The sequence below is a fragment of the Barbus barbus genome (assembly GCF_936440315.1).
Source record: "Barbus barbus genome assembly, chromosome: 19".
Lineage (NCBI taxonomy): Eukaryota > Metazoa > Chordata > Actinopteri > Cypriniformes > Cyprinidae > Barbus > Barbus barbus.
In genome coordinates this window covers 3,760,367-3,832,455 of record NC_136747.1, presented here as the reverse complement: position 1 = coordinate 3,832,455, position 72,089 = coordinate 3,760,367, and the positions used below count along the sequence as shown (strand labels likewise).

At 40.7% G+C, this 72,089-nt stretch overlaps 2 protein-coding genes across 2 annotated transcripts in view; both read right to left on the bottom strand.

Annotated features, from left to right (window-relative positions):
• Positions 1-14,481: 14,481 nt before the first annotated feature.
• Positions 14,482-44,608, bottom strand: LOC306885142 (forkhead box protein O6-like; the record flags this gene model as incomplete). The annotated part of the gene is made up of 2 exons (XM_079441497.1): positions 14,482-16,161; positions 44,150-44,608. 2 exons carry the CDS (start codon positions 44,606-44,608, stop codon positions 14,482-14,484), a joined length of 2,139 nt encoding a protein of 712 aa, XP_079297623.1.
• Positions 44,609-70,082: 25,474 nt separating this feature from the next.
• LOC306884896 (nuclear inhibitor of protein phosphatase 1-like) overlaps positions 70,083-72,089 on the bottom strand; it is a gene marked incomplete at its 5' end in the record, with an annotated part of 8,686 nt that continues 6,679 nt past the window's right edge. Inside the window, 2 exons of the mRNA XM_079441135.1 lie at positions 70,083-70,859; positions 71,982-72,046. Coding sequence (XP_079297261.1) covers positions 70,518-70,859; positions 71,982-72,046 — 407 coding nt within the window. The 3' untranslated portion in view covers positions 70,083-70,517. The remainder of the gene's footprint in view (positions 70,860-71,981; positions 72,047-72,089) is intronic.

Sequence of the window (72,089 nt, the reverse complement as noted above, 5' to 3'; positions counted from 1 at the left end):
TTATTTATTTATTTATTTTTGTCAGCCAAACCACTTTGACCTAAAATATTTATTTGAAGACCCCTGTGATTTTAAGTTAATATTAAAATAATTTAACAACACATTTGCATGTCGGTTAATGATCACATTGACATGCAGGTAAACAAATAAAATGTTTCTACTCTATGTTCAGTTGTTTTTACTTTCAAATGATTTATGCATTTTAATTTTACAATTTTATGATTTGACAAACCCCCTGCAGGTCTTTCATTAATGCAACTTTGGGAAAACTTGGCACAATGTAATATTTCATGCATTCCATGTTGTTGATAACAAAGACTGGAAAATATTTTCTTTTCTTTTTTCATAGCAATATGCTACAAACAAACAAACAAACAAAAAATCTTTGTAATCAATAATGGACTACAAATAATCTACCCAGCACTGAATGTATGTATATTCAAATATTCTGCATGAAGATCAGATATGTGTCAGTGGAACAAAGAACACTGGTTCTCATTTATCATGTGACCAATCAGGACAGCATGTTTGGAGGAAGTGAAGTTTTATACTCAAGCCAGACTCATTGGAAAACCATGCCCATTGATTGGTGGACGTTTTGTGACACATTCAAAGTTAAATGTACAGTGAGTGAATTCAATTTGATCTGAAACAGATGAACATCCAGTAATGTTTTATTACACTGGCTGTTGTATGTACTGCAGCAGTTTGAATACACACTGAAAATACCATATTCCATTAGTTTGAAAATGATGTACCACCTACACTAAATCTGATAGTGTTGACAAAAGCAAACGAGAGTTAAAAAACAGATTTGCTGAAACAACCAAGCCATGTTAGTTTGCTATTACAAGTCTTCAAACTGTTTTATCATAATTTCTGGGACTCCTGTCTGAGCGCACCGCATCACATGTTGTATAACAGAATGCTACCGGGTGTGCTACCAAGCAAGTTTACTTCAGAAAAAGCCATACTTATAGAGCTGATTATGTGATGCAAATGTCAAAATGTATTAGTTTGCAAATCATATATATTGAGGTTACATAGTTTTGTGTAAGGAACCATGAGAAGTCTTTATTAATCGATAACCTGTCACTTTAGTGTATATTTCAGCTGGAAACTGTAGTGAATTGTATATAAGTACGTTTTTGGAGTTTTTGGGGGGGGGGGGGGGGGGGGGAAGTAGGAAAAGACACTTTTTTTTTTTTTTCATTGTTTATGCTGCAGTTATTAACCATAAATTTGGATCTGCTCTCTAGCTGTCATATGACTTATTGTTATTGGTTTATTTATTGTTGGTTTTTGCCTTTTTTGTAGCTTCACAGGATCGGTCTTCATATTATGAAAAAGAGCAGCTTTGGCATTCCTTTATGTTGTATGAAAGAAATAAAGTGAATAAGTTTTAATTTTGGCTCAACTATTGATTTAGAGGAAACATAGCTGAGTCACATTTTCGTCTGGATCATAACATGAATAACTCCACATGCAGTTTTTCGAGAAAGAAAAAATGAGTAGTCACTCTATATCTAAGTATGAGCCTGTGTCTTGTTGCTCCATCAAACATATGGACTGGCCAGGGATTACTTTCTCATCTTCAGACGAGCTTCCTGAAGCCCTAACAAGGCAATTAAGAGCCTCCAGACTTTTGTTGGATCTGACTTGTCAATATAAAAGCACCCTGAAATAATCCCAGCACACAAGATGCTACCTGGAACGGAGCAGAGGAAGATGGCTGCAGGGAGGGAAGTGTGAAGTGACGAGCGGGAAATTAATTAATGTTCAGGAGCGTGAGCACGGGCGTCTGCCTCTGGCAGAGCAGTTCCCTAAATCATGGATGATACTGCGCCTCTTGCCACGTGACCAGCCGCTGGATATGGGGCAGTTAGTGGCACATGAAAATGTAATGAGATGTCTATGACACCTTTTTAGACGTCTCTCTCTCTGTCTCTCTCTCTCTCAGTCTCTCAGTGAGTTGAACAATGAATGATTTTTGGCAGTGATATGATAAATACCTAAATATGCAAAATACCAATAAAAAAAGAAAAAAAAGAAAAAGTATTTGTGAACAGCTGATTATGACATCATTGATTCCCTTTTATGAAAATCTCTTTCCCTCCACCACAAAACCTGATAAAGCTGAAAATTTGACACGATAAAGACATGATGAAAGTCTCCTAAACTTTTAATTGTCCAAGTGAATTCAGCACATGAAAACCCCAGTTCTGTTTTATTAATTAATTAACACATTAGGTATGCGTTTGAATGAACAACTGTTTCTTTCAACATTTACACTGGTCAACAAAACCGCTGACAGCTGAAGTGAACAGCATTGATTATATTGTTAAACTGGCACCTGTTAAAGGATGTGATATATGGTATTAGGCAGCAAGTGACCAATCAGTTCTTGAATTAGGGGTGTTGGAATCAGGAAAAACGGGCAAACACAAAGATCTGAGTGACTTTGCCAAATAGCGATGGCTGGATGACTGAGTCAGAGAATCTCCAAAATGCCAAATCTTTTGGTCTTTTCCCGGTATGCAGTGGTTAGTACCGATCAAAAGTCCTACAAGGAAGGACAACCAGTGAACCGACATCAAGGTTGTGGGAGCCCAAGGCTTATTAATGTGTCAGACCACACAGTTCCTCATATTTTGTATTTTCTTGGCACACTTTGGGCCCCTTAGTACCAACTGAGCATCATATAAATGCCACAACCCACCTGAGTACTGTAGCTGACCATGTCCATCCCTTTATGACAGTGTACCCATCTAGCAATGGCTACTTCCAGCAGGATAATGTCACAAAATCAAATCATCTCAAACAGCTTTCTTGAACAAGACAATAAGCACACTATTCTCAAATGGCCTCCAGATCTCAATCTAATAGAGCACCTTCAGGATGTGGAGGAACGGGAGATTTACATCATGGATGTGCAGCTGACTAATCTGCATCACATTGTTCCACTATTAAATGGCGACAAGAGGCTGTTTTTATGAATGAGTGATTAGTAAAGACTTTTACATTGAAAGAGACTGAAACAGGGTTGAAAACAAGGAAGTAATTTTTATTTTCAAAGACACATTGTCAGATGCAGCATATAAATACACTGCAGGGCCGGTATCAGAAATCAGGATTTGTCAGATTTGTATGGCAGGAGGCAGGAGGAAGCAGTTGTGCACACAATACATATATATATTAACACTCTGTGGTTGTTTCTTATTTATTTACACATTTGTGCCATCAAACTGTTGTATAAATGTAATATCACACTCATAGTAATGCAGTATTGCGGTATATCAGCAAGAGCCATGTCGCATGTGGCTACAGGTGTGTTATTGCTCATATAAACATTATATGGCTTGGGAGTAATAATTTAAAAAGACATTGAAAAAAAAGTATTTTGACCATTAATCTTAATATTAGGGTGTACATCTTCTTATGGTGGTTACAGTGCTGATTTTAAAACTTAATAACAGTGTTATACTGTTTTATTAATCCTAAAATTGCCAGGCACAAATTTTTCCAAAGAATTACCTAAATGTAAATATTGGCAAGGTAATAAACAATGGCGAAGAAAAGAGGCCTGCATCTACAGGGAAATTCTCTCAAGTACACCGACAGACATGTATGAAAAAACAGAGGGTGTGACTTGCAGTTTCACACATGGCTTCACACGCTGTGATTGATGGGAGTGTTAAAATGTAAATCATTAATAACACTATCAAGTCAAGCAAGCTCTCACATTCACACATATAGTCAGTGTAAGACACACAATTACTGATGTGATGTGCACATGGAGACAGTGATGGACACTAATGGGCAGTCAGTCAGTAGTCACACGATCAGTGATCGACAGATCATCTTCCTGAGCTCGGCCTATGGCTGCTGTGTCATCTCAACGAGTCTTGAACGGCAAAAGTGATTCAGTGAGCTGCAGCTGTTCTAGCATCCATTACAGCTCATTATTAGCCGCTGAGAGTGGATGTGTGTCTTTTGGAGGCTGTGTTATATATCTGGAGGCACCGGTTATATATGAGAATCAGACGGTTTTTAAAGGAATACTCTGGGTTATTTTCCCCTTAATGTTTATAGGCTGAACTACTAGCATTCTGTCCATTACCACAGACAATAATTTTGACTTGTTGCTCAGTTTGTTAAAAAAAAAAAAAGAGAGGCATTTGTACCGCATTTTGTTGAAGCACTTGATAAATTATGAACTATTCAGTTGCACGTTTTGTTATTTAGGCTTTAAATCTTTTGAGGTGTACTTCTAGGGTGGATGAACTTCATATGTCTTCCTACCAGACAAAACGTTTTTTTAGATGTACAGAAAAAAAAATGAAGTGCAAAGTAAATACATTAGATGGCTAATTTATTTATGTATTCTCAGGCTGCTACAGCGAATGATGCGACATTTAGTTTTGTCTTGTAAACCAAAAAATAAGTTGTTAAATATTTTAAAATATTTATTTGTGATAAAATAATTACTGTATTATTACTGTACTAAAATAATATTTTTATGCCCCCAAAATTTGGTAAGTCAGACAATGCGGTGTTGTTTGCAGACATATAAATCACAAATACAAAGACTCTGATTAGATTTCAACCCTCTTCCTCACACTGAAAGCAGCCATGATTACTTTATGGGCTTGAGTTAATAGATGGATTTAATTTGGCACAGTCAGGGTTGGTTAGCGATTCTATGACAATTAGTTCAATACTATAAGTTGAGGCCGTAATGCTCTTTTAAAGTGAAATGTGGGCCAAAAATTTGCCCTTTGTGAGTGAGTGAGTGAGTGTGTGTTGGGAGGGGCAACGTTAAGCATTAGCATTTTAACAGACGTATAATTGCAGCGTGTTCTCTCCTCAGTAGGAGGCACGTGTAAATGACACTCCCCTGGGAGCTCCTGATCCACTTTCTGATCTCACAGATCCAGCGCTGATCAAAACCAGCACTGCGGCCAACGTGCTTCAAACAGCCGGGACCCCAGCCAGTGGGGGACCACACACCCCTCACACACAGCTATTCTGAATCGCCAAACTGATACAAAAATGCATTCATTATAGACTAGATAAGGCAAGCGCATGATTTTTTTGATCCTGCATAGCAATATCGGGGATAGGGATGACCTCCACCCACGTCCGGCATGTTACGAAACACCTCCGATGTTATCCATCATAGCACGACCCTGGAGAATTCACGCAGACAGCAGCTATTATCACCTTCAACCCATCATCATCATTATCATAGCAGACAGTCCAGCGGCCTACAGGAAGAGCAGGAGTTCAGCATTACTGTCCTCTGCAGGCCCGGGGATAGGAGTATTTGCTATGTCAGAGAATAGTTGAGCTTTCACTGCTCTCAACTACTCATGTGGTCTATTTTATTTAAACACTAATCGAGGCATTAGTCAGGACTTTGAAATGTTATGTTGTTTGTAGATCAGTGATCAAGCAAACCAAGTATTGCACAAATACGCTTGCGCTTCTGCAAAGAACTTTCTACAAAGTGTTTTGCAATACAATATAACCACAATAAGCACATTGTACTTATTTTTTGATGTAAGTACATAGTATTTAGGGCCACCTTATACAAAGTGGGACCCAATCCAAAAATGTAGTCTTGATCATATCCCTACACCTAAACCTAACCTTAACCATGAATATTAGATGAAATGATATATGAATGACACTCATGTACAAGCACCAAACACTGATTGTAAGCCTAAACTTCACAAAAACTATAAACTGGTTCTTCAGATCTGATTGGTTAATCACAATGTTAAGATGTTGATCCAGGAACATGTCACACTTGGTAATATCAGGTTCTGCGTTGTCACCTGACCAAACCAGAAACCATGTCTCATCGAATGGCTTGTTGGAGACAGCAGAGTGAACTGATGGCAACATCTATGGTCTTTTAAGGTAATTATAACCTAGCTCATTGTTTGTATTGTTGAAGTTTTATTCAATTTTAATATCCAAATGTTAGTGAAAAGAGATGAAATGGCTACAATTATTGTTGCTCGGAGGACGCACCGCAGAGATCCGAGAGCGCGTGATAGAAAGAAGAGGACTTTTCCACAAGTATTCATTTATTTTGAATGCCAAAAGAACACATTATCCGAATATATCATTTGCCAAGCTGTTATTTTTAAGTTGCTTGAGGAAATTGGAATACCAGCTCTATCAAAACATCTAGCAAAACTTTTTTTTTGGCCTCCAGTTCTTTTCAACTTATTGTGGCTTCCTTATTTCTTTATTTGCGACTACGCTAATTTGCGTTATGCTTGGTATATTGCGTTGGTCAATATGTAAATGAGATGTTGCATCTGTGCTCTTTCATTTGCGCTTTGTTAGTAAATGACCTGCAGAAATTTCCTTATCCATCAGCGCTGTTTTGGAATTGCGCCCTTTCGCTAATTTGTCGTGCTTAGTAAAACTGGTCCCTATAAACAACAACAACTTCAAAAACTAAATACATTTCGCTATGTTACAACAATTTCTATAGGTTGTTTTACCTTATTGCTTTGATCATGATAGGTTAATCTGGCTGTCATCCAGGAAACTGGCCAAGGTCTACTGTGTTTAGATCTTCTTCTGGTCATATGTCATACGAATTTGCAACTTTTGTAAGCAGGGGAATGCAAAATGTTTTGTATGCGATTGTGTTTCCAGTCTCCTCCATTCACATGCATATTTATGGGACACAAAGATGCGTCGCCAGTGATCTCTGTTGTTTGTAATGTCACATAACCAACTCCCTTTGGAAAAGAATGACTTCCAGTCTCTTGTTGCGGGTCTCTCAGCGTAAATAGATTGTTGTTCTTTATGCTTACCTACATTACTGCTCATTTACATAGAGTTTAACTGCTGGACTTCATCGGCGACGCCAGTCATCCCAAATCACCAATTCTCATTAAAAATGAATGACTTCTGGTTGCTTTGCCACTGCAAATCGCTGCCTGTGTGAATGAAGCTTCAGTATTAAAACAACCCTCCTCTCGGTCAAATGTAAATCAAGGCTTATGTGCCACGTCATATTAAACAATATTTCAAAAAGTCCATATAACTTCATGGTGTGTACATCATGAACCACAAATGAAGTCATTGAAAAGACATATCAGCCTATTCCTCGAAAAATTTACAAAGTCTCTGCAGTTATCAGAGAGTACGGGGATGGAGCTGAATGCAAATCAGAGGTGGTATATGAAATGACAATGAATATATGATCATGAATAATGCAGCCTTTTCTACACCACAATGCTGAGAAAAAGCCCTGAGAGCTGAGAAAGAATTTCAGAATAGAATGCATTATAGAATAAGAATTGAAATGGAAAAGGTTGGGGGGGGGGCCTTGGCTGTCACAGCGCTGTCACTTCCTCTGTCAGAATAAATCCATCAAACACTGGGAATAAATCAGGCTGCTCTCATTTGCATTGAGCACGGTGAGAAACCCGGGTTCAATAACACATGCTGTTTTGACAAATCCTGCTCTCAGGGATGAAAAGGGCCCGTGAATCCGGAAGCTTCTATTGTCTGACGTTAATGGCTGCGCTTGATACTTAGAGAGCACGTGGAGACAGAGGTCTGTAATAGCGGCTCACATGTGAGATTGAACACAATGCTGATTTTTTAGTTTCTTACTTAATATTCAGATGTTAAATTTACCTGATATTTGGAACGTTACAGATCATCCATCCATCCATTTTCCAGACAGCTTATCCTATAGGGATGCAAGTTTAAAGGATTAGTTTTTCTAAAATGACACATTCTGTCATTTTTACCCATATCTTTTTCCAAAACAATTTTCCCCCTTGAAACTCAAATAGAGAATTCTTGAACAGTCTTCACATTGTTCTTTATCATACTAATACTGGAACTTTGTAGGCCCTACTACAAAGATTGTTGGCTCTCTGATTAATTGCTTTATTCCTCTTTTGTAAGATGCTTTGGATAAAAGCGACTGCTAGATGCATAAAAGTAAATGTATACAAAAGTTAATATTGACCAGCATTGCCAAAAAAAAGCAATGTTTTTGTTGTTGTTGTTGTTTTAATCATGAAGCACTGTTAAAATAGTCTGTATCGATCTTATGTGTAATATAATATGTAATATAATATAATAATAATACAAATATAATAAACTAAAACTGAGATATTGAAAATAAAAGTATATAGACATATTAAAAAAAAAAACGAATAAACATAGCATGTTTTAAGAACACTTAGGATATAGTGCACAAGCCATCTAGACACCTTGTTTTGTTTTTAATGGTGGTTTTATATATTTGGAGCTTGTGTTTGGAGATTGATTTGGAGCTTTAGCGTGAAAAAAGTCAAACAGGTCCGGAACAAGAAGAGGTTAATGATGTAAGTAAATGATGACAGGATTTTCATTCTTGAATGAACTATTCCTTTAAAACTAAATTAAAATAATCTGTTTTTATGGTTATCGTTTTCCCAAGGGAAGAGGGGAGGAGTCATGTTCAGAGTGAGCATGTGTTTCCAGTACCGTTTCCCTCTCTTTTTCTCTCACGACTCAGTTGTCCGTTTCTCGCTCACGCACAGTCGCCTGTGGAGGCGAGGCAGAGTCAGAGATGAGCAGAGTCAATTAAGTGAGCAGCAGTGTGTGTGTGTGTGTGTGTGTGTGTGTGAGTGTGAACCTCAGAGAAAGATGTGGAACAGTATGGCGCTGCAGATGCCGGCATTCCCTCAGTGAGAATGCTTCCACAGGGACGAGGACAGCTGTGGAACAGCATCAGGGGTGTTAACGAGCCTTATCTCACACACACACATGCATAGTAAATTATGCACTTTTACATTAGCGCATACACATTATGTTCCAAAACCTAGTGAACTGCCTACATCATAAATGTGCTTCCAATATGATGGCTGTCCAAAAAGGTAGGCAGCATAATTATTTCACTTTAGCCAAATTCTAAGCCAGCATTGCATGTATCCTTTGTGAGGTTGTATTTATTTTTTAACAACAATTTCCAACTCAGTATGCAGTGACCTTTAATATGAACTGCCTTTCCTGTTGAAACCATATGAAATTCTCATGACACACATGGTTACACGCATAATGAGTATTATTATTGACCTCCGTGGCATCCCAAAGCAAATATTTATTGCTCAGGGGTCATGCTTTCATACAGTGGCGGAGCTAGACTTTTAAAACAGGGGTGGCAAAGGGGTGGCAAGGTATTATTTTGGGGGGTCAATATACAAAGTGTTCAATTACACTAAAAATAAATTATTTTCCACAGAATGTATACAGATTAATTAAAGTTGTTTATTTTCCAAAATTTCTTTCTTCTGCTGAACAGAAAGGAAGATATTTAGAAGAATGTCAGTAATCAGACAGTTTTAAAACTGTCTGATTACTGACATTCTTCTAAATATCTTCCTTTCTGTTCAGCAGAAGAAAGAAATTCATACAGGTTTGAAACAACATGAGGCTGAGTATATGATGACAGAATTTTCATTTTTTGGTAGAGTATCCCTTTAATGTTTTTTGTACATGGCTACTCTACCTACCACTTGGTCCTTTTGGTGCACATGTGATGCTTGAGCTGGGTATGGGGAGTTCAGTGCATTGTTCTTCTTTTTCTATTAGGACTGGCTCACTGTCTTCCTCATCACTGGTAGAAATAACCGTCTCACTCTGGTCTTCTTCTGAATTTGAATTCATTATAAAATTATCATTGGATATTATACCATAATACTTTGCACAAAAATCATCACACAATCTGAATTTAAGACACAATTTACTGCCTCTGCTCACTGCTCTGACCTGCTGGTGATACACTGGGTTCTTGTGTGTCATCATCTTTCTCTTCTTGACTTCCCTGTCCACCACCTACATATGGTTCACTACAACAGCTGACACTGGGATCTGTTTGGCCCTGATCTGCACCTGACTTTTGCTTCTTGGTGATATCGCTTTTTCTCTTCATTCTGCTGTCCCTATTCAAAGGAAAGCTTGGTTACACACCTCATGAAGAAACCAAAATTTGGAACAATTTGCTTGTTATTATTTACCATGAGTACACCATTACTACAAATACTAAAGTAATACATTACGACAAAATGTGAGTATATTGAGGTCTAGCCTATTTGACAACACAAGGAAAATTGCTTAAAGACGTCTAGACATGTTATGTTAAGTGCTAATAAATTGTATGTCTACACAAAGTTACTTCAGTACATCTCTACAGTCACATCTATTCAGGGATGCAAACACATGTATGGTCAAAAAAAGAGAGAGGTTATTGAAGCCCTCGCCCCGCGGCAAATATCCAGATACTTACATAATTGTGATGAATTTAATCCTTTGTAAATTATCATTTTGCATTGTAAGATTACAGTTAACACCTTTAAATATTACATAAATGTATTATGTATTTTTATTAAACTTAGTGAGTATATAAATGAGCAGCAAAAAGTAATTCGAAAAAGTAAGCGATTGAGTGAGTGAGGGAGGGAGTGAGTGAGAGTGCGTTCGCGAGCGAGTGTGTGTGACTGTGTGTGTGTGTGCGCGCGAGAGTGAGTGAGTGTGTGTGTGTGTCTGTGTGTGTGTGTGTGAGAGAGAGAGAGTGCGTGTATGTGAGAGAGTGTATGTGCGAGTGTGTGTGTGTAGGCTATATGAGTGAGCTTGTGTATGTGCGAGTGAATGAGTGTGTGAGACAGCTCGCGATGACTGGTCGGAAAACAACGTGTAGTCTGACATGTTTCTTGTCCACGACGTGACAAAATTTTTAGGAGTCAAAATCGTGTAATCTGACACAGTGACAATCGTAACAGACAAAAAAAAATCGATTCGAATCGTAAATCGAGTTTTTTATTAAAAAAATCGCAGATCTTCATCGGTCCCGTGTGTGCTGCCGCGATGTTTTGGAGCCGTTTGGAGCATGAAAGAGCTGCGTGTCAGCTTAACCAATGAAAAGTGTAGCAGCAACAGCACGCTGCACGCTTGTGCGTGCTGTGTAAGGATGCATTCACGTCCGCTGGGAGATTTGAGAAATGTTCGTAAAAATCAAACAGTGTAATGTTTTCAGAGGGGTGGCAACAGGGGTGGCAAGGACTTCGTCTGGGGTGGCAATTGCCACCCCAACTAGCCCTCTGGCTCCGCCACTGCTTTCATAGCTCTGGAGACTTAATTGCAATCTCATTTATAGGGTTTATTTAATATTTAGTTTGTCTCAGATGTTTCTCCTGAAATTCTCTAAAAAAAAATGTTCTAAAGTACATATGTGTGTGTGTGTGTGTGTGTGTGTGTACAGTCCTAACCACCATACTACTTCGAGCTCGAGAAAGCAAGAATGTACGCTAAAATCAAACCCTTCCCTCTCTTTTTCCTCAGTCAGTATTCCGTTTCAAACAGAAATAATTCAACATACTGAAATAAGTGCTAATCGCTTGAATTTGCATCAAACATATTCCTTACACACATTGGCAGAAAAAGGCTATCAAGTTTGTCAAGTTCTCTTTTGTTTTATTTTACAGGCCACAAGATGAGCAGATACATCATTTAAAAAAAAGAAATAAAACTGATATTTGCTTGTCAAAAAATATTATACAATTTTCTCAATACAGATTTTTGTACAGCATGTAACAGAAATGAGCTGTAATAGAATCATGATCTTGTAATATAGATGAATGGGATACAGGAGCTCCATACTGTCATCCACAAGCCCATCTTTATACCCAATAAATATAAACTGTGTATATTATATTATTGATAGCCAGGCATAGTAAATACCAGGGCACAATTTCAATTCATTTTCATGTCATTTCAGGTACGTCACTGTGCTACACACACACACATACACACTCACACACACATGAAGCTGAGCACTGAAGCAGGCGTAGGCCAGCAATCAAAATCACAGTTGGATAACAACAGATTCATGGCCACCTCGAAAAGAACATAAGGATGGGAACGAAAGCGGATGAAGACAGGGCTCATTGTCCTTGGCAGGAAAGAGAGACAGTGAGAAAGAGGGATGGCTATCTGATCGGGCCGTGTGAGAAACACTGTAGAGAGCCACTTGACATTTGGCCTGATTCAAAGAGCTCTGCTGAGGGAAGCTACTCTGACAGACTCTCTCTCTCATGCACACAAACACACACCATCTCTATCTGTGAGGGCTTTTTTTTTTTTCAAGCAACCTAGTGCCGTCCTTTTCAACTCACTCTCTGTCAGCTTCCTTTATCTTTTTTAACCGCACTCTCGATTTCTCTCTCCATGTACGTTTTTCCTCATCAAAATTTAAGCACAACAAAAAGCTGCATCCAAGTGATGTATCTCTGGACAATTTCAGCCTCTAAGAAAGCACCTGACAACATATATTAAAAAAATTATAATAAATAAAAGAGTGTGGGGGATGGGGATGCACTTTATGGAACATCAATAATGGTAGACAAAAGCAAGTAATGATACTAAGAGTGGACAAAATAACCTGAAACGCCAAACAGCATATAAACATCAAGGAATTAATAAGAGTTCCTTCACATCACGCTCTTTGTGGAATGCTAAAGAAGCAACCTCTCCAATTCTTTAGTAATAAAGGGTTTTTTGATGCTGTACTTTATATGTTTTTGATTGTCAGAGTGCACTGAGTTGCGACTTCTGTTTGTCTTTGTCAATGCATTTTTTCTGTTTGGCATATACTATCATTATTTTTGATCCTGTCTCCCTTGACAAATAAATAATTTAGCAATTTTTGACATGGATGCACCACCAATTCACATACAAACTATTTGGTTTAAAAGCCTGTTAGTCACCTCACGTTGCTTTGAAACCTCTCATATCAACGTGCTGACTGTCAGACCTAACTAACTTTTTTACACCTGACGTTTTATAATTGGCAATCAACCTAATAAACTCTCCTTTGTAGTTATAGTCATGCAATGGTGATTTAATTGCTTCAAAGTGAAGCTCCTTTTCCATGTGGTGTTTTCATTACTTCGTCCACCCCTATCTAGTGACCATAATAAGTTAAGACAACTGGAATCTATGATGTGTCCATAAACGTGCCTCATATGTTTCCAAACCATGTCATGAAGATAGATACCACCCATTTTTTGCTTGCTGACTGAAGTAATCAGCATACAGTTCACTAGTGTAGGACACAAAGGCTCTGGAAGATGGTGGCATTCTTTAAAACCAGATATGAGACGACACCTTTCATTTTGCAACCTCGAGGTAGCACTACCATCAAATAGTTAGTCAGGTTAGTCAAGCTTTAACTCATTAATTCCAAATTCCAGATCTGTATTACATTAACAAAGTTAATAAGGGTTGACAAAACTTCAAATTTGATCAATGTTCATTGATTATCTAGGGTAACGCTGCATAGGCAAAAGAATAAAGAATGCTAATGTAGCCAAAATAAAGCCAGTGCACTGGTTGAAGTCAGAGGAAGGCTGCCACAGAGTAGCTAGGCCGAGGTGAACCAGGAAAGAGCCCTGCACAGGATGTGCGGTAGTGTTGGATCGTTCCTTATTTCATTACAGGGAAAGCTTTATAAATTCACAGAATGGAGAGGAAGGGGGCATAGTGATAATATTTGCATTTCTCCTTTTCCCCCTCTGTCTCTGCCCCCCCCCCTACCTCCTTCTAATACAACCCCCCCACACACACACACTTACTGCAGAGTGACTTTAATCATCACTTTCGCCAAAACACATTAAGCTGTTGTGTGTCCGGGGGAAAAACAGGCCTGCGCTCTCCGAGCATCACATTCTATTTGCAACAGTGATGCATAGCTGGTGCATTACTTTGGAGATTAAAAAGGATATGTTGAATATCAATAGAGTGTGTCTGATGGATGACTGTCCTGGCCCACAATAAAGGGACATCCAATAGACCTACTTGGGAGGAGGTGCGTACATTTACCAAAAAGAAAAGCAGCTCCACACTCAAACACTCACACATCCGCACACACTGATGAATATACAAATGACAGCACAGACACTCAGACAGCTATAGAAACTGCTCAATCGTGTACTCATGTTTAGTAAAACAACACCAACGCTTAATTATTTATTTACTTTTTTTGTTCAGGAAGGATAACAAAGTCGTTTGCATACATTAAACCCAGGCCAGCGGACAATGTGATTCCTCCCAGGTCGTGGGGTGGTTGTTACAGCATCAGAATGGATGGCGATGTAAAGTGCTTCAGAGCTTTTGCCCATAAAGACATGGAGGTGATGAATTGAGCACAAACTGAAGGACATGAACCACAGAAAGGACTGTTAGGGCGCTATGACATTATTCCACAGAAGGGGGGGGGGGGGGGGGGGGGGGGTTAAGGGCATGGGGCAAGGGATAATCATGAGTCCAGAATCTGACATCAGCAAAAGGGAATCTTGGTCAATTCGTTCATGTATGTTCCCAACTTGACCTGCTGCCCTTCAGAAGGCTGTATGGTTGAACGCTTGCCTATATGTAGGTCCTCAATGCCCCCACAGTTCACCCAGGCACCCAACTCTGGCTGTTGTGTGATTGCTGAGGTCCTGCAAAAAACCCCATTCCCATTCCCAAACCCATTCCCATGCCGACACCCTGTGATAGCGACCCATCAAAGTTAAAGTCCATTCCCTCTGTTGAGTCCATGAAGTCGTTCAAGAGGATGGATTCCACGTCGCAATCCAGACTGCTCTGGTGCACATCCATTTCCAGCTCGAACTGCAACCGGTTGTGAGGATCCTGGTGATGGTTAGCTTGGTGGTTGCCATGATAATTAGGATTCTGTGATGTGTGGTGGTAATACCCCTGCCAGGGCTCTGTCATGCCCTGGTGGAGATGGGAACCTGGGTAGGACTGATGGCGAGGGTGGGGGGCTGAAGCCAGGCGACAAGGGTCTTGGGGTACGTCCAAGACACCGGCAGGATTAGGAGGCAGGGCAGTAGAAGGGAGGTGAGCACGTGAGCCATAAAGGCTGGGTGATTTGTGGTTGTAGGGTTGCAACATGTCATTGTTCACCCTTGGAGAAAGGTCTGGTTGTCTGGAGTTGTTGTGTTGCAGGTGATTGTGCATGTGGTTAGGATTGGAACTAGCATTGAGTTTGTGGTCATGAGATTGAACGTAGTCGTGGCCCCGGTGGTGTTTGTGATGATTGTAGTCAAGACTTGGGTGATGCTTGTTATGAGCTTGATTGTGATTATGATGATGGCTTGGGTTTTGCTCGTGGGTTACTCCATGGCCATTGTGAAGACTCTGACTGGAACTGCGATTATGGCCATGCTCTGGGTTATGATTGTGATTCTGGCTCTGATTGTGGCTGTGAGAGTGCACGGCGCTGTTAGATTGCGACATAAGGGAATGGGATGCTGTTCCTTGCCCCACAACAATGTCCTTACCACAGTATTGTGGCCCTCCAGCAAGCAGACTTTCAAGGGCATTGTTCTCAGAGTATGCCCTGAGAGCACGCTGGAAGCTGGTAGGCTTGTTTTCCTGAATTGTCTGCATAGGCGTATGATGCCTAAGCATGCCCATGGATGGTTGGCCGTAGACGGTTCCACAGTAGGATGCCTCTCCTTTGGGTCCAGGGCCATAGTGATAGCCATTGCGCTTAAGTGGTAGAGGCTGGGAGTAGCCCTCTTCCAAGCTGATGGCTCCTGTTAGATCAGCTAGGTGTGGGAGCTCGACAGATGGACAGTGTCCCCCTGTTCCCAGGGCTGGAGATCTTGTGCTGGTGGGACTAGGGTAGAGTCTTGGGGAGGCTGAGCAGGAAAGTCCTCCTTCCTCTGGTTCATCAGGTTCTGTCTCAGCTAGAATTGGAGACAAGCATCCACTTAACGTTGACGCAGAGGAGCTTGTTCTGGAGTGGAGGTCTATCCAGGCATCAAACTCTTCACCCCCAACTCCCATTACTCCCTTGCCAGCTGGGCTTCCATGTTCTGGTGATCCCTGTATTCCAGGTCCTCCAAGCTCTCGGCCCATTCCCACAGCTACTGCTCTCTTCCGGCTGACTCGGCCTCGGCTCTTCAGGTATTTAGTGCCATTGTCCATGGAAACAGCTCTTCTTCGGGGCCCTTTGCCCATCTTTCCGCCTTCTGGATTAAGCATCCACCAGGAACTTTTTCCTGTTCCCTCATTTTGAACACGGATAAAGCGGGTATGTAGGGAGAGGTTGTGTCTGATGGAGTTCTGTGGGAATGAGAAAACAGGAAGAGACAAGATAGAGGCATTAGTGATTTTGAATTGAGGTTTACTAACATTGTGCGTCTTAATCTTTGGTAGAAATGTAAGATAATTATACACTCTTTTTCAGGCCAAGGCCCCCTGGTGGATGAGAGAGACTGCGCAAGGACCCCTATTACATATTCATAAAAGAGTGTTACATTAGGCCTGACCTATAATAATATACTTTATCCATATTAATATATTTAAGTACTTTATTACGATGAATACAGAACAGTGTCCATATAATCAGTGACGATATACACAATTGTACACTACCATTGTTTTACTTTAAGTAATTGATGAAGCTGAAGACCCCTAAACTATGGTGTATTACAAGGATTACTTTTCGGTGGTATACAAATATACAAAAAGGTGTTTTTAGAAGTATTGTGTATCAAGCAAGTGTGATTCAAATCAACAGATAGTCAAAATAAAAACCATTGAGGATGCTAATCTCACAAGAATTATGCAAGTTCCTATAAAAACTCTAAAGCAGCTCAGGGCACTCGTAGGAAGAGGTGAAACCCCTCTTGGCTGTTCAGGCAAATCAATACTGCAAGCAGACCAGTTCCTGCACGGCACACGCTTTCTCTGACTCACGCTGCAGCTAGCCAAGCCAAGTCCACACGCACATCAAACCGTAGTCAAGGTTACCCAAATGAATCACACGTGGCAATATGATCACAGACGCCTCTATCGATTGCAGTCTTGGGGAAATATGAGGGAAAGCCAGAGAGTGAGACGAGAAAGCAAAAATGAGGCGTGATTTTGGCACACTAGCGATCCTGGAGGAGCACCAGACAAAGGAAACCAGAGAGAGAGAGAGAGAGAGAGAGAGAGAGAGAGAGAGAAAAAAGGATTCAGTGGTACAGATGCAGCAGAGAAATGCATCTCTTTCTTTGGTGTACAACAACAATGGAGTCAAGAATGTTAATGACAGTTATAGTCTCGGATGTGAATTGGTCAATACATTGTTCCAGCTGTGAACTATAGCAAGTATGACATGAAACACCTGTACACATACAGTAGCTATTGTGTATACTACCACACAGAACTCACAGCACCTTACTTATTTCATATTAATATGTCTTCCAGATTCAATAAATATGATTTGAATTAAATTACATTTCTTTAATTTGTATTATAAAGCCTCAAGGCTGTACTATATAGTAAATAAAGTCTCAGCAAAAGCTTTTTGCCAAACATTCCTCTGTGCATCTTGCCTAACAATGAACTTTATATTTCACATTATAGCAAGGTCTTGCATATCTTATAATGTCATTACTTCAATGTAAAGTTTCTCAATAGCATGTTTATAGTATGTATTCATTACCTCCATACATACAATCCAGAAATAATTCAAACCAATAAGATATCTATTGACTAATTTTATATTATAAAAATCAGTTGCAACTAAACTTTTCTATTGATTAGTGTCTTCTGAGGTTGAAAAGGATTACTTTTAAAACAGCTGTTTGTTTTTTCAAGTCATCATAGGAAAGAAATATAAACAAAAAGAATGAGGCTGACTACTCTGAAACAGTACAGCATCAAAACACAAAACAGACTAGAACAGTTTGTTCCTAACCATCCCTGAACAAAGCAAAAGGGCCAAATCCCTCAATCTGCTTCTCCCTGTTGCATGCTCTTGTCACAGTATGCTGGTACGCACACCACGGCCGTGCCTAAAATCCAGGGGACCCGGGACAAAATGGTTATGTTCGGTCCCCTCTCCCACAGACACGAAGGTTATAATCATAGAGGGCCCTCATCCCAGGGCTTGGGACAATGTTCATCGCTCTTCCTTCTTGGCCTGGTACACAATCAGAGTTTCAACTGATCATCTTAACTGATTTGTTTCCCTCTCTGTTTCTTTTATCATCTGTCTGTCAAAGTTTCAACATTGCCAACAATGCATATAATGTGTTGACATGTGTACACAGCAACAATAATATAGTGCAAGCTCCACTCCCTACAAACACACACCATCTCTCTCAAAGCTGCATAGTCTCTTCACACCCTCCTTCACTCAGATTCCCTCGTTCTCACACTCATTCATCTCTTTCCCTGTGTCCCGCATCTGTTTATCACTCTCTTTTCGCTCGCCCTCCATCCCCCCACAAATCACACTACTAATTTCATTCACCTGCTCTGACTGAAGAAAAAATGCAAATAAGACAAAACAAATCTACTTCCTGTCCCTCAATCATCCACAATACAATTACGCTTCAAGTGCATCTATCAGCCCATCTATACTCCATAATCGCCCATCGCACCCCCTTACGGAAAGCAGCCTCTTGTTTTCCGTAGTGATTCTGAGAACCATTACCGATCACACGAGTGGTCAGATATCAGTCACTGAAAAGGGCCAATTATCTTGGCAAAATTTACACTACAGCTGGATATCGACTGTAAAGCAGGCTAATCTCGGAGAGCGTGCTGTTTCAGTGTCACCTCACACCTGAGGGGCTAATTCACCTCCCAACACCGGTGGCAGATTTGCTGCATTTTGCACCGCTCCCATTCAGAGTGGTGAGAAATAAGCAAGATGTATTCACGTCCCCTCGCCCCCCAGGTAGGGGGTTTTATTCTCCTTCGGTTATTCTGCCAAATTACACGAGCCCCCGTGCTGGTGAAAGAGCCAGATGCTTCCTGGGCTGACTTAATCAAAGCTAAATTGAAGCGCGGTTTCATGAGTAGGAACTGCGTGCCGAAACGACCTGCGCGATGTGATCTGAGCACGACGCCCTGACAGCTCCGGCAAGCGCGCTCTGTTGCAGGGGTAACCATGACTACTGTGGAAACGGGAAGAGAGGAGCTACGTGCGAGAAGCGGGGGTAAGAGAGAGGCAGATGCCGTTTGATGCTGCAGGTAAACTGCAAACATCCTTTCATCTCTGACAGTCAGACGACTCGCCCAACTCGCTAGAGAGCTTCAATCATCGGCAGTCGCACCGTCGCTTGAGCTGTCTCAGAGGAACAGTGATTAGCAAGTCAACTATAGGCTGCATGACTTCACAGTAGCTACCAGCACCCCGCCACTCCACGGATCAGCTCACCAAACAGCCGTGTGCACATGAGCTTGTTGTAGAAAGCTTGCATTTTTAAAACATGACAACTCTCAGACTTGAAAGGCCACGAGTCGACGTTTAGTTGCTAAAAAGATCCAGTCTTTGCCCTTAGTGTCTCCATTAAGACGGGGGAAGAGGTAGAGCGCTGGGTGTTTGATGAAAGCAGATTATTCATGAAGTCACAATTGCTGTGGTGGTGTGGCCTGTGGTGTGCGTTATAAATAGCAAGTCTGTGGTTCGGAATTTGACCTAGACACCTTCAAGCTCTTCTGCCTCTGAGTCATTCGCCACGTAGCCGTCTGCTTGTGACCTGCTTTGGCTCTCACAGATACTCTTCTGGTTAGATCTGCAGCTACTAACTGACACTCTCTTATCAAAGCATACATAGAGACCCAGTGTAATGCTGCGGTAATGATGACCTCTCTATGAAATAGGTATAAGGTATAAGAGTATTAATTGATTAGAGTCGACAGTAACAACACAGTTATTTGGTCAGCATTATTGGTGTACTCTGACAAAGACGTTTTTTGTAGATGTTTCTTCTTTATGTTTCTTTAGGATTTTTGTGAAGGATTTTTGTCTTCTGCAAGGATGAGATGTAGAGTGGCATTTAGACATTACAACTTCTTGATTTATGGTCTGACAATGACAATAAAGCTTTGATTCATGGTCAAAGATAGTTGGCAATATAAAGTAAGCAACAGCATGTTCCCTATGCAACAAAATGCAACGACTACCAATGGGAAAAATGCAGTCTGTGACTCTCACTGCCACCTGATACAACTGGATACTGGATACAGTTGAGTAACGTCTACTCGTGGCCAAAACTGACATCAGTTAGCATTTTAAACACCCTGCTAGTCAAACACAAACATGAAGGCTGAGATTCCTAACAGAAACAGTGTGCTCAATGGAGAAAACGTTTAAACACATACACACACTCACTCTAACCTGATATACAGACACTTTCAAATATGCCCGGCAAACCGGAAAAATCTGGCAATCAGGTTTAATCCCACTCCAGCCTGCATAATCCAGAGAAATCTAGGGCTAATCCTGGTTAAATCTGGCGGCCCTTTAGCTGACTGTAACCCCTGGAACACAACAGAGTAAGAGGGATTGAAAGGATCATATGTTGGCCAGGCAGGAGGTGTGTAGAGGAAGAGTGATGATGGGCATAATAATGGGCACTGATGGAAAATTAGGAGAATTTCATTGCATAACTAAATAGACTGCAGATTAGATTCAGGGTACACATGCTTCCATAAAGAAATGGCACATGCCACTTCATTTCATTAATAACTACATACCAACTACTACCAGGCTAAATTCAAACCTTGTTACTTGCAATGTTGTGGTCGCCCTGGCATTTTCTATAACAGAAAATAATAAAACAACTGGCTAAATTTTTATACTTCCAAGTCTTGTACACTTTTTGTGGAGTGGAGCAACTAAATGACACTGCTCACAATTTCACCATCTTTTATATTTTATGCTAGTATGTAGCTTGGTACATTTCGTCAAATTGAGGTTTATGAACCAAGATCATTATCTATGTATTTGACCGCCTGGCGCCATTGGTCGCCTCCGCCCTCTTGTTTTCGTGTTAGGCACATCTGCCCACGACAAGCCATAAAAAGGGCTGCTTTTACATGGAAAGTTCTGCCTTAACAATTGCCCTAACACACCAAAAAAAAAAAAAAACATACAGCAAGAAAGCAAGGTTTTCGACATTTACATTACCACAGTGGTTTGTTTTGAAATCAGGGACAATATGCGAATGTATCCAGAGAGTCAAATATATTGAAGGGGTGTACAAAGATGTCACAGTATCAAACAAATCTGGAAAAGACAGATGTGAACGGTGACCTGATTAGCTCCCTAGTCAGATAATCTTTTTCCCAAAAGCACCTATTGATGAATACCCAGAATATGATCCATTCAGAGTGGATCCAGAAAGGAGCTTTAATCAAATGATGCTATGATACAGTGTTTCAGTCCACTATTCATTGATGTAGGCCTTGGATTAGAGCCCTTGGATCAACTTCACTATGGGCAATGAATGGGATTTGGAAGGATCACGGCTCATTTTTCACGCAAGGTTACGTAAAGTGCCTTAGATTTCATTCAGTTTCTGAGCAGCACAAAAGGTCAAAGCTACGGTCGCACTTCAGTAGATATAAAAGACAGCATTTAAGACGCTATCTACCTGGAAGTTTTAGCAAACTATTCCACGAAGCATTTGCCAAGTGATCTGTTTCTCATTTTAAAGAGCGTTCTAATTTATTGAGCAGACTCCTCTGAGTATTCCAGACAGCATTCTGTTTCACATTCTGCCCAGTGTTCCATTCGACGCGGTCCGGAACGCACGGCTCGTGTGTTTGGGGATTGTTCTGTCGAGCATTCTCGCGCGCTCGCAGGACTGGAAAAGCTGTTTTCAGCCGCGTTCACCCATTATTTATTAATCCATTTCACACAGCCAGCAGTCATTATGCATGCCACTGTCAATGGGTATCTCTCTGCCTCGCATTTATTTGATAATAAGCACAAGTGGGGTAGGAGATAAAAGCGCTGACTGCGTTCATTGTGAGAGAGCGAGAGAGGACTCCTGCAGGCGAGGAGACTTAAAATGAGAGTTCTGTGTGGGAACAGGGCGCGTCTGCTAAGCCTGTCTGGAGGCAATCGATGGAAATTAGCCAACGCTAAAGATGCTCTTCCTGTGAGTGATGTCACGGGCGGTGCTCGGCTGTTTGGGGAAAAAGAAAGAACTCACAGGCGATTAATGCGAACGGTGGAGAGCAGAGAGTGGTGTGGGCAATGTGACGGATGGAGCGATATGAAATTACAGGATCGAACAGTCCTAATACATGATAATGATGCTAACGGACGTTTGCTAACAGTGTTATTTCTGGTTAATACAGAATGTGTTTTATGCATTCATTCGTTCCGTAAAACATGTTGTTCTCTAAGCTGACTCCAAGCTGAGTCTTTATTAGGCACCCATGTTGTTCCAGCCACGTCTGTTACAAAACACCATATGACTAAAGGCTGGAATACACTACACAACGATTACCTAGATTTGTCTCCATTTGCAGTCTGGACAAGTTGTCTGCAAATTTGAGTTGACAGGTTTCATAGAAAATCACAAGGTGTGTGATGGACATGAGATTTATATTATTAATATATTTTTTATAACACATGTTGTTTTCATTTGTCATGTGTCTACTTACAACAAGGCATGTGTTTCTGCATGAGTTTGTCATGATTGGAACGACCTGAAAGTGTGGTAGTGTGTGATCCCCAGTCGTTTAGTGTATGATGCCCAGTTTTTCTTTTGTAACTAGGTATCATGCACTCACCGGCTTTGTAAATAGTGTAAGCTAGTGTGCTCCAAAACATTGACAAAATTCAAATTTAGAAGCTATAGGCCCAGTTTCACAGACAGGGCTTAGATAAGCCGGGATTAGATCATAGATCAATTAAGACATTTAAGCAATTTTTATAAACATGCTTAGAAAAAAACATTACTGGTGTGCATCTTGAGACAAAACAAAGGCACTGATATATTTTAAAATCAGTCAGTGCAAGTTTCTTTCAGTTGAAACAGCTCAGACTTACATTTTAGTCTAGGACTAGGCTTAAACCTTGTCTGTGAAACCGGGGGATAGGCATTCAAAAATCACAGTCTTTCACTTCCGCCAATATAGATCAACGATTTTCATGTCATCAGTCTGCACTCAGCTTCAGATTTTCTAACCAATCAAATTCTCTAGAATCTAAAGCATCCTTCTTCCTACATCACACAATAGATTTGCGTGAGGAACAGACCGAAATTTAAGTCGCTATTCATCGTTGTCCATAATCTTCAGCTTAAATTGACCTGCCACACAAAGTCTGACATAATTACTCCCAAAACCCCTCCGGTTGTTGCATGCTATAACAGAACGTGATGCAGCTGTTTGAATATGGAAAATGCCATTTGCAAGCTGCAGTAGAGATTTCCCATCACTGTTTTCCATGCAACGTTGAGACGCCTTGAAAATTCTCCTTTAGTTGTCCAGAAAAATAAATAAAAAAATAAACAAGAGCATTTGAGTTTAGGATGACATAAGGGTGAGTAAACAGCATAATGTTCATTTTTGGCTGAACCTTTAATGTTTTGTCTTCAAATCGACAAATTAACTAAATTAGACATTGTTAACGATGCAAGCCCAGTGTTCGTATCCTAAAAACAGAGCATCATTACAGCCAATGCTTTGGCGACAGAAGGGCTCTCTCTCCGCTCGCTTCCCTGTGGAATGCCCACCCACCAGGGGACGGAAGGGAGGGGCCACGTCTGGAGCTCTAGCCTAACCTGAGAGAGGTAGACTGGGCACGGAAAAGAAGCCGGGGCCCCTGGAGGCCTGTAGGTGGGAGCAGCCAGCTAGTGCGCTCCATCCCCTTGGACCGAGCTCTAATTGGAGCTGCTGGGTGAACCGGGCCAAGTTCCCTGGGAACGGGGAGAGCCTGAGGGAGGGAGGGAGAGTGGGAGGAAGTGAAGGATGGACGGATAGAGCAAAAAGGGGGGAGGGAGGTTTAAAAATAGAGCAGGCAGATTAAGGAGCATCTGAGAGCGGTGCAGGGGATCGGAAAATCCACCCTGCATGCCAGAGCTGACCAGACCTTCGGGGCATGAAAGCCAGCTCTTTGCCATCGCGGAGCAGGGCACGGCGTAGCACAGCCGCCCCCTGGCATACGTTTGCCCGGTCGTCGCGTGGCACGCGGCCCAGACTGGGGCAGTGCTAAGAGCAGCTTCAGCCTGAAACGATGACGATCCCTAGCTAAGCTTTCACACAACAGGTGGAGAGAACAGACACCTGTGGGAGATCGCACAGACTCAGAGGAACTGTCTTACACCTGGGTCCTGTGCGCAGATGCACACCTCTTGTTGTGGCACAAACTTTGCTGTGATAAAACAACATAAAATAATACTGAATAATTGTACACGGTTTAAAAAAGTATATATTAATTTCTTGTTTTCCATAAAAAGGATCTGAACAGCCTTAAAGCAAGATAAATTCACATGAGAAGCAAAATTGCATAAGATATGAAGACTTATTTTGCTTACCCCACTGGCAATGTTTTTATTCTTGTGTTAAGCACAAATATAACCAAATGTATTTGATACTTAAAATATAATAAAGGATGAAAAATACATATTAATATTATAATCTGGATTATAAACAAATTTATCTGATCACATTTTATTTTAAGGTCCAATTCTCACTACTAAGTACGACTTTTGCCTCAGTAAACTCCTGATTTGCAGCTTATTAATAGTTAGTAAGGTAGTTGTTAAATTTAGGTAAGGTTAAGGGATTTAAAATATGGTCATGCAGAATAAGGTATTAGTATCTGTTTTATAAGTACTAATAAACAGCCAATATGCTAGTAATATGCATGCTGGTTAATAGTGATAAATAAAGTTATCATTTATCTTATTTTAAGATAGTTTGAATGTTTACTGAAACAATAAGGCAAAAATACAGGAAGCACTTTATTATAGAGACCAGTTCTCACTATTAACTAGTTGCTTATTAGCATGCATATTATTAACATATTGGCTATTTATGAGTACTGGCTATATATAAAGCATATATCCTGCAATACCATATTCTACATCCCTAATGCCACCCCATACCTAAACTTAACAACTGCCTTACTAACTATTAATAAGCACCATATCAGGAGTTTATTGAGGCAAAAGTCGTGGGTAATGGTTTGTTAATGGTGAGAATTGGACCTTAAAATAAAGTGTGACTGACCTTGATGCACAATTAATAGAACTACATTTGAATAACTAATTCATTTGGCTCGTGACTAACTGCAAAGTTAAATAATAGTGAATAAATGTAAAGACAAAATGCAAGCTACTGATTCATAACAAGTAAAAACACGAGCGTGCGCAACTATGACTGACTTTATCATCGAGCACAAAGTCATCCTCTGTTCTAGGCAGAGCATGCACAATTAATTAGTAAATCATTAATTAAGTCACGCATCGATTATTTCGGTTGCAGGGCGTGGAATGAGCTGATCGCTTTAATCAAACCCCAAACAGATTGGGAAGCACCTGGTCACATGACTGTTAATTAAAACCTACTACATTAATGCGTTTAAGACGCATCCTTTAATATTCAAGTTGATGAAAAAGGACAAAAGACTCTTATATGAATTGAATACACAAAGTGGCCCTTTTTCACAATAAGACATAGCACATAAATATGCACTCGGTTACATGCACACACACACACTCGTGCTCTGTTAGCCTGGCACATAGGGTCCGCTCATTACAACAATGCCAAGCTACCGGTTGCTAAGGAGACCTGTGGGAGAGGGAGTGATCCTGTTGCTATGGCAGCAAGCCTGCTTCCTGCCAACTGTCTTTCCCCGTGAGATCTGACCATAGTAGGCAGAGAAAGACAGAAAGAAAGAAAGGAAGACAGGGAATTGAATGTAGGAGAGCCGGAGTGCGCGTGAGGGTGCGTCGGGGGTGTAAGAGGGGTTATGGGTATGATGTTGAAAGAGACAGACTTTATAAAGAACACAGCAAGCGGGGTAGCGATGGAGGAGGGGTGGCAGACAAACCACAAAACCAGGGGAGAGAATGTGCTGGGAAAATTGATAGAGTTCGAAAGAGGGAAAATAAAAGAGGCGCTTGTAAAGAGACTGAGCGAGGGCGCCTTCCGGAGCGCCATTTTCAGCCGCTCTTTCCCATGAAATGACTCGCCGACGTACCACGCCGCGTCCCATTGTGCTCGTCCGCTGGCGACAGCACAAGATGGCCACAAACTACCTCTAATTGTTCAAAGTCAACACTCGAACCCCACCTCCCAGCATGCACTTTGTTGTGTAGCGACCCGGCCCCGCTCGTTAAACTAACCTCAAACTGGCCTGGCTTTTGGGAAGTTTGTGGAACCGGATCCCGTCTTTCCTCATTAAGCGCTACAGCACGTCGCGGCTCGAATTGATCAAATGTACACCTGATATAAGTGGCGTGTCATCACAGGTGTGTCTGATAAAAGACTTGACAGAATACAAATTAATTATGCTGCACTGCGCAAAAGATTCATTAAACACAAATTCAGAGGCGACGTGAGAAGCAACATCCCTGCAAAACTCTGCTGTGGAAACAACATCCTGGAGCAAGACGAGACCATGGCCGTAACCGGGCTTTGAAAATTAGTGAGGGTTAGGATTTGTGCTATAATCACCTCTAAAAATACAACTCATGAAATACACTTAACACGTTAAAAGTGACAGACACGTAGATGTTTGTGAAAGATGTTTTCTCTGCTTTGGAACAATGAACATTGTTAAATTATATCATATTGCACTTAAGGGAAGTCGTGGCCTAATGGTTAGAGAGTCGGACTCGTAATCCAAAGGTTGTGGGTTCGAGTCTCGGGCCGGCAGGGATTGTAGGTGGGGGGGAGTGAATGTCCAGCGCTCTCTCCACCCTCAATACCACGACTGAGGTGCCCTTGAGCAAGGCACTGAACCCCCAACTGCTCCCCGGGCGCCGCAGCATAAATGGCTGCCCACTGCTCCGGGTGTGTGTTCACGGTGTGTGTGTGTTCACTGCTGTGTGTGCGCACGTTGGATGGGTTAAATGCAGAGCATGAATTCCGAGTATGGGTCACCATACTTGGCAGTATGTCACTTCACTTCACTATTACTATCAGTTAGGGGTGGATCATTTCATAAGTTGTTTATTACTCATGCAACAATACATATTACTCAGGGGCGGACTTAACATTTAAGAGAGGTAAGATAACGCTTAGGGCCCTGGGGAATCATGAGGCCCCATCTGATTTTGGCTAAATATATTTGCAGCATTGAGCAATAAAGCCAATCACAGACATCTGTTGATTTCTTGAACGCAATGACCGGAAGTGTTTAAGTTAGAATCCAGTCACCGCTCAAAACGCAGAGTTTTGCAAGCTTGCGAATCCTCTCATTATAACAAAGTGTAGATACGATGTAAATAAGAGATTCGTTGTGCAGTGTAGAGAGCTTATTAATGGAAAGTCCTGAGATCGCAATGAACTGAAGTGAATGACAGCTTTTAGTGATTATAGAGGGATTGTAATTGATTAATTACTGTCAGTTTAAGTGCTGATGATGCAGTGTTGCCAGATATTGCTAAGACAACAAATAAAAACCAAACCAAATTAAAGTTTTTTGTACATAAGATAATGATATCGCTAACCCTAAACTGCAACTTCCCACTTTATTAACTTTCTAAAGTGTCAAATTAGGTGGAAAAGACAAGTCCAAAACTGTGTATAATAGCTGGATCTGGCAACACTCGCTCACTCACGACTCTTTCACACCTCGTTCACTCCGGCAGCATCTCGCAGAGATCATTTTCATAACACGGACGCTAAACTTTCTTGCAAACTGTCTAAACTGAATTATACATGCAGACACTCATATGAGGAGTTTTAAACTGCAAATTAGCCATTAAGAGAACAAATTTCATTTTTGAACATGAAAAATTTACAGAGGTCTGGACCTCAGTGACCTCATAGCTGGCTACAGCCAAGGCGACGTCCAAAAACTTGGGAAGACAAAGAGAAAAGGAGATGATATTGATTGAGCTCAGGAGAAGAGGGTCAAATGAGGAGAGAAAGCGGGCAAATCTACTGTCTCAGATGTAAATGGGTTTTTTGGCTGCCGTTGGATCACAATTGGTTCCATACTGCCATGCTCTTCTGCCTTTGTGAGGTTTTTCTTTTTGATTCAGGCTCTCATGACAGCGCTGTTTAAATGAGAGACAGAGGAGCACTGGCACATATTCTCCCACAGATAAAGTGGGAATAAAGTTGGTTTGGGAAGGAGGGGGCACTCTGAATTCTTTCCTCAGCTGCGCGCAGACGCGAATCAGGCTGTTAAAGACATCTATCTGTCTCTCTGGCCGGGTCTGTTTCTCATTCGCAGGGAATGTGGCGTCTGTCGAGAACGGGAGTCTGGCCCTCCACACAGACACACAAGCACATATTCGTTCATTTGTTTATGCACACATTTGGAGGCATGGCCATTATTGACTTATTCATGCGTGTGTTTATTTCCAGAGCAAGCCGTGTCTGCCGAGCCCCTCTGTTCCCCAACCTCTTTACCGAGGTTATAGGGTTCACTTGGAATTCTCCCACATTAGCCGAATCGCTCTGATTCAACATGAACGCCACTCTGCTCTATGTCTGCAATGACTTCTTCCCAATGGAGCTCCGTCGTTCCACATTCATTCATTCTTCCCAATGCAATTGAAACTTGCAAAAATAATGATTGAATGTTTCAAACACGTTCCAGTCTGCCATTCATCAGCAGATAGACCGACCCCAAACTCACACCATTTTTTGAGCTGGTGTGAGGTGTCAGACCAAAACATTTTGAGTTGATTGTTGAGACCACTGCATCTCAGACCAACGGTTTCAACAATCTACTTTGCAATGTTTTCGGGAAAACAGCCCTGGTCAGGATTCTCAAAAACAAAAACAATGTTTTGATTTTTGGGGGAAAATCAACTTTGCTTGAATGTCTCTGCATATTAGGCTATGTTTACACGACAAGGATGTAGTCAAAAACGGAAAAGTTTTCCGATTCGCATTTACACACATATCTGCGAAAACGGCCAAAAACGCTGTATTACTACTGTATGGCCAGGCCAGTAGTTGGCGCTGTCACCTTGTTAGTAAACAGTACTTGTAGGGAACTGACGATTATATGATGCGTCTCCGCTGTTGGTGAAGTAAATCCACACTTTGCTGAAGAAGCATTAGCAAACTCTTGAGCAGCAACAACAGTACCATGTACTCCACCATTGTTGTGTTTGTTTGTTTGCGCTTGCCTTTAAATTGCCCCTAATATTGGTTATGAAAGGTTAATATTTTGGCTTTGGGAGTCCTCAACAACAGGTTGATAAGCATGCAATTTCAAAAAACACTTTCATTTTCTTATAATATGCATTTATTTTTACCTTATTTGCTCAACGACTACCAAACGATTCGCTCAACGAATCATTTTTCCAAACCCCTCCTTTGCTTGAGGCTAATCTGCGGTGATTGGTCCGATTTCATTTAAAGCAGTGTGCAATGCTGCATTGTGTACAGCCATTACCAGGGAAACAGCTATTTTGGAGCGGCACCTAGTGGCAACAAGTGGGCGGGCAATATGCTAATGTTTCATGTTGACGTCAACATGAAACGGCTTAAGATTCGTTTTAAAAATGACTCGTTTCAATGATTCAGTGTTGACTGTTTCAGAGATTATAACTTTATACACGGTGCACTTTCAGATTTAAAGCTTTGCAGGATGTTTTCATTCACTTAGAGCTGTGTTACTCACTGCATGAAAGGTCATTTTCAAAAATCCATAATAGGGGCACTTTAAAATCGGCACGTACTGCACATGTTTACACGTACTATGCACGTGCTTGACATCAAGATTCCCGTATTGGGTGTTTACACGGAAACGATAACGGCAGCGTTTTCAAAAACTTGCACTTTGAATATGCATTTTCAGTCCCCAAAACACCGTTGTCATGTAAATGAACAGGCAAAACGCATAAAAAGTTTCCCGTTTTTGGCTGAAAACATTGTCGTGTAAATGGCCCCTTAGACTGGGATACAAGACAGATCTTACCATCAGTTCTCAGATATGGTTAATTTACAAGTTGTCTCAAACATTTCTCCTAAAGCTTCTTTTAAGAAATGCTTGCACAAACCAGACATTTTGTTGACAGACTAACGCCGTGTCCTAACTACACACAACATGTGATAAAACATATTTTCCATGTTAATCGAAGTTTTTGTCCTAACCAGCTGCGACACTGACACGCAAGATTTATTTTAGAAACAGTTTCTATTTCTGCGATGATCACATTTCTGACAGTGATAATCTCAAGTATTGATTCTGTGCTTTATTCAATGTTAAAAGTGTCTAATGTGAGTTTGAATATCATATTGTGTGACATTTATAGCCATACTGAAAGCAACGAGAGATAGTTTACCTCAGATCTTGAAAATAAATTGTGCATTAAAACATTTACGTTAAAACCGCAAACTCAATGCGATGAATGGTAGTTTTCCATGAATGGTATCAGTCACTCAGTATGTACATTTAATAATTTTAAAAAGGTTTCATATTTATGCATTAGATTATAAACGTGTCCATTTCCTTCCGAGTGCAGTGCGCTTCCAGAGAGAGCCCGCCCACACACACTTTTGATTGGCTGTGATATTTGATTGATTCTGTCCCGTCGCATTGTCGTGCCAAATCGCATATAGTGTAACATTACCGAGCTATCTGCTTGTGAAGGGTCCAAGCCTTCGTTATCCTAACGCACTTTTCATTAAACTAGCCTTTCAAAAGTGTATAGTATACACTATAGTCTCCACTAATGGTGTACCAGACACCAATATTTTAATGATTCAGAAAAGATGAATCACTGTCTGGTCACCTGAGCTTTCAGTATGGAAATAAAGGTTAGAATCAATTTTTTTCGTTAGCGAGTGTATATTATCACCATTTTTTGATTGCTTCTGGGATCTGATAGCGCAGTTTGAGCCGTAAACGCTCACGTGTGACATCAGATTCAACAACTGAGCAGAATGAATGACGAGAAATGTTCATTTTAGATCTCTGATGGCTTTTGATTGCAGACTTTGGTATCCTGCCAAACATTTTGAGACATTTTAGAGATCTTTTTCTGAAATGCTAGAGGAGACACATCTGAGATGACTTTCTTAGAGATATTAAAGGGATCTCATTTGTGATTATTCTTTCCTATGGGCTTCGTCTCAATCTTTGGTCTGAATCTATGGGAAAACGTAAGGTAGATCCACATTTCTTCGAACAAAGACAGCCCAATTAAGTCAGTTTGAGTTAGGGTCTGTGCGCCGGAGAGAGGGGTGGAGAGATGGAGCGCCGAAGAAAGAGGCAGTCCATAAAAGCAGTCTAACGAAGGGGAAAAAGGAGGGAAAATAGAGGAAGAAGGGTAAAAGAGGAGAGCTCGAGCGACTTTGTAGCCGAAGCGAAGCAACTTCTCTTCTTTTTTTTTTTTTTAGCTCCTCAATGGGAAGACATATGAAATATTAATAACAGCTCTAGCCATCGACTTCAGAGGCCCGCGCTAAAACTTAGTGTCTAATGAGACTCAGCTCATGAATTGCTAATGAGGATGCTTGGAATGTGTGTTTTAAGTGTTTGTGTGTGTGAGTGTGTGTGTTGTGATGGGGGGAGGGGTCATTTGGTTGTGTTTGTGTGTGTGTGTGTGTGTGTGTGTGTGTGTGTGTGTGCGCGCTCGGGGGTGTGTATGGGTGGGGGTATGAGGGATGCAAAGTCTTTGGGAGACTTAACGGAGAACTTCATTAAAAAGCTGAAGTCTACACACACACACACACACACACACACACTGTGCATATTCAACAGCCTCACATGCATAAACACTCGCATATCACTTAACATACAGCCATGACCGAACAGACTCCTAAAGACCTATAGACAAAATATTTCTTGTCTATACTCTGGTTTTATAATCTTAGAGTTGGCATATATATGAAGGCTTTTAAAATATTTAATTCAAATACTTTGACGTTACACATACCACCTCCACTTTAGAAAACTCGTTAATGAAACATTTTTGAAAAATTCTCTTTAATTTCACATGTGTTCCGAATGACTGGCAGTTAGAAAAAAATCTACAGTTTCATCAAATATATATATATATATATATATATATATATTCAACACTATCATTATTCAATGAAAACATTCAAACCTTGCACAGCGTGCAAAATGTGAATATGCACAAGCGCAAAAGAGATTTGTGAGTTTCAGAAGAGGGGAAGATCTTCAGTGTACAGTAACTTAGATGTCTATCATGAATTCAGAATGCATGAAATAGCAGCTTTGTGGTACTTTTATGGTAACATTTAGTCATTTTTGAAGCTCAACAGTCTCAATACTCATTCACATTCATTGTGAATAATATCTGCTTTTGTTTTCCACACAAGAAAGCAATCGTATGGGTTTGGGACGACGAAGACGGTGAGTACATGGCGCTATGTTTTTGGAGGCATGAACTGTTCTTTTCTAAATCTAAAACTGATCTAAATGCTTATGATAATAATATGAGGAACCGCTGATCTTCTCAAGCAGCCCAGTGAGAAGACATCAAGCCACGTGGACCATATCAAATCAATTCTTTGTCAATGAGCAGTAATACAGTGGCATCGTGTTGAGTCATAAGAGACACAATCTAACCTCATTTTTGACCTGAATGTACATACTATAATGTACACAATATGTGGCTTTTTGCCTGCATGTTTTCTGGCACAGTTATGCGAACATAGAGAGTCTGAAGTCTACATGCGCTGAAGTGCCTAGGTCTGCTTCTGCACATGCATTGGAGAGATTATGTGTCAATGTGGGTTTATTCATATACTCGGGATAAACGCAGGCCTGCGATATTCCTCTCTTCTATATGTCTGTGTGTGAGTGTGTGTGTCTTTCCGCCTGAGTGCCGCTGTCGGTGGGCATCGCTCAGATTCAGCTCGGCAGGCCGAGCAGATCATTAACAGAGACGGGAGAGAGAGAGAGAGAGAGAGAGAAATCGGCTTTGTTCAGAATGGAATATGAATGCTTACTATGCAGTATACAATGAATATTATTTTTAAATAGTACAGGAAACTGTGCACAGCATGTAGTGATTTTAGAATTATTTGTAAAAAGGATTAACTTTTGTATTATGTAAAAAAAACTAATAATAAAAGTTAAAAATCACAGATGTTGTATTATTTCTGGTTCATTGGAACACATCGAGTGCCCCAAATGCATTGTGGGATACAGTGTGTCTTGTATATTTATATACTACACATTTTGGCAAATTAAGTAGGTCATCTGAGTATTCTGTGCATACATCATTTTGCATACTGTGCTTAGTATATATAATAGAGAAAGGGAGTAGAAGTAGTATGTCATTCTGGACGCAGCCACTGGCTTTGGGCTTCTCATTATCTGTCTTGAGAGGAGAAGAACGCAGGCCGGCCAGCTCACTGTTCACAGTCACGCAGTTACAGACGCAAACACACATATCCGTCCAATTCGCAAACTCATTCCAATTTATGTCTTTGAGTGTCTCCCAATCACAGTTTTTAAGGGTTTAATGTTTTTCCCTCTCTCACTGTCTACACAGAATAGTGTACTAACATACTACTCTTACTATCTCTGCAATATGCATATTTCATCACACTCATCAAATGTTTCATGTGACACTGAAGACTGGAGTAATGATGCTGAAAATTCAGCATCGATCAATAAAATGCTTTTTACAATATATTACAACAGAAAATAGAATTCAACAGTTTCATACTATTTCATAATATCACTGTTTCACTGTATTTTTGATCAAATAAATGCAGCGTTGGTGAGGAGAAGGGACTTACTGTATTCACACCATTTTAAAAACACAGCTTTAAGTAGGCATTTTTACACAAATTTGCTAAATGTTTCATTTTCTTTAAAATAACTGAACACTACGCACAAGCACAATTGCTTAGTATCGTATAACAACAGCAGTTAAGTATTTATTCAATATAATTAAAAAGAAATATTTATTTAAAATAGAAGGCACACGTGTTCACTGCACAGTATGCAGCAATATATATATATTATAACCCCTCTGCCATTTATTATACATAAAGAAACAAAAATAAATAAATCTAAATAAAACAACTGTTCATGTTGCTGTGGAGCTGTAGATTGAGAATATCTGAATATGGCACAAGAATACCTATAGCTAAAGCAGCTAATGTTATGTTTTATGGTAATATTTGATAAGTATATTTTTTATGGTGAAAAAAAAGTATAACGTAAGGTTATCAAACCAATAGCATGTTATGCAGAGCTGAAATAGCATCACTCAAAAAATGAAGCTCCTAAATCTGTCTGCTTTTGACATCGATCTAAATCATCTCAAACAGTAAAAAGGACTGTTTCAAGTGCATGTCTGTCTCATTTCAATTCTACCACCCCTCTTCCAACAGCCTTTTTCCTCCTTTTTTAATTCCCTCATGGTTTTCTTTTCCACCCCTCTTTCCTTGGCACTAGTTAATACGCAGATTAATGTTACTATTAACACACTGATGGAGTCTGATGGCAAGCCATCAAAGACAATAAAGATGCTTAATGGAATCCAGGATTTGATGTAGTCAAAATTTGGGGTGAGGCTATAAATCAATAGAGACGGTTACTCAACCCATTAAAATAAAACTATAATAAAATAAAATAAAGTGTGGGAATGTGTATGTTAGAGCAATAGAACACTAGATTCCAAAATCTAAAAATCCTTAAAGAAATGGTCCACCCAAAACAGAAAATTCTGTCATTATTCACCCTTGTGTTTAGTCTTTCTTTCTTTTTTCCGTACAGTTGCCAACATTCTTCAAAATATCTTCTTTTGAGTTCAACAGAAGAAAAAAACACTCATACAAGTTTGGAACAACATTAATGTGAGTGAATAATGATAGAACTTTCATTTTTGGGTGAGCTGTCCCTTTAAGGAATATGTTCAGGATTCCAAATGGATTTTCTGTAGTAATTAAAAAGGATCCTCTAAAGTCGGGTGCACACTGTGCATTTTTTTATAATCATTTACAACTGTTGCTTGTCAGTATGACATGACCCCAGATGTTGGGCAAACGCCAAGGCAAACTGTGCGACTATCGTTTATGCCAGACTGTATGGATTACAAAATACTTCTGTCATAATTGACCACCAACATCCTCACTTTTGGTAGTCTGACAAAGTCAAGAAAAAACACAGTGGTTGCACCGGTCACACTGGAGATAGAAGGTCAGCTGAAGCGCACTGCATTGTGGGATACACCATTGCACACACTGAGCTCTGTTGTGTATTACACAGTTTGGAAAAACGTAGTAGGTCATCTGGGTACTCCACAGCGTGTATAAACAGAAATTAAAAAATAAATAAAAATAACAACAAGAAATGAAAACTATATATATATATATCATTACAAGTATGTAAAAGATAAATCATAAAAAAAGAGAAGCCATAAAATCCAGAGACTGAGAGAGGCGAGCGAGACACAGGGAGACGTGCTACGAGGGTTCATTCCAGGCTATGTGTCGTGTCTGAGAGTTAGCAGTGACATGGGCGGCATATTAAACGCTTGGGCCTGCATCCTGACCCATTTTCATCAAACTGACAAACAAAATCCACACACTGTCTGCTTCATAAAAATATTCCACCGCATGCAGACACATCACGCTTATCTACAATTTAGCTACGCAAATAAAATATACTAGACAGAAAGTGAATATACAAATCTTTTCAGCGTGAAATATGCGGCGAGAGAAACCGTTTACATTTAGCAAGAAATGCCTTCGAGAAATCACCTCACCGAAAGAGAAACATGACCTTGATCTCAAAACATATTGCTCTGAGCACACTTTTCAATTCTGAATGAGACCGGCGAGATTCTGTAGTCAGACTGAGCATCGAGAAAGACGCTGCCAAGATTATTCAATAAACTCTGCTCATTTTTTCCATCACTTTGTCTCCTGCTTCCTGCTCTTCACCCGCCTCTGTCCTGCCTCAGAAGAGTTAGCCAATGATTACTAATTTGGATGTCAGACAAAATGTGTGTAACTCTCTTAGCTGTTGTTGTGTGTGTGTGTGTGTGTGTATATATATATATATATACTATATATGTATATAATTTTTTGACAGCATCTAGTAAAGACTTTTTTTTTTTTTCTGGCAAGATCTAACATTTGCTAAAACCAAACTATTCTTCTTATTTTTATTTGTTTATTTTTTTATAAACTCATAACCCTATGCAGTAGGGTTTGATTGATTTACATGCACACACACACACACTTTGTGTTAAAATCATGAATAATACTACATATTTATGTAGAATCCCAGATTGAAGGTCATTGCACACTGAGTCTGAAATTTTCGGATGCGTTTTTCCGTTTTTTCGTATTCCTCATCCTTTCCTATCAAAATGCATGCTACGGGTGCAAAAACGCAGAAAATCAAACCTGATCCGATTTTTTTTTATGTCGGCCGAACATTTCGGAGGCAGTGTGTAAACGTGATTGACACAACATGAGATCGTATTTATTTTTGTGAAAATTTCGAACTTGGTGTGCAATGCATTTTATCAGTCAAAAATACAGGAAAAACGGCAAAATTGTGGAATATTATTACAATTTAAAATAATTGTTTTATATTTGAATATACTTTAGTAATGTAATTTATTGCTGTGATCAAAGCTGTATTTTCAGCATCATTACTCCAGTCTTCAGTGTCGCACGATCCTTCAGAAATCACTGATTTGCTGCTCAAGAAACATTTCAGGTTATTATTATCATTATAGAAAAGTTTTTTTGTTTGTTTCTTTTGTTTGTTTTTTTTCCTTGAATAGAAAGACATCATTTTTTGAAATACTGAAATATTGAAATTGGAATCTTTTGTGACATCATACATGTTTGAGTCACATTAATTTAATGCATCCTCGCTCAATAAATCCTTAGTATTTGAACCATAGAAGACCTAAGCCATATCTAATAATGTCTAAATTTCTGCACATTTTGTGACTGTTTTGTAGATACCTCATAACCTTATTTTCATTTGCATCAAATAAAACATCTGCCTGAACTTAAGTTCATTGTGATATAATCGATTCAAATGAATCCAGCACATAAAAACAAACGCTGACTCTCTATTCCTGTCTGAGCTGGTGGTTTTAGGCCTGAGTAATCTGGATGTCAACAGTCGGAGTCTGCTCCGTGAGACGAGGGTCAGTCCAACAGCGGATGTGGAGCCACACTGGCAGGCTTTCTTCTGCGCATGCATTAATCATAGCTGCTCTCCTCTCGCCTATTACAGCTCATCAATCTCAGTTTGCCCAGCGCTCCGGTGGGGGGGAGTCTTATGAAGATCTGATTAAATATGTAAGCACCTGATAATAGTAGCACATTCCAGGCTTCCGAATCAATCGTCTTTAATGCATACAGGCTCTAGCGAGTATCTAAGAGACTGTGGTCTGGGTCAGAGGTCACGGAGGCGTCTGTCCTTTCATTCAGCTTACTTGATTCTGATGCTGAACTGCTGTGGGCGACAGGTCCAGGTGAAAAATCACACCAAAGAATCTGAATATAATGCATAGTCTGCTGCAACATCACTGAAAGCGATATTTCTGAAAGCACGAGAACGGAAAAGGTGCAAGCGTGACACTCGAGGGTGTGTGTGAGCGTGTGGAGGCCGGGAATGTGTGTGTGTGTGAGCAGAGCTTCATGGCTTTAATTAAGGTGGAATCAGAGCAGGATCTGTGCTGCCGTGATAACGAGCCTCATCTGAATTATTAACGAGAGCTGCACCCCCATGGACGTGAAATCCCGTCAGACTGCCTCTCACACACGCAAACAAACAATTCCAGCACATGCATATAATAACACACAAATAGTATCCAACCATATAAAAGCACTGAGGTGCAACACACCAACATATGGAACATCAAACTGTAGGTTTATCTTCTTGCCATACAATTATGAACTATAATATTTTGTTTTTTAATTCTTAGTTATTGTCTTAGGGGCAAAGTTCACTGGCCAATATTGTTACACTCAGTACATCACAGCCCCCAATTAAATAGCTTAACGAGTGCAACTTATTTCCTGTCTGGACACATTCCACCCCTGATTGTGGCTCTTTTAAGAAGATAAAGAGGGGGGAAAAAAAGTAAATTATATGTTTGTTTGTTTGTTTGTTTTTGATAAATCGGTGGATATTTCGTATGAATTTGTGCAAAAAACTCCACCTTTAAACCTTACTGTCAGTCGGGTGTAAGGAGAAAATGTACAAAGGAGATTATACAAATTTGGATTCACCACCAGTTCACCAAAATGTAAAACAGTTACAAACTGCATTGTGTTTATAGCATATTTCCTCATGAAACAGGACATTTGGGCAGGAGAAAAGTTCCCGTCCCATTCAGTGAGAGGCGGTATTACAGTCACAAAGACATGGAAGTGACGATAGATCTTCTTCCGTATTGTGACGTAATGTATATTTGAGTGTAATTGGATTATTAAATGTAGGGCAGGACTTGTTTCTAATCATTGGTTATTGACTGCATTTTGAAATGTGGCCGGTGCACTCAAAAATGAACGTGAATTTGCCATCGATTGTGGAGGGGCGGAGTTTAAACTCACAATTTTACTGGAGAGACGAGTCTGTTGTTTTACCAGAAGATCCAGAGCTAACATTTTGATTCAAAATTAGGAGCTACATTTTTTATGATGCATATATATGGATGCATCATTCACAATAAGATCATAATCTGCATGGGTTGAATTTTAATTTCACGCCGACTTTAAAAAATGTTACCGGACAGAGATCCGTATACACTCCAGAGTGCAAGATGTTTGGTCCATTTTCCTGGAAGCGAAATGTCATTTTGAAATATGTATGACCTGCTGAGAAATAATTCAGTCATTTTTAAGAGTAAACTTAAATGCATCAGGTTGCCAGTTGCAGTCAAATCCTTCTAGCAGATATTTTTACTGACTAAAAATGCTTATTTTTATTTTATTTTATTCTATTTACTTACTATTGGCATAGAGTCTGGTTTACTTCAAACTTATTCTGGCAAAGAACCGCCCATCTCAGAAACCACCTGACTGACATGAAAAACATGGTTTTGACATATGTGTGAATTTGATAGAATTGATGCTACCATATTAACCAAAACTATAATCTATATATTAACTTAGAACTGAAATAAATATGTAATGCTATCAGTAAAATTCCTTAGTCTTACTTAGCTTTCATCTGCCATCTACTCCAACATAATTTCATTAGGCAATATTAGTACAGTAGGGTCTATAGTAGTATCTTCTCTTTTTTTTTTTTTTTTGCATGTTGGGAAACAACCAGCATTTTGCTGCAATACTGCCACCTACTGTGTTGGAGAGTCTACCAGATGCAGTACACGCACTGAATTATTTCTGTAGCATTAACATGATATTGATATTTCATTTTTTACATATTACAGTTATTGTCAATACTTGTATATATCAACATCCCCACAGCCAATCACAATGGATTTTGCTATTTTTGTATTCAATGTGCATCAGATAGGTCTATTGAGAATACGAATTAAGACTTAAAAAGTCAGTGATTTTTCTTTCACATACTGTATCTCAACCACTGATCTTGTCTCCAATAAAAACCCTCATTCTAACTGATTTCTATATGTTAGAATGAGTATGTATATAATGATGTATATATGATGTATATAATGTTTCAAGTGTACAACATGCTTTTTTGTCATTATCAATCTAATTGTACAGAAAATGCTGAGTTTTCAGTATGGCCGACTGCGCTGCAGTCACTTCTTCTACACAGTAACAATGACAGTGTTTCTCCAGAGCTGAGGCCATCCAACTGAACCACGGCTCTGGCCAAATAGCCTGGCACTGAGATCTGCCCCGCATCAATGCCAGGCTGGCCAGCGCTGCCACAGCTGGGGTGAATGAGGAACCCGGTCAACAATTACAAAATGACTGCCACTGTTGCTCATGTTTCTCTGTCTGTTTCTCACTCTTTTGTTACTATGTGTGCTCAACATCTCCTCTACAGTTTCTGTGCCTATTCCTCTCACACTGACACTCAATAATGAAGTTATAAAGTTACAGCAATGAAGATAAAAGGAACGTGTTTTAACTTTGAATTTTGCATCTGTCCCCTTTTTTTCTACATTTATATCCTAGATAATTCACAACAATCGTAAATGAGACCTTCTTAATATTTCAACTATTTTTCCAAGTAAGGAATGAGATTAGATAAGAGATTGCTCAAGTCTCCTGCGTCTCACACATTTCTCCTAACAAAAAAAAAGTCAAGTTTCTCACCAATACCTTCCCAGACTGAATGTTTTGAACTTTACTCATTGTACAGCTCTAAACTCATTTTCAGCTCTAAAGATCATTTCAGTCTATTTGTATCTCAAGGAAAAACATCCTTGATGTTTAAACGAAACATGACTGAGATCTCCAATAAGTTCTTTGTAAAAGCAACCTCTGAGCTATATAATTCTACTTTGACTATAGATAAAGCTATAGACAACATATATTCTCAGTGTCTGGAAAAACCTATAAACCGCTGTAGACACGCATGCATTAACGGTGAGCCCCATCCCATTGCTTATTTTTTTAATCACAGATAAATGCAATAAATACTTGGAAGGCTTGAGGAAATCTGATTAGTGATTTCATACGACTCAACAGCCAGTTCCAGGATGTGACACACTCTTTATGTACTATTAAACCAGATGCCTCACATCAGCGGGCTCCTCTGAAAACCTCACGTTATACCACAGATACGTAGAGACACTTTAAAAGAATGTGAACATGAAAGTAAAACACTCCATCATGGCATCCCTCCATGAACCGCATGCATTGGTCATTTGAATGAGCCATGAGTGTTCTTCATTGCTCTCCTGCCCGCCGTAAAACAGCCATAATCCGAGTCATCACACAAAACCAGAACTATTAATAGCAGCTAATTGATGCCAAAGACGGCGAGGCTCAATGTCCAAGCCAGGCCAGCCGAGAGACACGGTACCGGCTGCCACAGTTTAGACAAGCCGCTCTCGAACAGGATTGCACAACAGTTATTAAAGACAGCTTTCAATGGCACTGACTGCATGTGATCTCTGTCTGCTCCAACCCACCCATCATCTATCTGTCTGTCTGTCTGTCTGTCTGTCTTATCTATCTGTCTGTCTATCTGTCTGTCTGTCTGTCTTATCTATCTGTCTGTCTATCTGTCTGTCTATCTATCTATCTATCTATCTATCTATCTATCTATCTATCTATCTATCTATCTATCTATCTATCTATCTATCTATCTATCTGTCTGTCTGTCTGTCTGTCTGTCTGTCTATCTATCTATCTATCTATCTATCTATCTATCTATCTGTCTGTCTGTCTGTCTGTCTGTCTGTCTGTCTTATCTATCTGTCTGTCTATCTGTCTGTCTATCTATCTATCTATCTATCTATCTATCTATCTATCTATCTATCTATCTATCTATCTATCTATCTATCTATCTATCTATCTGTCTGTCTGTCTGTCTGTCTGTCTGTCTTATCTATCTGTCTGTCTATCTATCTATCTATCTATCTATCTATCTGTCTGTCTGTCTGTCTGTCTGTCTATCTGTCTATCTATCTATCTATCTATCTATCTATCTATCTATCTATCTATCTATCTATCTATCTATCTGTCTGTCTGTCTGTCTGTCTGTCTGTCTGTCTGTCTGTCTGTCTATCTGTCTATCTGTCTGTCTGTCTGTCTGTCTGTCTATCTGTCTATCTGTCTATCTATCTGTCTGTCTGTCTATCTGTCTGTCTGTCTGTATGTCTGTCTGTCTGTCTGTCTGTCTTATCTATCTGTCTGTCTATCTGTGTATCTATCTATCTATCTATCTATCTATCTATCTATCTATCTATCTATCTATCTATCTATCTATCTAGCTTTATTTCTATCTATCTATCTATCTATCTATCTATCTATCTATCTATCTATCTATCTATCTATCTATCTATCTATCTATCTATCTATCTATCTATCTTTATATCTATCTAGCTTTATATCTATCTATCTATCTATCTATCTATCTATCTATCTATCTATCTATCTATCTATCTATCTATCTGTCTATCTGTCTGTCTGTCTGTCTTTATATCTATCTAGCTTTATATCTATCTATCTATCTATCTATCTAGCTTTATATGTATCTATCTATCTATCTTTATATCTATCTATCTTTATATCTATCTATCTATCTATCTATCTATCTATCTATCTATCTATCTATCTATCTATCTATCTATCTATCTATCTATCTATCTATCTATCTATCTAGCTTTCCTGTAGCTCAAATATTAGAGCATGGCGCTAGCAACACTAAGATCATGGGTTCGATTCCCAGGTAAAGCAAGAACTGATAAAAAAATGCATAAATGTAAATGTATCTATCTATCTATCTATCTAGCTATCTATGTTGTGTATGAGTGCTAAGGAGGTTCTGTATATTCCAGAGTAAATATGTTTTAGTGTTTGTTGTGTGTATTGTTTGTGTGAGCGCACGGCCTGCATGTGTCAGAATTAAATGTGCATTAAAATCCGCCGCCAAATGTTATGAGGCCAACATGTGTGAGCATGGTCTGTTTTCCACAACCTTATTTTGATTGAATCAAGTTGTTTTTCTCCATTTTTCCTCCCAGCAGCCAATCAAATCTCTATCCATATGGGAACATATGAGCGACATACAGCTGCACATGCCTGGGCAGCGCAAACAAGTCGTGTAAGGAATTAAACCAGATTTAATTTCAGTTTAAAACTACAGGCTTAAGATTAGTTTAGCCCAGCTCTTTGTCCGCTGTATCCAATGAGAAAACAAGGCTTAAAGCGTGAGGGAAATATCCCATTTAGAAATATTAAAAACTCCTTTTGTTTTGATGATGTAATAAAAGGCCTGTGTGTATCAACTATTGCACACACATGAACCCAACCCCCCCCCCAAAAAAAAATAAAATAAAAAGAAAACATTTTGTAAGACGAGATAAATCCAAACAAGAGCACACCTTCCTTTTAGACCAAGAGCAAATGGAGCAATAGATTGTTTTTTTAAATGAATATTGATATTATTATTACTGATGTAATCAATAAATTTTAAAGCTTTTATTTCTGTATTAATTCTAGGATATTAGCTATGTTCTCTAATACAAAAACATAATGTTCTTCTGGTTGCTTTTTGTATTCTATCTATAAAAGGCTACAATAAATATCTCTAGTCGGTTGACTTCATAATTTTCTGTCATTCTGGATGTTTTGTGATGTGATCTCGGTGCTCTAAAATGCTTGCCAGAAAGCCACAAACCACAGGGAGAAACAGAATTCAAATTCAGCTGTCTGGCTATCATTTTCTAACTTAGATGTTAGTGCTGAGGGAACCTAGAGAGAGAGAGAGAGAGAGAGAGAGAGAGAGAGAGAGTTCCCTTGGGTTCTCCATGAAGCTTGTGCAGTGAGAGCATGTGCATACAGTTCAAACTATCAAATCTGATCTAATTAAAACCTTTGAACCATAAGACACAAAAAATGAACAGCTGAAACGTTCAGCGTTTTTTTTTGTTTGTTTTTTTTTTCGTTTTTTTTTCTTTTGCCAACCAATGTGGTGCAATTATGCGGTTGCATTTGCTTCAGTAAATAACCCTTTCGATTATGTGATGTTTTAATTACAATTTTACACCGCCTATTTTATTTCCCATAGTCTTTTGGATGGATGTCAGGACTGAAGAGGAGACGGCAGAGGGAGGGAAGGAGGGAGGAAGGGGTTAGGAGGAGGAGGGTGCGTGTTGGAGATCTCAGAGCAGACAGACAGGCGTGCGTGAGCGCGCGCGGGGAAGCGGACCGGACCGTGCGTGTCCCCCAGGTGACCTGCCTACTCCAGCTCATCTCACTGACCGCGTCATAATCAAGCTCGATGCGTCATAAACGCGATCCTTGCGTCACACGCGGCCAATATTACGCTTTAAAACTCGTTGAACTCTAGCTCTACCCCCGACTCTCTGAAAGCGTTTCAAATGCACGATTTAGCGACCAGCCCTCAACGTGTGCATGTAGGTATCTGGCACGAGCGAATAACTGCCTTTTGTATAATGCGAAATGCCTACAGAGCATGCAATTCTAACACACACACACAAACACGCGCGCGCTCGCGCGATCAGGTGCATGTCAACCGTACCTTCCAGCCGGCGGAGCTATTGCTGTCTCCTTTATCCTTGAAATAGGGTACAAAGCGCACCATCCAGTCGTAGATTTGCGACAGGGTGAGCCTTTTCTCGGGGGTGCTCTCAATGGCACGCGTGATCAGATCCGCGTACGACTGGTTGCCCCACGCGTTCCGGCGCGACGACTTGGATTTGCGCAGCTGGCCGGCCACATCCAGCGCGGCGCCGGACATGCACGCAGGGGTGGCCGCGATAGGCGCAGGGGCGCCGGCTGGATGCTTGAACTCCGTCGGCGCCCCTCCGCTCCGGCACGCCGGCACGTTTCGCGGCTCCACTTTGACCGGCAGCGCGCGGCTCTCCTCCTCCGGACACGGCAGCGGCCAGGTGCACGACCTCGGGCGGCAGTGCGGCTCATAGTCGGCGTCCAGTTCAACCTGATGCGCGTCTATCCCGCTGCTCTCCATCATTAACATGCTGCTTTGAGCGTCACAAGGCAAGGTCAAGGGGAAAAGCAACAATGCGCCCTTAAATTCAGCGAGGGTGGACTGTGTGTGGTTCTCTCTGTCTGTAGTCTTTTTACAGCAAATGCAAAACGTGAATAAACGCAGAAGCACCGGGATCCGTGAACAGACTGCTCATTCTCGTGTCTCTGCTCTGCTGTGGTGTACTAAACGCGCAAAAGCATCCAATGCATCACGATGTGCAACAGTCTGTCTTCCATATTACTGAACAATTCAGTCACACGCAAGCGGGTGTCCATAGGGCTGAGGTGCTGAAATCACACACTCATCACTGAAGCGTCTCGCGCATGCAAAGTCCCTTTAATCGCGCGCTCGCACCAACTGTTGATTGCTTTGACAGACGGTCTGACAGACACGCTTGTACATCTATCTCATCAAGAAGGGCGAAATCAATTGACTTCCTCTGGAGTCTGGCCACAGTTTCCGTTTGTCTGGAGCTCTCCCGTCCTTTTCTCTCTCTCTCTCTCTCTCTCTCTCTCTCCGCAGATTTGTAAGCGGTGTCTCTTCGCACGAGCGCAGTCACTATTACTGATAGTAGACACGGCGTGAATGGAGCCGCGCGACTCAGCCGCGTCTTCTCCCGATTGTGAATTTCCACACGCGTTTTTTCCACCCTTTTCTCTGCGTTAGATAAAATATTCAGACGAACATTCCTTCCACATCGGTTCACGCCTGTTTGCGGATGACTAGACTGGGCTGTAGCGGCGGATAAATGCTGCTATCAGATAATTGGACGGCGCTTGAATCAAGTCACTCCCTCCAGAACAGGTTTATCCGGGGGACGCGCATCTTCTACCACACAGCATGCATGCCTCTTTAGACAGATTTACATGTGCAGAATTTCCTTGCAAGTCCATCTCTTATGGCAAGTCGTTTTAACATTTATTCCAATTAGTACACTGTAAAAAATGATTTTTGGTAACACTTTAGAATAGGTATCACTTGTTAACTATTAACTACGACTTTTCCCTCAAAAAATATTCCTAATTTGCTGCATATTAATAGTTAGGAATGTAGTTGTTAAATTTAGGTATTGGGTAAGATTAGGGATGTAGAATAAGGCATTAATATGTGCTTAATTAGCACTAGCTAATATTCTAGTAATATGCATGCTAATAAGCAACTATGTAACAGTAAAATAAAGTGTTACCGATTTTTTTGAAGTCGTAAATAAAAATAATTATTGGAGCATGTTTTACAAGAAAATACTACAATATGTTCAAATTTCACATTTATTTCTATGTTATTTGCTGTTTCTTTGTAATCAGCTGTTAATTTACTAGCAGCCTCTGAATGGAAATAAAAGTGTATTTATTACTTTTTCAATTCCTACTTTAACTAACATCTTTCAGTTTCACTATCGTTATACATCACTTGGATTGAATACAATATAGGCCTAATATAAATCAAGTGAGAACGAAATGTTGCTATTTCCAAATAAACATTGGAGTCTAATAAACAGGTCATCGATACTAGGTCGTCTATATAATGTCCGAATAGTTATGAATATGTATTAGGCAAGACTTTATAGGTACAATCAACTGGAATAGTCCATAGGTAGATTCAACTGATATAGCCTACATACTAGCTGTAAGTCAATATGGGGATCTGTGGAAAATATATTAGTGGCAAAAAATGTCATTTGTTGGATGTAAAAAATAGTTGACGACCTGTAGCAAATGAATAAGGGCTAGGCCTATTTCTAAGCAATTATGAAGTACTTTTAATATCTGAAATATATGCTAGTGATAGTAGTATTACTTAGGTCACACTTTATTTTAAGGATCAAGTCTCACCACTAACTGCGACTTTTGCCTTAAAAAAGAAAAAAAATCCCAATGTGCTGCTTATTAATAGTTAGTAAGGTAGTTGTATAGTTAAGCTATTGTATAGGATTAGGGATGTAGAATATGGTCTTCAGAATATGTCCTTTATATGTAAACAGCATATGTAAATAATAGGCATGCTAATAAGCAACTGAATTGGTCCCTATACTAAAGTGTTGCCAATAATTACTATTGAAATGTCAAAAGCTTATTGTTATTGCTATATAAGTTATATATAATATATGTTATATAATAACTATATATAGGCTATATGTGTATATGTATGCATATACACTAGTGAATAATAGAAATGTCCAAGCAACTTGCCATATATTTCCAGATTTTGCACTAAATTTACTTCTCATATAATTTGTCAGCGTTCATATTCGGAAATGCAATGCAACCTGTTGCGTTGACAGGCGGAGGGATGTGAGCAGAGTGGCCATGCATGCATTTCAGACATGAGGATAGCTCCCAATGAGAAAACGCTCGAGAGTAATCTCCACCCCAACATCATATTATCCATGAGAGACGCCGCAGCTCCAAAAACACTCTGCCAAGCGTGCTTCGGATGAGGAGGGGTGCATTTCTTTTGGAAACGAAGGCTCTTGGCAAATGTTTCTCTTGTCTGTGAACAAGTGCGCGACTCGTGTGTGACTCGCTGATAAATTGACCGAGGGGATTCCGCCCACGCCGCGAGCCACAGCGCGCCTATCAGATTCTATCGAATCTGACAGGGGGAGGGGCCAGCCGACGCGCTCCGCCAATCATCGCCTGCCGTCAGACGCCGCTCCGCGCTTATTGGCTGTGCTGCGGCACAGGTGGGCGGTGCCAATCTGCATGTATAAAAGCCGTAACCCCCTTTATGGGTGGAAAATCCCCCAACGGTGACGTAACGGTGGACCATTGACAGCTGGTCGTCAATGGCAACCTAATCCTCCAGTGCTCTGTAGTGGAATGCATTCATCTGATTAAATGCTGCTTTTACACACAAAATGTGGAAAAGAGAGGGAGAGCGAGAGGTACATGCAGAGGAAGGTAGGGATAAGAGAGAGAAATGCTGTAAATGAGAACAAACAGAGGTTTAATTCACAACACATGGGCCTGTGGTTTTGGAAAGGAGATTTTTATGCACCACAATGAAGTTGTAACAGGAATGTGGTGTGACTCGTCCAGTACGGAATGAAAACACTGAGCCTGAGCCAGCTGAGCAGATTTGCTTTGAGAGAGCCCAGGGCAAATACACAAGAGCTGTCACAAGAGCTATAGAAAATGTATTGTCGACCGTCCGATTACGCGAATGTGAGTTTTCTCTTTGTATGTTAGTTCAAAAACACCTTAAATTATACTCATTTTGTGTGAATTCTGTCCACCAAACCAAAATTTCAGTATCATATTTTTATTGCGGTTGTGTAAGCATAAAGCAAGTAAATAAAAGTAATGCAATAAAATAAAATGCAATAAAAGTACGCCAACATACATTCAGAATGTCATATAATGAAGCTATCGAGTGGAAAAGGAGCTGATAATTTCATGTGGTGTGATTTTTCAGTTTCTTTAAGCCAAAACCGTGGTTTTGAATATATATATATATAACATATAAACATATAATAACATGACTTTTTTTTTAAATTGTTTTGTTAAATCACGGTCACACCACATGACTTTTTTTAAGGCCACGGCCAATTCATCTAGATGGAAAAACACAAAAATCACTTAATTAAAAACGTGAATATAAATTTATGTGTATGTAACATTCTTAATGTTCAAACAAATACAATTTGGGGGGGGGGTATTTAGCTTTTTTTAAATTGTTACAAAAATGTTTTTACTGTTTTTTTTCTCTGACAGGTTCCATTGAGTTCCAATGAATGCAATAGCGTTTGACAACATGCCCCGCTATTTTGTCCCAAAATGGTAAAATAAATATATAAATAAAAATGGCTAATAATGAAATGTTAAATAGTTTCATGTTTTATACATTTTCAAAAATAAAAAAAGTGAAATATTCACTGGATAAAGCCCATATCTCCCCTAAACAAATTCTAAATTCTATTAGAACTGTGGTATAGTGGTTAAGTATATAAGCCCATAAAAAAGATTTCAAGGTCCATTAATGTGTAGAGGAGTCTCCAGAAGTCCTTCTTGAAATGTGAAATTATAGACAGGTGGAATCATACTTTAGACAGAATTGTGTAGCCTTTAACTAATGCAACCTGGCCTCTCTGAAACATTTCTGAAGCGCATCAACATACCTGACTGTCAGACATTTTCCTAGCTGACGCATACTACTAATTGGCTAATCTAATGTGACCCACCCTCGCAGCTTCATTTGTAATTGTGATTTAGTTACTTAAACGTTAAACTCCTTTTTATTGTATTTAACCCAGCATTTTTAGAATGTAGCATTGATGGCTTCATGAAGAGCCTTTAACACCAATCTTTAACAACATTCTATTCCACAAAAAGGTTCTTTATAGTGAAAAAGATTCTTCAGATTCTTAAAATGTTCTACACTTTAAGAAACAAAAAGGTGGTTATTTTAAGAACTGTTCACTGAAAGGTTTTTTGAGGAACTAAAAATGGTTGGCATTTTTGTCAAAAGCCCTTTTTGGAACAATTAATTTGACCAATATAAGCTATTCAAAGCACTGTGACTCTGTGGCAGTTGCTCATTTATCAAATAAATTTTGGCATGATTAGAAGTACTGTATACACCAATTCCATTCTGCAAAAAAAATAATAATAAATAACTGTTCAACAATTCAGTGTGTGTATGTTGTTGTCTATCTATCTATCTATCTATCTATCTATCTATAGACATACACTGTTAAAAAAATAGTAGTTTCAACTTAAAATAATTTGTTAAAGTTTTTATTTTAGTCAACCAAAATATTGTCCCTTAAATTAACATTGAGTAACTTAACATTTCAAGTTGACTAAACTAAAAATTATAAGTCAGCAAGGAAACCAATTATTTTAAGTTGAAACAACTATTTGAAACACTTTTAAAAGTACAATAAGTTATTCCTTCTTGATGTGACCCTGTCAAGATTAAAGATATATGGCTGGTGAAGTATTTGAATAAATATCCAAGAGACCAAGTCAAAGCTTCTTTATTTCATCATTGCTGAAAGATATACAGCATTGGGACGGTTTGCCCTGAGGCAGAGTTCTTCAGAGAACAAACCTTTCAGGAAACCTGAAAATCACTGCTGATGGTGGAAAACTTTTTCTCCTTCTCATGTTAAAGTCCGTCTGTAGGCCACACATCCAGCACACAACCCTTCTGTAACCTCAGCTGAGCTTTCAGGAGCTATCACACTATCTCTGCATAACAGATCTTCCATCTTTAATTGCTCTTTTCTCGCTAACGCTGACACTCACCGAGGTGATAGAGAATGTCTTTGACAGCAAATTAAAGAAAGTAAACATGCAGTTGCTGTTGGGTTTGAAGCGAGCCTCAAGCGCTCACATCAGAGCTCTGTCAGTGAGATTACACTGCGCTCAAACCAAGGGTCCGTCACAGGGAGGCACATCTAGGCCATCAAATAAATATGCTTAAAATGATTTACAGCGAGATGCATGATTGCATTGTCCCCAACCCCACTTCCTGTTATCTTCCTCTATTTGTGTCTCTGTCACACTCCCTTTTAATTAGTGGTGTTTGCTGAGGCTGTTGCTCATCTTTGGTGCTTATTCTGTGCTATGGACGATGGCTTATTGAGAGAATGTAGTACGTTTTATCTAAATAAGGGTTAGTGATGTTAAACTTGTTAACTTATGTCCATCACAGCATCTCAGAGTTGCGTTGAACTCATGTACGAGACAGCATGAGCCACAGAGGCATTAATGTATTTTAAACATTCATGCGTATCCTGTGACCAAATCCTCTCACTCATTCACTATTTACTAGAGTTCACTTAACAGAATAACTCGTGACCCATACTCGAAATTGGTGCTCTGCGTTTAACCCATCCAAGTGCACACACACAGCAGTGAGTAGTGAACAAATGCGCACGCGCGCGCGCGCACACACACACACACACACACACACACACACACACACACACACCCGGAGCAGTGGGCAGCCATTTATGCTGCGGCGCCCGGGGAGCAGTTGGGGGTTCGGTGCCTTGCTCAAGGACACCTCAGTCGTGGTATTGAGGGTGGAGAGAGCGCTGGACATTCACTCCCCCCACCTACAATCCCTGCCGGACCTGAGACTCGAACCCGTAACCTTTGGATTATGAGTCAGACTCTCTAACCATTAGGCCACGACTGCCCCTGAGTCAGATTTGCTAAAATATCAGATACCTGTTTACACTAAGATATAAAAACGTGTGGTCTCTTTTGGTCTTATAGTATAGTAACCTCCTAGTGATCATAATGGTACCATGCTAAAAACACCACATAGAAACAACCATCTGCGACATCTAGCATCACGACTGCAAAATAGTAATAAATGTCTAGTTTTTCTTCTTGCATCTCTTGTCCTAATTAGCTTAATAACCTCCTCTTGATTTGCTGGCTGCTCTTACTCTTTAATCACCTTTCCACAACCCCTTTCCTTGAACTTCAACATGTTCTTAATTAATGCATTTTGGCGCCTGTATGATTTACCGCTCCTAAATATATATGTCATTAAAGTGTATTTTTGGTACCATCAAACCATCAGGATGCCTTGGAGGGCGTTACATGATAATATTGCCATAAACACTGCCATAAAACACACAGTTATGTACATAACCAACCTGATCTCCGTTGGCGATTTTGTGGTCACAATTTAGTTTGAGGACCAATTCTCACTATTAACTAACTATTAACTATGAATTTTGCCTCAATAAACTCCTAATGTGATGCTTATTGACAGCTAGAAAGGTAATTGTTAAGTTTAGGTGTGGGGTGGATTAATGGATCTAAAATAATACAGAATAAGGCATTTATATGTGCTTTATAAGTGCTAATGAACAGCCAATATGTCGGAAACATGCATGGTGATAAGCAACTAGTTTATAGTGAGAATTGGTCCCTAAACTAAAGTGCAAACTTGAAACTGAAATCACACAAATCACAAAAGTGTTACCCAAGTGAAATCACACACACAAACTAAATAATAATAAAAATAATAATAACTAAGCACCCACAGTGGAGCATAAGTAGATTGTATGAAAATGTTTGTTTTAGTCAGATTGTATATGAAATCACGATTTCACGCATCTGATTGCAAAGCAAGTGTGTTGATGACTAAAATAAAAAGAAACATAATATTTAAAGCTTAAAGTGCCTTATTTCTGCACCTCGAGTATCACAAATTGAGAATGCAAAAATACTAGGTGCGTACCAATTTGCTTACATTGTAAAAAAAATAATAATAGTTGTTTCAACTTAAAATAATTTGTTACTGTCAGACTTTGTTTCCCTGTGTCTTGTGTTTCCCCTCCTCTCGTGCCCATATTTGGTTTTCCTGTTCCTGTCCTCATTTGTCATTAATTCGTTCATTAGTCCCCAGCCCTGTGTTGTTAATTATCTAGTTTACTCCTCTGTTCATAAGCCCTGTTTTTCCCTGCCTCAGTGTCTGGTCTGATCGTCTTCATCTGTGTCTCCAGTGATCCCTGAGTTAGTAAATAAAGATAGGAGTTTAAGAAGCTCCTCGCCTCCTCGTTCCTAGCTCTAGAGTGTGTCGTGACCATTACCCTGCTGATTCAAAATTTTACTTTAGTCAACCTGAAATGTTAAGTCAGCAGGGTAACAAATTTTAAATTGAAAACTTTTTTTTTTTTTTTTTTTAATGGTGATTTTTAGTATTCTATGCTGTGTTTTATTATCCGTAGTCTGATTAGTGTGCGTTCGCATTGAAAATACTAAGAAAAAAAAGCATTTCAAATGTCTATGCACTTAATTAATCTAAAAAAAATGAAGCATGGAATGTTGATCATTGCATGCATTCAACTGTTGCAAATTCCAGAATTGATTGACAAGGTAACCTTACATAATTAATACACTAGTACATAATGCATAGTCAGTGAAGGTTACTTTGGAAATGTAATCGGTTACAGATTACAAGTTGCCCTGTTTATTATGTAATAAGTAGTGTAATTATTTCAGTTATTTTATTCAAGTAAACTAATTAAATTTGATTATTTTTGTACATTTCTAGCAAAGGTTTTCAACTGTTAATCATTTGGAAACATTTAAAGCAGGAAGGTTTAACATTACAGTCATACTCAACGCTGATTACTGTCAGACTTTCAAAGTCCTTCATCACTTGAATTAAGATTATACAAATGTTAAACGCAACCACAACAGAATCAGACTTTAGCACCTCTTTTTACTTCATTCTAAGGTAAATACAGATTTAAAATCACCAAATACTGTTTTGAAATGCAATTTTTGCATAGACAGGAAGCAATGGCACAATGCTTTTGTTAATCTTAAAAAATAAAGCATATGCATAAATCCAAATAGGAAATAAAGCAGTTATCGACTAAATGTGTTTCCTAAACTGCTAAAACATATTTGTGTCTCGTATTTTAGAGCAGTCAATGCAATTTGGGAAAGAAATCAATCAAATCTGTATGTGTGTGTGAAAATATTCAGATGTGAAAAATCATTTGTAATTTTAGTAACTGTATCAGTTACATTTATTTCGCGTAATTCCATGTAACTGTTACTCCCCAATACTGTGCATAGAATTAGTGCATAATGTATAGTGTATCATTTGGGACCCAACTAACTTTTTCTGAAGAGGTTACAAAATATTCTCATTGGTCAGACAAACAAATAACGGGCCCCAAACCCATGCCATTGGTTTGATCCACTGCTGCTATTTCTGGCTGGTCAGGATTCCCAACAAAATCCAGTAATGTTTTAAATACCACAAAGCTGCTGTGTTTGGGGAAATTTGGGCAAGTTAGTAAGTGTTAAATGTTTTTGTCCTTCCTGATGTGTCCTTAAGTTCCCTTCACCACTGCCTCGTTCTCTGGCATTCTTCCCCTTCCTCTCTCTCTCGCTCAGCTCGCTGGTGTTGCGTTACATAAGTCATAGTTTTAGATTGTTTGTCTGAGTGGGGCGGGAGAGGGGGCAGTTGGGCGTTCCTGCCCCGGCAGAGCCGATGGCCATCCGAGGAATGCGTCTCCTCCTCACACCTGGGACACCGCCAACAATGTGGCCTCCCAATGCATGCGAAAGCGTTTGGCACGGGGCTACGGGAGCCTGTCCAAAGAGAAAGCGCTGGGGCTCACTCCCTCTGGGCTGGCAACACATGATACTTTGACTAATACTTCCTGCTTGGATGCGTGAGTCGGGTCCCAGTTTCTTTTTTTTTGCTGCTTGAGATCTGGAAACCACACTGGAGTAAGGCCATGATAATCTTCCCTAGTTTACTGGCTTCACAAGCTCAGATGGGAATCTGAAAGAGATGTACTGAAACATCTGGGAGAAAGAGTAATGCTCTACACAGATACGTGCACACATGGGCTACAAGCAACGCTGGTTAGATTTTCCACATTGCATTCTGAAGTCTTTCACATTAGCAATTTCTCCACAGTTTTGCAGGGATTGTCTTTCTGTGAATACTGTTACAATGCAGCACAGCTCACACAGAAGTCACTTTCAATACAAGCAGCTTTTAACAGGTTGAATCTGCATGACGATTTTGAACCTGGCGCAAAATTTGCATGGGGAAATCTTTTGCCCTCACACAGAATTCCCAATGGCATGCATTCCTATTGAAACGATTGGATTTCACCCAGAAATTTGCAGAACAATGGTAGATGTGACTGCATCCTTGTTATAATGAGTTAACAAATCACAAATTCGTCGCAATCTCAGCACTGCTGTGTTAGACATAGTCACATTGCACTCTAGAATACTCAATTCTGATTGGTCAGTTGTGCAATTCAGCTGTATAATTCCTAATATGTTACTCTGTGGCATAAAAGCATTCATAAGTAGCACAGGTTTATTTGTAGCAATAGACAAAAATACATAGCATGGGTCAAATTTAGCGCTTTTTTTTTTTTTATGCCAAAAATCATTAGGATATTAAGTAAAGATCATGTTCCATGAAGATATTTTGTAAATTTCCTACCGTAAATATACCAAAATTAAATTTTTGATTAGTAATATGCATTGCTGAGAACTTAATTTGGACAACTTTAAAGGCGATTTTCTCAATATTTTGATTTCTGAAATCAGATTCCAGATTTTCAAATAGTTGTATCGCAGCTAAATATTGTCAGATCCTAACAAACCACAAATATATACAAATGGAAATCTTAATTTGTAAAAAAAACAAAAAAACCGTATGACTGGTTTTGTGGTCCAGGATCACATATTTGTCTTCGCCAGTGGCAACATTGAATATCAGAACATAAAAATGCCACGATGCTAGCTATTTCACTATTTCGACAGGGGAAGTCGTGGCCTAATGGTTAGAGAGTCGGACTCGTAATCGAAAGGTTGCGGGTTCGAGTCCCCGGCCGGCAGGGATTGTAGGTGGGGGGAGTGAATGTACAGCGCTCTCTCCACCCTCAATACCACGACTGAGGTGCCCTTGAGCAAGACACCGAACCCCCAACTGCTCCCCGGGCGCCGCAGCATGGCTGCCCACTGCTCCGGGTGTGTGTTCACGGTGTGTGTGTGTGTGTGCATTTGTTCACTACTCACTGCTGTGTGTGTGCACTTGGATGGGTTAAACGCAGAGCACCAATTTCGAGTATGGGTCACCATACTTGACAATACGTCACGACTTTACTTTTACTTTACTAGCTCCCACCAAACTAAACCACTGACGTGTACATCTGAACACTCAAAGTGACACACTTTACTCTGACAGACAGAGTAAACTGTGAACTTTCTGCTAAATTAAGTGGGGAAAAGGTGATGAGTCACTTTCAACCCAAGCTGCTTTCTGTTGGTCAATGGACTGAATCCATGTGACCAACTGGAACTCGTTGCATAGGAAAATATTTAGCCTTTGCACGAAATTCCCAATCATGTGACTTCATATTCAAATGACTGGATTTCACCCACAAAAAAATTCCAAACATAGCACATTACAAATCCATCACTTTCTCAGCACTGCTGTGTTAGTAGGCATTATTACATTGCATTCGAGAATACTAGGGTGCTATGATTTCTGTGATTTGGAAAACGCAGACAGAACCGCGGAATCCAGTCATTAAAATGGAATTCAATTTACTGTATGATGGGGAATGCCAATTTGCCAATTTTTGGATGAATAAATCAAAAGTAGGCCAGTTCACTTAAATTAAATAGACTAGCATCTGTGAATATTAAACCACAAAAAGACTATTTAAATACTAGTCTGGCATGTTGTACGTGTCTCTGAGTGAATGAATGATGTAGACGCATAGTTTCTTTTCAGCCTCTACCGCCTCAAAATATGAGTGCATGAACATATAAACAACTGCTCTGAGAGTCACTTCATGAGCATAGTACTGTTTCTTTTGAGAAAGACTACTGCCATATATACAAACAGAAACTTCACAGCTCTTCACAGCAACCCACCAAAATAAAAGTTTGGTTTAACTTGAAGAAACGATGACATAAATGTACTTAATATGACCGTGCTACCACTACTAATAAAAAAGATTATTAAAACATTATTTACCAGGGCTGCGTTTCCCAAAAGCATCGTAAGTACATCGTAAGCCCATTGAAACCAATGGAGCTACGATCAACCTTTTACCAGAATTTATTTACCAGAAAAATGTAAATACACAACATGGTATTCCTAAAAATAAATAAATAAATACCTTTTAAAAAAATATAATCATTTCTTTAGAGATGCATTTGATTTTTTTTTTAATTTCACGAAACCATTCAAATGGAATCCGGAAAATTATTGGAAAACATAGAATTTGGTAAAAACAACACTGAATTTGAGAAAAAAATCAAATAAAACATATTTCATGGGGCTTTAAAAATGTATTTTTGTTACATTTTCAATAAATTGCTATTAAATTGTGTACGTTTCATGATTTCAAGTAATCAGACATGCTTTTTTTTATTAATAAAATGTATTTAAATATAGTCTAGAAAAATGGGGGGGTGGGTGGAATCCAGAAAAATAACACTGGGGGGGGGGAAGGAAAAATAAATGGGAAAAATTACAGTTCATAGGGCCCTAGAATACTCAAATCTGATTGCACAACTCATCTTTATATTTCCTAATATTCGCCATCATCAATGGCAATCAGACCGTAAACAATGCCACGATATTAGCAGTTTCAGCTTTCACCAAACTAATCCACTAACATGTAAATTTGAACAATCTAAAGCTGTTCACACGCTCAGTCAGAATACTTGTGTATCTGATTGCAATCTGATCTAAATGATTGTGTATCACAACTGTTCAGATCTGATCTATGTGTGCCATGCATGGTGCTCTTTAATTGTACAGAATATCTGCATTGGTTTATAAGGACAACGAAACATCTGGTTTGCACTGCAGATGTCTTATACAACATGTTGGCCTTGCAACATTATGTTTTGCAATGGCAGAAACATATTAAACTGGAATGCGTGACTTTATTCCGTGTTGCCGTTACATACAGAGAGGCGTAGACCAGAAATATATTGTCATTTTCTGCTTGACTTGCACTTTACAACAACACAATCTAGTTTCTACAAACAATGTCTGATGTGTCTACATTTTACATGGTGCAACATCTGATCTGTGCATTTCCCAAAAACCACTAGAGTCCCAAGTTCCGTCGTTACCAATAGAGTTCAATGGAACTAACGACCATAATTAGCTAACAATGCTTTTGGGAAACGCACCCCAGAACGGTAAGACAGAAACGGATTTCCAGAAATGGGATTTGAATAGTATTTCAAGCCTGAAATGTTTAGTTTTTTTTTTTGCTGTTTACACTTGCTAAATATGAACACAAAATCGGATTTGGACTGACAGACTGAACAAGGCTAAATTGACTAACTAACTAAAGTGCGCCTTACAATGCGCTCACATTTCTGTGAAATTAAATGGGGAAAAAGGTCCCAAAAAAGGGAAAAGGGGAAAAAGGGAAAAGGATAGTGTAGCATTGCATGAAGCACAGCTCACAAAGTCTCTTTCAAATCACGCATCTTTCTGTTGGTCAGTGTGGCGAATTCGCGTGACTTGAACCCGTTGCGAAATCGAGGAGAAATGTTTTGCCTCATATGAAATTCTTTTGAAATGTACGGCGCCCCACACTTGACACGTGGGGAAAAATACATTATATCTTGTCCACAAATTAATAATTCACAATTTACAAATTTCTTCCCTTGTTTTAGTTCATTCAAAAAGAGGGAACAAATTAGTACAACATGGCCACTATTTATTAAAACGAAAGAATAAATTAGTAAATCATGGTCAAGAATTAAGTTGTGGAAATAAGTACAATTTAGTTTTTCTTCCTGCAAAAATCCGCTGAACAACAATAAAAGTTTTTTTTCTCAATATTAGTGCTGTCAAACAATTAATCGTGATTAATCGCATACAAAATAAAAGTTTTTGTTTGCATAATATGTGTGTTCTGTGTATATTTATTATGTATACATAAATACACATAGTTTCTGTGCTATGGTGAGGCCTGAAACCTGACTGAAATTCAGAGCAGAAAACAGGAATAAAGCAAGTATTTGCTTTATAGACCTTTTATAGACCAAACCTGAAAAAATTGCACCTGGTAAAAAATAATAATTTTGAAGCCTTGCCAACAGAATGAAAGCCTATTAACAAAAATTGCATCATTTTACAGTTAAACGGCACTGCGATTAAAAATAGCCGTTTTAATGGGTTTCAATGGGGACATATTTGTCCAAAATGTCCTTAGTGTAACAATTTTGTGTACCTAGTGTAAAATAGATTTATTAAAGGAAATGAGGGTGGAATATTAAAATTCCTATAAAAATACACACCTGAGCCAAAATCTATGCAGTTAGCATTTACACAGGCAAAATGATAAAAAAAAAAAAAAAAAACTAAAATGGACAAAAATGTCCATAAGGGTGCACAAGGGTTAAAGACACTGATTCCAGTGATCTCTATCTTTTTATCATCCCCTCCCAAGGCATTCACATCCACGTATTTATTTATAGTATGTTTCTGGCCATAGAAAGCAAAGACAGGAAAATGCATGCAAACGTATATCACAGACTGCTGGAGGCTTGATAATTGTATTGTGAGAAGATCCTCTGAGCGGGACACTGCAGAACATACAGATGGAGTGTGGCGTGCTGGCAGCGGTGTGTGTGTGTGTGTAACCTCGCGAGTGCATCCTGACGGCGGTGTGTATGACATGAAGGCGCGGGGCCAGTGGAGTGTCAGCAGGTGTTGTGCAGAGTTCTGCCTGGCTGCGTCAGACACTGAGTGAGTAAACAGGAGATGACAGGCCCTCACCGGCCCCTTCACTCAACCTGTCACGCGAGGTCACCTGCAGCCCCGGGCGCTCATCACTCATACACACACAGAGTTACACAGAGTCACAGAGATATCAGCCATCAATGGAGGAATCAAGAGAATATTAAAGAGCTGTTTCAAGCTAATGTCTGTACTCTATGTGTGGATTACTGTTGATTACCACGGACAGTAATTTAGACAGCAGTTGTGCATCTCTGTGAATGAGCATTTAAAAGGTTCGGATGTTTCAGAAGTGTAACACGTTGATTAAAGTCACATGGAAACAATGTGGTATCTGATCTTACTCACCTGAGACTGTTGTTGTTTACAAAAACAGAGCTTATACTGCTAATGCAAACTGGTATTTGAACTTATTGTCATAATCACTAATAATATCTGTAGCGCAAATTATTTTACAATTTACTGATCTTTGTTAATCATATAAGTCGTGCCATAAAGAATACAGTTTCCAGGTCCAAGCCAGGTCTACTTGCTTCAACTGAGAATATTAGGCAATATCTCAACACATATTTATGAGTACTGTTTATTCATTCCACACATCGAAACTAAACTGGTAGGCCTAGACTTCAGTACTCCTGGACAACAATATTTTAACGATTTATAAAATATAAATGACTGTCTGGCCATCAGAGATTTTGGTATGGAGATCAAGATTTTGCTGTAGCATTTAGAGCACACTGTGAGCGTAAAATGTTTGCTTTTGGCATTTGATAGAGCATTTGGACACGGAAACGGTGAATTGTGATGTCAGACTTAACCGATAGCATCTAATGAACATGCAGTCTTGCACATTCACAGGAAATAGCTTCTGCATCGAAAATAAATAAATAAATAGGCTGGAAAGTATGGTTAGAGATATCATGGAGACATTTTAATGTTCTATTTTTTTTATTTCAATGTATTTAATTCACTTTTATTTGTTTGTTTGTTTAAAATATATTGTATTAAACATATTTATAAGATATTTTAACTTTTTGCAGACCCACAAATACATGCCTTCTCCCTTTTTCCCCTCCTTCTTTGATTTCTCAGTCCATGATGGAGCTGCAGGGAGTTGATGTAAGGCTAATAATTCATTTAAAAGTGCAAAATGTTCAATTAAAAACTTACTTTAGTTTTATTTTAGTTAAAATGATTGAATTTTAACTAAAAATCTCAAGGGGTACTTCAAGCACATATTTTAAGTTAAAGTAAATATTTTAGGTCTATATGTAGGCTGTGGGCAATTCACTGAGAAAATGTTAAGCAGGATCTCACCTCAAAATGATGATTTAGACTAGTATAACAAGCTTTTAATTGACGTTTTTATATTAGTGCCGTCAAACGATTAATCGCGATTAATCACATCCAGAATAAACGTTTGTGTTGACATAATATATGTGTGTGTTGTATACATTTATTATATATTTAAGAAAAATATTTTATATATTAAATATATTTATATATATTATAAATGATATGAATATAAATATTAGTGCCGTCAAACGATTAATCGCATTCAAAATAAACATTTTGTTTATATGTATGTGTACTGTGTTTATTTATTATGTGTATATATATATATATATATAAACACACACATACAGTATATAGTTTGAAAATATTTACATGTATATACTTTTATATAGCCTATTTATATTTGTATATTTTATATTATATATAAATATATTTATTATATAAACATAACATATTATTCTTAAATATATGCATGCACGTGTGTGTATTTATAATAAATATACACAATATGCACTAATATATTATGTAAACAAAAACTGTTCCCTATCAGTCGGTCACTCCGAGTCACGTCGGTGACCGACGAATTGGGATCTCGCTTAGAGAGACCAATCCCCTACGAGAGTATCTAAACGAGCCAATGCACATTGGCATGCGATTATTGCATCCAGCTGCTGCGAATCACAGCGTGAGTATAAGTAGGCAGCGGGTGCAGCGCATATTCAGCTTTTCGCTTCGGAGCCGAGCGGTTACATTGTTCTGCTCCTGATCGCTGCTGACGAGTGAATTCAACGAGTTAAGCACGCTCTTTGGGAGACTCTCGTGCTGGCGGTACGGCGCTTCAGCGGCGGTGGTTCTTCCTGTGTCGAGTGGGTTGCACACATCAGGCTGCACTACCCCCTGATTGTGTTGCAAGTGGCCATCTCCCCTGTGCGCTTCAGCACACTGAAAGAGTGATTTCTCTAAAAGAGCATTCACGGGTGCGTCTTTTTAAAGACGACGTTGCATCTGGCAAACTCGACGTTGCGTCTTTGTAAAGACGAGTTGGGTCTTGCTTCAGACAACGTGTCACCCGTGCGTTTCTGGATGCGGTCGTTACCTGGTGCCGGGTGATGGTCATGATCACTGCCTCACATGCCTGGGCAGTAAGCATGTTGAGGTGGCGTTCGTGGATGAGGCATCTTCTCATGGGAAGATCATCTTGGAGTTGCGGGCCAGGCTCCGATACCTCGACAAAGGGACGGAGCTCTGTTGCCCCTGCCTTGATTTGGCTCTCGCTCTGGCTGCAGACAGACGGGGACCATTTCAGGCGGTGGCATGGTGGCAAACCCTCCAGGGAACCAACCCTTGAGGGACCATCGCCCCTCTTGCGCTCCAAAACCAGTTGAGCTGTCAGTGGAGCGTGCTGGGCCCTCTACAAGGGGAGCACCAGCAGTTACCCTGGTGCTCCTCCCGATGACCAGACGTCGACTGCTGCATCGGAGGGTGAGCTGGAGATTTCTGGGCAAGAAGATTCGGCTGCTGCTGCTCCGGCAGTAGCAGTGCCTGAGTCGGATCTAGAAATCACGGCTATGCTTTCCCGGGCCACTGAGAGGGTAGGGCTCGAGTGGAGATCCCACCGTGTCCCGAGCCCTCGAGGTTGGACGACTGGTTTCTCGGGGTAGTTTGCGCTGGTTCTCAGCGCCCTGCCCCAGTGCCTCTCTCCCGGAGGTGCATGGGGAGCTTACCAGGTCGTGGACGGCACCTTTTACTGCCAGAAACCGCCCTGCTAGCTCCTCCCCCTCATCACCCTCGGTGGTGGCGCAGCTAGGGGGTATACGGGGGTCCCCCCGGTGGAGCGGTCGGTTGCGATGCAGTTGTGTCCTAATACCGTCTCCACTCGGCGGGGCGAACCGTGCCTCCCCTTCCGGGCCTGTAGGTACTCGTCTGGTCTGTCCGGCGGTGCTTATATGGCCTGTGGGGAAGCTGCCTCCACCTTTCGCTACGGCGTTGCTGCAGGGTCCTCAGGCTAAAAGCACTGAGGACATGCACAGGGGTGGTTACGATCCGGAAGCTCTGAGAGCTTGTACCTCGGGCCTCGCGCTACGAGCGACGAAGGTGACGCGGTCTCTGGGTCGTACGATGTCCACACTTGTGGTCCAGGACGTTCACCCCTGGCTGTGTCTGGTCGACATGGGGACACCGACAAAGTATCGGTTCCTCAAGGGCCCTGTGTCCCAGACTGGCCTCTGCGGCGACGCAGTCGAGAACATGGCCCAGCAGTTCTCGGCTGCTCACGAGCAGGCTGAGGTGATCCAACACCTCCTGCCCCGGCGGGCAGCTGCTGCCTCCACCCGTCCGCCGGCTGCAGCGCCCCAGCCTGCTTGTCGCCGAGGGCGGCCCCTGCGTCCGTCCCTGCTCCCGCACCGCATCCGCTTCCAGAGGCGGTGCCGTTGAGCTGGGCGTAGGCAGGCCGCCCCGCCCGTCCTGGCCCCCGTCAAACCTGGCGGTGAGCGGAAGAGCAAGAGGCGCAGGACGGGCGACCCAGTGAGAGAGAGGACTGCTTTGGGAGGTGGCGGATGCGCCTCCCCCGGAGGAGGGCCGGGTGGAGATTCTTCTATTTCAAAAATCTCGACAAGAAGCGGTTGTCTCTGCCTCTGGGTCCCAAGAGGGTATGGAGAGTCACGGACGGACCAACTCCGGACCACGCTCATCCTCCTCTTCGCCAGCTGGCAGCAGTGGGCGGTTCGAGAGCGTCATCAAAGGCCCTACTCACGCACCCTCTGCCAACCTCGGAACCAGGTAAGCGTGCACCGCACACCCAGACCCCTTGGTCCGCCACGGGCCGTGTTCCTGTGTTCCACCTCGCTGCTCCACCGCGGGTACGTCGGTGGTCCCGCTGGTCCGCTTGTACGGTGTCTGGGTGCCTGCGTCTACCCAGCCCGTCTTGCTGGCTCCAGGGGACCATCTGACTCGGCTATGCGGTTCAGTTTCCTCCCAGTTCAGGGGCATCCACCTCACAGCAGTGAAGGCAGCTGATGCTCGTGTCTCATGTGGAGAGATCGCTGTCCTACTGGCGGAGGACGCGATGGAGCCGGTCCCTCCAGCCGATATGAAGACAGGGCTTGCAACCCTTACTTCATTGTGCCCAAGAAAGCGGTGGGTTACGACCAATCTTGGATCTGCGTGTCTGGAACTGGGCCCTTACAGGCTTTTGTTCAAGACGCTCACGCAGAAACGCATCTTTGGGTGCATCCGTCCCCGAGATTGGTTTGCAGCGGTCGACCTGAAGGACGTGTACTTCCATGTGTCGATTCCTTCCGCGCCACAGCCCATTCCTGCAGTTTGCGTCGAAGGACGGGCATATCAGTACAAGGTCCTGCCCTTCGGGCTGTCCCTGTTACCCTGTGTCTTCACGAAAGTTGCGGAGGCAGCCCTTGTTCCCATGAGAGAACAGAGCGTTCGCGTTTCAACTACCTCAACGACTGGCCCATACTGGCTCAGTCTCAGGACCAGTTGTGCGAACACAGGGATTTGGTGTCACACCTCAGCCAGTTGGGCCTTCAGGTCAACTGGGAAAAGAGCAAACTCTCCCCGACGCAGAGGTTCTCTTTTCTCGGTATGGAGTTGGATTCGGTCAGCCAGACAGCACGCCTCATGCAGGAACGTGCTCTGTCGGTGTTGAACTGCCTGAGTAGGTTCAAGAGCAGGTCAGCGGTCCCACTGAAACAATTTCAGAGGCTACTGGGGCATATGGCAGCTCCAGCGGCAGTCACGCCGCTGGGGCTGCTTCATATGAGACCGCTTCAACACTGGCTCCATGGCCGAGTCCTGAGGTGGGCGTGGCAGCGCGGCTCTCACCGGGTCCAAGTTACACCGGCCTGCCGCCGAACCCTCACCCCGTGGTCAGACCTCTCGTTTCTGCGGGCAGGAGTGCCCCTGGAACAGGTCTCCAGGCTTGCTGTGATTTCCACAGATGCCTCCACCACCGGCTGGGGCGCCACGTTCAACGGGCTTGCAGTGTCGGGGGTTTGGACGGGCCTCCTACTGCATTGGCAAGCATCAATTGCCTAGAGTTGCTAGCAGTACGTCTGGCCTTGATCCGTCTCAGAAGGCGCTTACGAGGCAAGCACGTACTCGTCCGCACAGACAACACTGCGACCGTTGTGTACATCAACCGACAAGGTGGTCTGCACTCCCGTCGCATGTCGCAACTCACCCGCCACCTCCTCCTCTGGAGTCAGAAGCATCTGAGGTCGCTTCGTGCCATTCATATTCCGGGCTTGCTCAACCGGGCAGCCGACGAGCTGTCACGAGCTGCGCTCCCCGGAGAATGGAGACTCCATCCCCAGACGGTCCAGCTCAGCTGGCCGCGGGGCCTTCGCAAGTATGCGTCTCCCCCAGTGAGCCTTCTCGCAAAAATAGATACTATGCAAGATCAGGGGGGACGAGCAGCAGGTCCTGCTCGTGGCGCCGTACCGGCCCACTCGGACTTGGTTCTCAGAACTGATGCTCCTCGTGACAGCCCCTCCCTGACAGATTCCTCTGAGGAAGGATCTACTGACTGAGAGACGGGGCACCTTTGGCACCCGCGTCCAGACCTAAGAAGCTGGAAACTTCATGTCTGGTCCCTGGACGGGACGCGGAGGTTCTAGGCGACCTACCCCAAGGGGTAGTTGACACCATCACTTCGGCTGGAGCGCCGTCCACGAGACAGGCCTACGCCTTGAAATGGAACCTGTTCGTCGAGTGGTGTTCTTCTCACCGAGAAGACCCCCGAAAGTGCCCGATCAGAGTCGTGCTTTCCTTTTTGCAGCAGGGGTTGGAGCGAAGGCTGTCTCCCTCCACCCTTAAAGTCTATGTGGCTGCGATTGCTGCTAACCATGACCCCGTGGAAGGGAAGTCGGTGGGTAAGCATGACTTGGTCATCAGGTTCCTTAGGGGGGCAAGAAGGTTAAATCCTCCACGGCCCCCCTCTATACCCTCTTGGGACCTGTCTCTAGTGCTGAAAGCACTACAGCAGGCCCCATTTGAGCCTTTGCAGTCAGTTGAGCTGCAGTTTATTTCAATGAAGACTCTGCTCCTGCTTGCATTGGCCTCCATCAAGAGGGTAGGGGACCTGCACGCATTTTCGGTCGACGATTCGTGCCTAGAGTTTGGGCCGGCTGACTCCCAGGTAATCCTGAGGCCCCGGCCTGGCTACGTGCCCAAGGTTCCCACTACTCCCTTCAGGGACCAGGTGGTGAGCCTGCAAGCGCTGCCCTCGGAGGAGGCAGACCCAGCCCTTGCTTTGCTTTGTCCCGTCCGAGCGCTGAGATGCTACGTTGACAGGACACAAAGCTTCAGGACCTCAGACCAGCTCTTTGTCTGTCACGGAGGCCGGCAGAAGGGGAAGGCCGTCTCCAAGCAGAGGATGGCCCACTGGATAGTGGACGCCATCACCCTGGCTTATCAGGTACAGGGTGTGCCCTGCCCGTTCAGGTTGAGAGCTCACTCTACTAGAGCTGTTGCATCCTCCTGGGCGTTGGCTCGTGGCGCCTCGCTGGCAGATATTCGTAGAGCTGCGGGCTGGGCGACCCCTAACACGTTCGCTAGGTTCTATAGCCTTCGTGTGGAACCGGTTTCCTCCTGTGTTCTCACCTCAAATGGGTAGAAGCACTGAGAGGTTCCGTTTTCGGGTCGGCTTGCTAAAACTGCTCCAGAGAGTCCATACTGTAGACCCTGTCGAGTTCCTCCATCCCCTCGGCAGTCAGATGTGGCGGAGCATCTGACGCTAGGCCCTCACTCGTTGAATCCATGAGAACCGGTAGAGGGCTGGGTTCCATATGAAAGGCCTTAGTGGACCCCCTATGTGTATAGTCCAAGGTATAGCCTGAGAGCCGTGTTTCCCCGGCAGGTCTTCTGCCAAATTCCATGAGGTACAAATTCCTCTAATTTCCATATGCGCCTAAAGGTGGATCATATGCGTAATTGCTCCGGACCTCCTTCGGGAAGGGCGAGCTTCCGCAGCGTCCGGTTCCAACTGGAACGGGTACGCTTTTTCCCAGTGTTATCCAGTCTTACTGAGTGGGTAGTGCCATGACAACAGTAGCTGGTCTTCTGTGCTAGCCCTGACCTGCGCCAAAAAATAGGGGCACAGGAGGCTTCCACAGGACACTGGAAGGGGCAGTATCCGTGTCCCTTTGGTAGGGATCCCAATTCGTCGGTCACCGACGTGACTCGGAGTGACCGACTGATAGGGAACGTCTCGGTTACGTATGTAACCCTCGTTCCCTGAAGAAGGGAACGGAGACGTCACGTCCCGTCGCCACGGCTGCTGTACCACCGCTGAGCGGCCGGGTCACCGGCTCGGCTCCTCAGCGAAAACCTGAATATGCGCTGCACCCGCTGCCTACTTATACTCACGCTGTGATTAGCAGCAGCTGGATGCAATAATCGCATGCCAATGTGCATTGGCTCGTTTAGATACTCTCGTAGGGGATTGGTCTCTCTAAGCGAGATCCCAATTCGTCGGTCACCGACGTGACGTCTCCGTTCCCTTCTTCAGGGAACGAGGGTTACATACGTAACCGAGACGTTTTAAATACATTTTTCATTCTTCCATAGTGATGAGTTTAAATGATTGTTGTTGTTTTATGGACATCCACAGATGTATATCCGTCACAAGATTCATTAGATTTCTTCATAACACAATATGTATGATGTGTGCCCACATCTCATCTTTTTAGCTGTGTTTTTTCCACCTGTTGTGGCAGGTACTGCAGAAAGTCCGAGCTGGAAGAGGACTCAACTTTAACATCAATCTGTTGCTGTTTTATTCTCATAAAATGGTGGTCACGCGGGTTAACAGCGCGAATGGAAAGAAGAAGAAATAAATGGAGGAAAAAAAAAATCCCAGCCTGAATTATAGAGAGGGAAGCAGCAGAGGGGAGTTCATAGGGTCGTATATCATTAAGCAATTGAGAAAGTTAATTAAGCAGCTCTGATAATTATTGCCATGGCAACCTGAGCGCTCTCATGCACATTTGATTAATGAGGTGCCATTTATCCACGCCAGTGAGACAGTACAGTCATAGAGGAGTGCAAGAGACCCCTAGTGGGACACAAAGACACTCAGTGAAACAATGACAGGCCAGACGAAAGCGAGTGAATGCAGCAATAAAATAATCACTATATCCTTGTGTACAATGCAGAGCCTAAACTCTAATTAGACTGCATAGATGTGTTTTTGCATAGAAACATGTTTCCATTTTTTTATTCCATTTTAATTGGATTAATCTGGTCAAAATCTATAAAAGATATTTCCATTTTGGCACATGCCCATATCATGCATTAGGGTTGTATGTGAAGCCTACATAGACAGCTTTATCACACACTACCCTCTAGTGGACAACCCTCATTAAAACAGCTTTTATCTGTTCATCACTCATAAATGTCATTATGAAGAGCTTCGAGTCATTCAGAAACAAAATGACTCAATAACTGAAGTAAAGTTACAAGTGCAATACCCTAAATTGTGCTTGTTAAAGCTTTATGATTTTTCAACCTGGTCAAAAAATAAAATAAATAAATTTATGTAAAATTATTATTTATGTAATGTAAGTTTCACACAGAAGCATTAACAATTTCTTACCCAAAAAACAACAACTATCAATCACGTTAAGAGCAAGGAATACTGTTTATTAGACAAATAATCCAACAATAATTCCTTTCACGTTAAGTCTTTTCGTCTGTGCTTTTCACTCACAAGTCCATCGCATTCAGATATAAAAAAATATATATAAAAAACATTAACAAAACAGTTCACATTACAAGACAGCTTCCTGCATTCAGATGACACAAAGTCCTCTTTCCGTCAGTGTTTGCATTTCCCTCTTTAAACCCACACAGTATTCTCAAACAATTCATAATGTCCTATACATAATACAGTCTGCCTCATGAAAACAGATTAAACACATAGCTCCAATTACGGATTCATCTCCTACAGCGTTATGCTCAGTAATGTAACATTTGGTTTGTACTTAAAATACGTAATACGAAAGCGTCTTTTTAAAAACAAACTTGCATTAAAAGTACAGTTGAAAATTGCGTGGCCTCTTTGACTAGCAAACAAGCTCTCAGGCTTTCAAAAAAAAGCTAAATTATGTATTAAATACATGTTTCTGTTAAAATGCAGTTCGCTGCTGAAAACAAGGAGGTTGAGTTTTTAACGTGAGTGGGAACGCATCACTCAATCTTGGACTACAGGCCAAGCTTTCCGTCTGGATTTGATCTCAGAAAAGCCTGAAACAATCAACCTGTATCATGAGGTGCTCATGAAACAAGAACATATCCAGATTATTATATTTAGCATGAAGAAAATGAAAGATTTCGGTAACACTTTACAATAAGAGTTTAATCGGTTGACATGGTTACCTCAACCTGATCTCGTGGCAATTTGTACGCATTTTACAAAGTGGCTAAATTTATATGAATTCATATGATTTTCTCTAAATCATACACTGTAAAAAAAAAAAAATCTGTAAAATTTACGGTAGAAAACCGGCAGCTGTGGTTGCTGGAATTCTACCGTAAAAAATACGGTAACTACATTTTAGGTTTTAACTTAAATTTACAGTTAAATACTGTAATTTCATTAACTGATATAATGTTAATATACCAACCTATTGAAGTATTGAAATCTGTTTCGGTCCTTTGAAATACACTGATAACCACCAAATGCAGGTGATGATGAGAAAATCACATAACGAACCAAAGCCCATCACAAGCAGCTTTTAAACAATAACATATATAGAAGGTGCTCCGTGTCATTCACACAAACACTAAACACCATCATGGTGAGACGCAATAAACATTAATTTAACAACATTAGCTGTAATATACAACCCTAATAAACAACTGATCGTTCAAAGAAAAAAAAAAAAACATCAAATTCAAACCAAATTTGAAATTCTGGGAACGGCAGTTTACGTTTTTTCCCTGTAAATTTTACAGGAACTTACCGTTAATTATTTAACAGGTTTTCACTGTAGCATTTTCACAGTTTTTTTACCGTTAAAATCACGGTCATTTTTTACAGTTTATATTTTACGAGTTCCCAAATTCGTATGAGTTTGTACGAATGTCCTACCCATCACGAGGTCAGACGAATTAATCACCTCATAAAATATCGTGAGTTAGCATTGGTTAATTAGAAAAAGTGTTTTTCGTTAGTTTTTTTTTCAATCATAGTTAAGTTCAAAATTTGCTAAAATATTTTTAAAATAAAAATTGTATCTGTTAATATTATTTATAACAGACTTGAGCTGATAAACTAACAATGAACAGTATTTTTATTCACTAAACATAGTAAAGATTAATAAATATTGTAGCAAATGTATTGCTCATTGTTAGTTAATATTAGCTAATGCATTAACTATCAGGACCATTTTGTTAAGTGCTACCAAGACTTCTTTACACATTCATGTAATGGAAATCATCATAATGCAGTCTTGTCATGAAAATATTTTGTAATGCAAAAAAACTAAATCTATTTTTTTCCCTTACGATTTTGGGGTGCAATATAAACCAAATGTGTCTTTGTGATATTCACTCGCCCCCACAGATATAACCACAGTTCATAGTGTCAACTTCAGACGCAGCAGCTTCTCCAAATGAGTAACCCATGAGACAAAGCCTCAAACTGAAACGGGCAGCGTTATGAATTTAAAGAAGTGCTGTCAAACGATTCATCTCAGTTTGTTTACATATGATATGTCTGTGTACTGTGTATATTTATTATGTACATATAAATACACACACAGTATATATTTTGAAAATATTTACATGTATATATTTATATTCATATAATTTATCTTATATATAAATATAATTTAATAATATTTTTATAATATGAAGAGTTCAGATGCAAAAGCCTCTAGTCTGACGTTTTTCTTTAAACTTTGCATTTCTTTCTGGCTACTATGTATAGGTTTCTATGTAAGTACTGGTACTTCTGAATGAGCTGAGGCTGGGATTTAGTGCATTTAAAATGAAAGTACTTGATGAACATGTACTATGAGTGGAGAGCGTTCACTCAGTATCATTATCTCATTTTTGATGCTTTTAGAGGCTTTTGCATTGGAACTCTTCATAAACATAACATTTTTCTGAAATATATACATGCATCTGTGTGTATTTATATATATACACATAAATATACACAGTACACACACACATAATATGTAAACAAAACTTTCATTTTGGATGCGATTAATCGCAATTAATTGTTTGACAGCACTAATTTGAAGTATGTATCAGAAAAGTTCCAAAAAAAGACATTTGGAACCAATAACTTCAAACGAACTCCGAGACGGAATCTTCAGATCTGTCACAGTTTGTGTGTCCCGTGTTAAATCAGCAGGGAGGGGGTGGGCTTTTTTCCAGGCCACGCCTCCTTGGCATACTTCTTCTTGCGCGGCTCATTGAGCGGCTCGGCCGAGTAGGGTCCGGGAGCGGGGTTCAGCACAGCGGGCGGCTGCGCCGTCGTGGGCAAGAGGTCCACCTCTGGGGCGGGGTTGGGGAAGGTCAGGGGCATCCCGCCGGTGATGGCAGACGAGCCACCCTGTCCTGCGGCCTCGTGGCTGGCGGGCGGCAGGTCTCCGTACAGCCCTGCGCTCAGCGGGAAGCTCTGTAACCGGCGCGCTACGCTCTCCTCCAATCCCAGCGTGCCGTGGCCTTCCAGCTTCTTCTTCTGTGGGACAGACGTTTCACAAATTAAATGCATTTTACTACTGTCCTACAGTCAAACTAAAATTTATTCATAAAACGGATAGTTCCAATCCTTGATTCTGATTGGTTGAGCCGCATTCGAAGCTGTTGTAAATGATTCTACAAACATACACCTTTGTTCACGTTTGTTGCAAACCACTCTGTTGCAACCACAACCGCTTCTGAGGAACTATGTTGTTTGGCGGAAGAATAATGTTTTTATTACTATCATTCAATTTCATTTGCTTTGTTTTATTTTGTGAAACCTTTGCTACATATATGAAATAACCATTGTTTACAGTGAATCTATAACAGTAAGGGGGCTTCGCGTCGTGCCTAACAATGCCCCTTAGCTGTTATAAACCACATGTGACCAAAAACCAAGACAAAACCAGTCATAAGTAGCAGAGGTATATTTGGAGCAATAGCCATCAACACATTGTTAGGTCAAAATGATACAATTTTCTTTTATGCCAAAAATCATTAGGATATGTATTGTTGTCTATTGCTACAAATAAACCTGTGCTACTCATGACTGCTTTTGTGCTCCAGGGTCACAGATAACTTTGATAGAAAGGTATGTAATGGATTACAATCAACCAAAAATTATTCAGCTGTTAAATTTAAGTACACAATTAGATTGAACAAAATTAAGCATTGCTTGGTAATTGGTTGACCTAAATTGGTATAGTCTGTGGTGTAAAAAGGTTGCATTAGTAATTAAAGAAAAAACTCTTAAGCAAAACATCATCAGGTCAAAGTGTTTACTTTATTTTGCTATCCTCACTTACATAAATGAATTATAGTGTCCTGCACACCCACTATTAAAAACAATATCAAAAATGATATCTGGTGTCTGAATAATTTTTGGTTTGTGTGTGTGTATCAAGACTACTGCAAAAGACGGAGTACATCTAAGCTCCCTTACATCCAGACGACGAGGAAGCCTTTTAGAAGCCATTACTCGCGCATTATACAATTTCCTGTTCACAAGCCATGCAACAAACAACTTAAACTGTATTGAGAGTACGGCTGTTCTCAAATCCATTAAAATCAATGATGACATGCTAAAACAAGCAAGCAGACAGCAGACCAATGATCGTACCTTAATAGGAACCACAGCCGTCTGCACCATGTTTCTGAAGCGTCCTACAGACGGGTCCACGTCCTCTGCGAGAAGAGAAAAGACATGCAACAAAAGTCAAAACACAAA